This window comes from Mytilus edulis, chromosome 12 (assembly GCF_963676685.1).
Source record: "Mytilus edulis chromosome 12, xbMytEdul2.2, whole genome shotgun sequence".
In the NCBI taxonomy this organism is placed as follows: domain Eukaryota; kingdom Metazoa; phylum Mollusca; class Bivalvia; order Mytilida; family Mytilidae; genus Mytilus; species Mytilus edulis.
The window spans coordinates 26217533-26278480 of record NC_092355.1 but is presented as its reverse complement, the minus strand read 5'-3'; the positions used below and the strand labels follow the sequence as shown (position 1 = coordinate 26278480).

The 60948-nt window shown below is 32.3% G+C and overlaps 3 protein-coding genes and 3 long non-coding RNA genes across 9 annotated transcripts; 5 read left to right on the top strand and 1 right to left on the bottom strand.

Annotated features, from left to right (window-relative positions):
* The first annotated feature begins 1364 nt into the window (after positions 1–1364).
* On the top strand, positions 1365–8742 carry LOC139499422 (uncharacterized). 3 transcript variants are annotated; one of them, XM_071288099.1, is made up of 7 exons: positions 1400–1466; positions 2213–2250; positions 2931–3067; positions 4598–4625; positions 5325–5522; positions 6986–7098; positions 8542–8742. In XM_071288099.1, the coding sequence occupies exons 3-7, from the start codon at positions 2936–2938 to the stop codon at positions 8653–8655; spliced, it is 585 nt and encodes a 194-aa protein (XP_071144200.1). In that variant the 5' UTR covers positions 1400–1466; positions 2213–2250; positions 2931–2935; the 3' UTR covers positions 8656–8742. The 3 variants fall into 3 exon arrangements, with proteins under 3 accessions (XP_071144199.1, XP_071144200.1, XP_071144201.1); XM_071288100.1 differs by having other exon boundaries at positions 1428–1466; positions 2213–2285; XM_071288098.1 differs by lacking the exon at positions 2213–2250 and having other exon boundaries at positions 1365–1466.
* Positions 8743–25706: 16964 nt separating this feature from the next.
* LOC139498133 (uncharacterized) lies at positions 25707–27891 on the top strand. Its single transcript, XR_011657823.1, has 3 exons — positions 25707–25777; positions 26847–26975; positions 27864–27891. It is a non-coding gene; the product is annotated as an uncharacterized lncRNA (long non-coding RNA).
* Positions 27892–32832: 4941 nt separating this feature from the next.
* On the top strand, positions 32833–42637 carry LOC139498131 (uncharacterized). Its single transcript, XR_011657821.1, has 3 exons — positions 32833–33033; positions 34404–34519; positions 42460–42637. It is a non-coding gene; the product is annotated as an uncharacterized lncRNA (long non-coding RNA).
* LOC139499241 (putative nuclease HARBI1) lies at positions 34542–37816 on the top strand. The gene is made up of 3 exons (XM_071287915.1): positions 34542–35789; positions 36601–36887; positions 37613–37816. The coding sequence occupies exons 1-3, from the start codon at positions 35252–35254 to the stop codon at positions 37814–37816; spliced, it is 1029 nt and encodes a 342-aa protein (XP_071144016.1). The 5' UTR covers positions 34542–35251.
* On the bottom strand, positions 38827–41291 carry LOC139498132 (uncharacterized). The gene is made up of 3 exons (XR_011657822.1): positions 41125–41291; positions 39543–39803; positions 38827–38981 (listed from the first exon to the last, which is right to left on the bottom strand). It is a non-coding gene; the product is annotated as an uncharacterized lncRNA (long non-coding RNA).
* An 8186-nt stretch (positions 42638–50823) lies between the features above and the next one.
* Positions 50824–59604, top strand: LOC139498146 (uncharacterized). 2 transcript variants are annotated; one of them, XM_071286476.1, is made up of 6 exons: positions 50824–50966; positions 53211–53348; positions 54002–54029; positions 56365–56559; positions 57135–57250; positions 59468–59604. In XM_071286476.1, exons 2-6 carry the CDS (start codon positions 53217–53219, stop codon positions 59573–59575), a joined length of 579 nt encoding a protein of 192 aa, XP_071142577.1. In that variant the 5' UTR covers positions 50824–50966; positions 53211–53216; the 3' UTR covers positions 59576–59604. The 2 variants fall into 2 exon arrangements, with proteins under 2 accessions (XP_071142577.1, XP_071142578.1); XM_071286477.1 differs by having other exon boundaries at positions 50836–50966; positions 53215–53348.
* Positions 59605–60948: the final 1344 nt, after the last annotated feature.

The window sequence follows — 60948 nt, the reverse complement described above, 5'->3', positions numbered from 1 at the left end:
GAGAATGGAGATCGGGTATATACCAAAGAGATAACAACCCCACCAAAGAGTAGACAACAGCCGAAGGCCACCTATGGTCTTCAACGCAGCGAGGAAATCACACACCCGGAAGTTGTCTTTAGCTAGCTCCTAAATAAATAAAGTCTGCTTATTTTTAAATAGTCAATGCAATCAATTACAAATCGGAACATTTTACAATGATTTTAATCGGTTGACGACCACGGCAATTTCTGCCTTTATTTTGTTTCTTTTCTAAGAATATTACTGTATGATGTATATTTTGCATTTGGCTAGACATTTTTTCGAGATAAGGCAAAGTTGTGCAAGACATAATTTAGGTTTTTATCCATACAAAAAACCTTTGGTTTATGTGAGATTGCAAGAGTAGTAGTGCCAGTAAGAGCGTAGTTTCCCTTCATACAAATATACCTCTTGTTTCTGTGAGACAAGACACGCTAATTTGCGTCAGAAAGAATTAATGTTGTTTTTTACTAATTCATGTATACTAGCAAATCTTTTGTTTCTTTGAGATAAGGTAAGCATAGTTTTGTCAGGAAGAATTCAGTCTTCTTGTTCACATTGACGAATCTGTCGTAATCCTCCTCTTTAGTTTCTTTTACATTAGTAAGAATAGCATAACCTGCAATATCAGCCTGGAACGAATGTTAATGTATATCAATTCGTATCATATAGAAGATTAGTGTTAACCATTTCGTACCATATAGACGATTATAACGTTTGCATAAGAATGTGTACCTTGTGCACCAGTTGAAGTTTCCATAGTATTCTCTTAAACAGTGTCTCGACCATTAATAATAAACATTTTAGAACAATTTGATACATTCCGAATACAAAACTTTAATTTGAATAGGTATAATTTTTAATGTTAGCACTTTATCATATAAATAGATAATAAATGTTTGTATCTCAGGAATGGGAAATCGGTTGTCATATCAATCCATTTTCAAATGTGTCATATTTTCCTAAGTTCCTAATTTGGGAGTCGTGCATATCTACATTTGCTCGTAGAAACACTAAACCATTCAATGATGTACCATGGAATAATATGAACTGTTTAGAGCAATAAAATAGTTAAATAGTATCTCATATTCACTGGACTAACCTTTTGATAAAGATTACATGTTTGACAAATTTCATGCATTTATGTTAGAGAGGGTTGCACTTAATTGTGTCAATTTTATAAATATCGTGTCCATGCGCTAATCGTAGCAAACACTTCTAATATCATTGACTAAAATGTATTTTTTTAAATATCTATTTAAACAAAAGTAATATACTGTTAAATTGAATGTGTATATCAAAATGTCATTTCTTGATTACTTTTTATCTTTGATACGACCCCTCCAAAAGTAATCTACCCTTTGTAGGAAAAAATATATGTGTGGAATACCTGAACAAAGTACACAGTAATTATTTGTCTGGAATTTGAAACATTAAAGTTTAAGGTACGTTTAAAATTTATTATATCTGTCTGATTATTATGTTATTTGAGCTTCTTATTTTAGAGGTATAGTGCTTTATTGTCAATACACACTGCAAATTAATTTAACTGGTGAATTTGAATTAGATTATGATATTTTCGTTTTGCTCTGCTTATTTTATGAATAAAATATTTTTGATATTTATATGCACTCACTCAAACACTAATATACTTCCTGGTATGATACGCTTTCAATTACCTTTTTATAACCACGACGTTACTAAATCTGGCAGATTACAAGTACAATTTTCAACCTTAAATTGTCTCGTCTATAAAGGCCACAAAACGTTTTACTTACTTTGCATATATATAATGATCAAAGATAAAATCTATAATAGTACAGGTTTCAGGGTTTAATCTTGCAAATGTGACGTGTCTCATATCTGAATACTAAAACTGAATTGGATGCGAAATGATTTTTGAGAGAGAGAGAGAGAGAGAGAGAGAGAGAGAGAGAGAGAGAGAGAGAGAGAGACGTTAACAAGGTATTTGAAATGTTAATATTGTATAATCGATTGTGTATTTGCATTGTCATACTTAAATGAGTGTTATCTCTGATACGACCCCTCAATTTACCTGTATACTGCAATGTCATAAGTTGATGTAGGTAGTATTTACACAGATGAAATATTTTGCCTTTGTGCAGCACGTTCTTATCAAAAGTAATGAGAAAAAAACATTATCGACACTAATCAAATTATTTCTTTGTAGGAAAAGTACATTTGTGGAATACCTGAACATAGCACCTAGTAATCCTCTATCTGGAATTTAAAATTATTAAACCGTTAAGTACATTCACATTTAAGAACAACAGTCTGATCATAATGTTATTCAAACACATTTTTGTCTCCGGAAAATAATTACACCAGTGAATTTAAATTGTACAGTTCTACTTTCGGTTTTGGCTCTTTTTATTTTACATTGTAGACAAAAGTAAAATCACAAAAACAATGAACTCCTTGAAAAAGTCAAAAAGGAAAATCCTAAATCAAATGACAATATCAAAAGTGTAAACACATCAAACAAATTGGATACCAATTGTCATACTCCTGACTTCAGGTTATGAATTATTTCACCTAAATATATAATATGAGGTCAGTTATCAGAACATAATTAAAATCGGGTGGGTTACGAGTATCATTTTCAACCTTAAATCGTTTCGTCTATATTCGCTACAAATTGTTTGATATACTAACAGACATAGAATGACCAAAGTCTGTAAATCCGACAACACGTCTAAGCTTTGGTGTTTTAAATATAAAAAGACGTTATTAGATTGCAAATGAGATAATTGTCCACATGACATCAACAGACATAAAAGTTAACATTATTAGTATATTTTTTGTACGTCCTTTCGCAAAATGAATATTTATTTTTTTTAAACTCTGTATGTCAATTGTAAAACAAATCAAGTAAATTCTATTTCAAGGTAACATGCCTGGACGTTTGCAGTTTTTCGTATCTATTGAAACAAAAAGTTATAACGGGGTAGATGCTGCATCAAATGTACATAGAGTTTTACAATTCATCATTAACTACACCGTCGAGGCAAAATATATATTTCGGGTAAGATATGATGTAATGAACCTTTTCAATTCATAATTTCACCAACAGAATATTACAAAGAATAGAATAATAGCTTTCCAAGCAGTAGTCATGCAAGTGTTTTTGGAGCCACCCTTTCATACGAAAAATTGAAAAATCCCTATTCCAAGTTAGATTGGTTGACATTGTCTTACATTTGATTTTGTCTTTTTTACATGTTTTATACACTTTTGCTATCTGAATTACCTTGAAGTTCGAAATGTTTGTTATACTTTTTTTATGTAAATAAATCGATTTGAAAAAAGCAGAAGAAAACATAACAGGTATGTTATTCAGTCAATCAGATGAAAATAAGTTGACAATACCAATTGGATATTCAAACTCATAAGTCAATGCCAAATCGACAATGCGCCATACATTAATGAAAAGCGACGAACAACAACCCACAAAACCCAACATAAAAAAGTTATGAACAAAACACAAATAGAGGGTTATCTCGATAGCTCTGATAAGTTTAGCAGATCCTACGTTTATTTGGCACCCGTCGTGTTATTCATGTCTAGGGAAAAATCACTTCACGGTACTGAAGGGGCACCATGTAGATCTACAATAAAACTAAGATCATGTCCTATATCAATGCACACATGACACAACCCCGCCACATTATTTATGCATGTGCCTGTAATTCAGTGGTTGTCCTTTGTTTATGTGTTACATATTTGTTTTTCGTTAATTTTTTTACATAAATAAGGGCGTTAGTTTTCTCGTCTAAATTGTTTTGCATTGTCTTATCGGGGCCTATTAAAGCTGACTATGGGGTATGGGCTTTGCTCATTGTTGAATGCCGTAGGGTTACCTATAGTTGCTAATGTCTGTGCCATTTTGGTCTTTTGTGTATAGTTGTCTCATTGGCAATCATACCACATCTTCTTTTTTATATGTTTTATTTTCTCATCTCTTTCTATTAACAAGAATCTCTCAAGAGCCTGACTCACTCACTTGCTATTTTTTGCTTAAATCGTTCATTAATGATTGTTTTTACATTTCAATATGTATTAATGAGTGGTTTAACAATGCCATTTAAATGTTCATTGTATCTGTCACATTTTCTTCAAAAGCAAATAAATGCAGAAGAAGAAGAAGAAGAAGAGACGATTTTGAAAAACATAAACAACTTGTATAAAATTGCCCTAAAAGGGCAATAACAGTTACTCCTTAAGAAGACAATTGACAATTTTGGTCATTACAACTTGTTTTGAAGTTCTTACCATGCTGAACATTATTGCTGTTTATAGTTTATCTTTATCGTCATTAACATTCAAGATAATAAAAAAGAACTTCTTATTTGGCCCAGTAGTTTCAGAAGAGAAGATTTTTAAATTAGTTTTCGACGACAGACGACGGACGCCAAGTGATGGCATAAGCTCGCATGGGGTCATTCGGTTCATAGTGAGGTACAAATGGTGTTCTTGAATTCCTGAATTTGAGGTGTGTGTATTTATGATTTTGTACAAAATCATCGGTAAAGTAATAAATGCATTGCACTTTCAGGTTACTGGAGAAGCAAAAGTTATTGCAAGTAAGTTTTTTAACTTTATCGTACTCACTGGCTTACCTTCTGAAATATACACTTTAAAAAGTTATGTTAAACACGTTCACTATGTATTTATCGAGCTAGTAGATAGAGGTTAATAATCATACCTCTACATTTGATGTAACATATGTCCTTGAATTAAATTGTATTTTTATGCCCCACCTACGATATGAGAGGGGTATTATGTTTTCTGGTCTGTGCGTCCGTTTGTTCGTTCGTTCGTCCGTTTGTTCGATCGTCTGTCCCGCTACAGGTCGAGGTAGTTTTTGATGAAATTGAAGTCCAATCAACCTGACACTTAGTATACATGTTTCAAATGATATGATCTTTCTAGTTGTAATGCCAAATTAGTGTTCTGACCCCCCATTTTTCACGTTCCAGTGAACATAGAAAATGATAGTGCGAGTGGGGCATCCGTGTACTTGGCACACATTCTTGTTTTTATTGGTTTTATTCAAAATCATATTAACAAGGTATCAAATACAAATCGGTTGTTTCCTAGATATATGTTTATCGATGAAGCCTGGTGTAACATTGGTCTGTTAAACTATGCGATTATTTTCGCACTTTCTGTTATAGTTTTGATGCAAGTTAATGTCTGTATGTCAAAACAAATAGTAGTTAAATAAACACAAAATATATAAAACCTCAAAATTGCTCGTTACACAATAAGTGTTCTTCCAGTTTATGAAGTAGAAGACGATTCAGATGTAAACATGGTTACATCTCAAATTATGCAGATTGGTCCATTTAATGTGATTTGTACACCTCTTACTAGCTTTGAGAGTTGGGGACTTCATTTAGGACAACCTGTAGTGCCAGCTGAACGCAAATTGTCAGAAAAGAATGTCGTATGGTTTGAAGTATCACTGGAAAACAACGGTAAACAGATTTGTGTATATTAAGTTTAAAAACTATCATTTTGTTTATACTTGCCACTTATTGTGATCTTGTCAATGTATGTACATTTACTGTATACTGAATGTAAAATAACAAGAAATGTTCAAGGCTTTCTACCAAGTTTGTTGTCTCGGTTGAATTTAGCACTTTTTTCGTATTTGATTCGGGTTTCTAAATGTGTTGATTGATGAGTCAATGATAAGCCTTGTGTAGATGAAATTATCGTCTAGCATTAAATTATTAATGCGTGGTACCTTTGTTGAGTACATGTTTATACAATATAAGTTCAAACGTACAGAAACTGGTAACAATTTGCCAAAAAGTATTATAATAAAAGGGAAAAAATTAACTTGCTCTTATCTTAACAAGTACGTTCTGAAAACAATTGCATATGCACTGTAGTAATTCTGCTAATATTTTAAGATATGGATTAGTCACTTAAGCGCAATACATATTTGGCAACAACTCCTTGTTTGTTCGTGGTAGAATTTTTTCATTGTTGAACTATGTAAATTTAGGAGGTGCATGATTTTATCTTTTACAGTTTGAAGAATAAAGTGTCACGGAATATTCTGACTATAACTCCAATTGCCTTATTTATAACTAAAAAATTACAAGAATGGAGTCAGTAACCACATGCACCAAGTAGCCTATGAGTAATGGCTAATCACTAGATATACTGTTTTACTTTATATTATAGTCGCAACAAGACATGTGTAACATGTTGAGCAAGAGTTGCTCACCATAACGAATTACATAAGATTCTGAAGGTTTTTCATGTGGTTCGTGTTGCTTAGGGTTTGGTTTTGTATGTACAGTTGTGTATGTTTTTTTTTCTGTCTTTTTGTCCAGTTTTATCAATCCATGGTAACTTTACTCTTGACTTTAGATTTTAAATGTACTAGTATATATATTTGTTTAGGGGACAGCTGAAGGACGCTTCCAGGTGCGGGAATTTTTCGCTGCATTGAAGACCTATAGGTGACCTTCTGCTGTTGTCTGTTCTATGGTCGGGTTGTTTTCTCTTTTTAATACACAATTTTATTAGTGTAGACATTTTCATTTCAGCGTTTTTTAACTTGCTGTTAGCAATGGGATATTGTTAGTGAAAAAAGTTATGTTTTCCAATATCCAAAGGATCTTAATGTAACCGGAGTTGCCCTGTTCTTTAATCGGTAAAGTTGTGTGTTTGGTTATTAAATTTTCCTTTGAATTTAGTTATTTGATTTACACATTTGTTTTCTAAATCATAGATATTCTGTTACATATATATGTTAGGGGGTTCATTTTTTATTCTTTTTTTGTTTGTTTGTTGTTTTTATGTTTTGAGTCATACAATTTCAACTATATATGTTTTCCTGCTTCATTATTATCTCTTCCTTCCCTTGTGTATGCAATACAATGCAACTATATTATTGATTGATATATTTTTGTATTTTCCATAGATCTTTCAGTAGGCCAATTTCAAGATATGTGGAAACAAAAAGTGTTTACAATCAGCAATCAACGCCATAGTGGATACGAGATCGAGATTTTTAAAATACTCGGGGAAAGAAAGGTAAATGTATTCCCTTTTGCAATAAACATTATTAGCCACATTAGGAATAAAATTGAGAAAGGAAATGGGGAATGTGTCAAAGCGACAATAACCCGACCATACAGCAGACAACAGCCGAAGGCCACGAATGGGCTTCAATGTAGCGAGAATTCCTGCACCCGTAGGTGTCCTTCGGTTGGCCCCTAAAAAAATGTATACTAGTACAGTGATAATTGACGTCATACTAAACTCCGAATTATACACAAAAAACCAAAATTAAAAATCATAAAAGACAAACAAAGGCCAGAGGCTCCTAACTTGGGACAGGCGCAAAATTAAGGCGGGGTTAAACATGTTTGTGAGATCTCAACCCTCCCCCTATACCTCTAACCAATGTAGAAAAGTAAACGCATATCAATACGCACATTGAAATTCAATTCAAAAGAAGTCCGAGTCCGATGTCAAAAGATGTAACAAAAGAAAATAAATAAAATGACAATAATAGATAAATAACAACAGACTACTAGTAGTTAACTGACATGCCAGCTCCAGACCTCGATTAAACTGATTGAAAGATTATGTCTTCATCATATGAATATCAGGCACAATACCTCCCGTTAGGGGTTTAGTATCATACTATCATAAAATATATGAGAAGAACATAGCCCGTGTCATGCCAACAAATGGTTTTTTTTTAATTATAAAATGTGTTTAGTTCCGATGCAAAGACCCTATAACTGAATCAATATTAAAGCCAAAATATGCAATCTTTAATGACCTGGCAACAGTATCGTAACTATATCCCTTCTTAATAAGTCTGTTTTAAGGTTTTGTAAGCTCTTGAGGTGAATACTGACATTTTTGTGCTCTGTAAAGAATATTACCATAAAAGATTGGATGTGAAATACCTGAACGTATAAAATAAATGCATGTATTTTGAATAGCTTGAGATCCGTTTTTGCAGATTTTGTTTTAGGGCAACTGCAAAAGCTCTATTAGAAGGCTGAATTCTGATTTATATCCTATACATTGCATTTCAAAAGGATAATGATGATAAAGTTTTTAACGACCTTGACTGGCTATACAATCCTAGCATGGTTGAAAATGAAATATGATGAATAAAAATCCCCTGGCTTTTAAACAAAAAATATATATAATTTTATATTTCATGTTTGGTATATACATATTCAAACCACATCACCAGTTTAGCTTTTATTATTTTATTTTTTTCATTTTTTGGAAGTTTGTTCAAGAAGCAATTTGTTGTCGACATTGCACAATCATCATCAGAAAAAAATTTAGAAAATGTTTTGATGAAAGAGTTCATGTAAATACCAAAAAAATAATATATCACCTACCATCTGATAAAAAGTAGTTTTGACTGTATGCTGTATACACTCAAGTCTGCTGAAACATTTATTTCATTATTATTAACTTTAATATATTATTTTTTTTTCCTTTCAGTTATATGTCTTTTCCTGTAAAAAAGGGAGCAACGACTGGGAAAGCCATATGCGGCAACTACCAATCGAAGACAACCTATACAGGAAAACAAAACTTGTTACACAAATGTATTAAAAACTTAAATATCGCAATCCTATAAAACTATGCTTCAATCTAACATACTTGTAATTGGTTTTACCTTAATAAACTACTTTTAGTTCAGTCATGTCCCCCTGTGTAACTTGGTTTCAATCAACAAAAATATTTCAAGTATATGTACCCATGTCTCGTCACAAACCATGATAAATTAGTGGGTAATATAGTATGCTTTCTTAAAATCTCTTTCAATAAACAACGTATAATGTATTGGCAATCACAACTATGCTAAAAAGTTACAGTAAGAATCATATCTGGTATCTGTAACTTTTAAATGATCTGTTTTACATTTATATCGCTCCTATACTATACAAAACTAAAAACAATGGTGTTTAATTTGCAATGAAACTGGTCTTTAACAATACGACATATACATAAGTAATAATCATACGGTCTCCCTCTGTCTTTTAACAATTGCCAAAATCCTATCGTAAACATCACATAGAAAGTTATAATAATAAACAACATAACAAAATATAAAACAATTCAGAGAAGAAAACCAATAATATGATGAGTAGAAAATAATAAACGAAACCACATACATGATAGACAGCAACTAATTAAAACCGCTGAACCAAACAAAACATGGAGGGAAACAAAATAGTCCATTTTTTTCTGAATTTTTTTCTGGACTCAATTTTTTTCTGTTTGATTATAGGTTTATGCTGAATTGAAACATATATATATAGATTTAAAAAAAATCTTGCATCTTTTTGGGGATATCAATCCAGGAAAGTGGAAGGATTTCATGTTTATTGGAAGTGGTGCGGCCTAGTGAAAACAGCAAACAGAAAGTAGAAAAAAAAATGTTTTGACTTCAGGGTTACGTAACTTTTTTTCCTTCGTGGCATGACCCACTTTTTTTTCGATTAAATCACAATTTCACATTAGTACATACATGATATAAACATGAATTTTTTTTCTATGTAGCATTTTTTATTTGTTTATTTTCAAAGATCAGCTGTTTAGCATGTAAGCCTATGGAGCAGTCAATTACAAGACTGCAACCTGCATAGATCCGTTCAGTATGCCGGTATAATACCACGAGTTACGCCACTTCTGCTTGATTAGTTTTATTTATATTAACTACTATAAAATGCAAGGACGTATGGTAATTATATACACACAAACATGGTTGCCATACATTTTAACCTTAAAATGCTGTGAACCCTTTGTGAACATATTTTTCGTATTTGAAAATCAGAAACGTAAAAATCTTAAACATATGATAACCTAAAAAAGGCGATGTTGTATAATTGCCAACGAAACAATCCATATAAATGAAGCGAAAGCAAAAATAAACACATGCGTATTTTTGTTTTAATTCGTATTCTGTTGATATGTCCTACTTTACTATTACCGTTGGAGCTGGGTTTTTTTATATTATTATTTTCGTCCTAGTTACACTGTTAAACTCGGAATCGCTTCTATTACCATAGCTTTGTACTGTACAACATATCATTAAACAATTATTCATTTTACACAATGGTCACCAAGGTCGCCAACGTACATGAAGCTGATCATGATACTGCATTCAGTCTGTGTCGAGACAGTGTTAAAACTATAAATAAAGTACTACCGTATAAAGATTTTCATTAAAACAATTAATGTATCCTTATGTTTATTTTCTAAACCATGTGATATGTATATATATATATATAAATATCACCAGTGGCAGATTAACCGAGGGGGGCAGCCCCCCCCCCCTCACTTCTTGTCTAGAGCGAAAATTAATCACAGCTTGGTTTGACTTCTGAAACTGGCCGTTAATTAATACAAACGTCCACATACGTGATTAATGACAACTTATTGGTGGGTGTGTAAATATTGACACCTGTGTGTAATGTCTCTGCAAAAGTTTTAATGTACAATACATTTACATGCATGTTGATTTGAATAGTACGAATTTATATTGGTTTATAATACATTAAAACATTGTTATGACGTCATTCTATTGTTTTACCTGTTCTTTATTTCAGTGATTGGACTATCATTTACCTATAAGAAACCATTATGTCACCTTTAGCTGTCCAATATTTTTAAGAATAGCCCTCCTCTTTCTTAAAAATATTGGACAGCTAAAGGTAGCATAACTGATTCTTACAGGTAAATGATAGTTAAATCACTCAAATCAAAAACCTATTAATTACCCCAATTGTTTTCATCTTGTAAACATTAAATACAACCAAAGAACAAATGACAATTAAATAAAAACATTTTATTAAAGTCACTTTCCAATTCAATAACTTTGTCACTCATCAAAACGGTTTCTTGAGGAAAAGAAATCACTTTCAAATTGATTTTTAACACATCCAATACTTATATCACAGTCATTTTCTCATGTTTTGGGGTTGTCTCTTTTAAGACTAATTCAATAAGTTAATTATGCTCGTTGAAGTCTTGTTCTTTGGATTTTATGAATTTATTTCTTTTTTCAAAAGAGTTATCCTCGTCCGTCTTTAGGCTATCAAAATTCACCTCTGGTGTTGCTCTTATTTTTCCTAACATCAGTTTCAACTACAATTAAAAATGAATAAAGCAATGAAGTAATTATTTTTAAATTTGATAGATCATGCTACAATACAAGGGCCATGAACAAACTAAACCTTATCCTGTGTAGAAAGTGCGAATCTTGAACTTCTTTCATGAACTAGGGGACTATAATAGTTTTAATAATATTCAAGTTTCTAAATTGATTAAGAAGTATTGTTTTTTTAAGTCTGATATTATTGCTTAAATATGAATATAATGCTACACTTCGCTCATGAACCACGATGAATATGGAAAGTAGAATAAAGGAGCACAATACCGCATTTTATCTGTCAAATTAACCAATCGTGTTTCCGATTCGTACTTTTTTGCAGTGATCGTTTTATGAGAGATTTTTTTTTCAAAAGAAAATCGAGACAAGAATATATTTCGGTAACATTTATAAAACACAAAGGACTCAATAAACAAATAAACGAAAAAAGAGCGACACGACCTTGCAGTAAGAAAAAAAAAATAGAAAAAGGGGGGATGTATTCAGGTGGTACCGTTTGGGTACAGTCTCTTGAAAATTCCAATAAAATAATATAACTGATTGCATGTAGCTATTTCTTCATTTGTTCATATTAATTAATATGTATTTGTAATAAGATCGACTGCGGTGCACTCGACATGGTTCGACAAGAACCTGTTTCCATATCCTATTCTTTTTCTTTTCTCATTCACTTAGTAAAAATAAAACCCAAGAAGAAACAAGAAGTTAAAAGAGGAGAACTACATTTTGAAATATAATATATATAAAACTAACCATTGTTAGCTGCTTTGTCTATATCCTCTTTGTAATCCACACTGAATACTGTATCTGAATAGATTCCATTTAATTACACATTTGATTTTAATCCAAAGTTTGAAACAACACAATCACTAATACATGCAACGACATCTTTTTCTTCGTTTTTGCATTTAAAATATACTTTCATCACTTTATCCATTTTGAAACACAAACCGTATGTAATGGTATTCACGGAAACTATGAGCAGAAAATGTGAGTAGTCCTTGCGCACGTAAAAATCATGATACACATACCCTGTGTCTTATTCTTCATGTAGCAATACATGTTGTTTACCTTCAGCTGTACTTTCTTTTTGTCTATTTGTTTTAAGTTTAGTTATTGTTTAAAGGGGCCAACATGTAGGATATATTTTAATGTAAAGAAAGTTTATTCACAAAACAATTTTCATACTTGATGAAAATAAATCTTTGCTGGCTTTTCTTTTGTTTTAACTTTTATCGACGTGTTAAACAATGTTTTAAGTAAGATATAAGCCTCTAACAGTCCATTCTGTAAAATATTCTGTCCAATATTTTACAGAATGGACTGTTATCGGCTTATATCCCTTACATACAGATTAAAATTGATTTACAGGTGAAACTTCTGATCTGTGCTTTTAAAGAATCGGTACAAATATATGTTTAATGTTGATAATGGTAATCACATCTATATTTGGATATCTCTTCATTTCAAAATTTAGTACTCAAAAAAAATTATTTGCGGATGTTTTTTCTTATTTTTCTTCTTTTTGTGAATTTATTCAGCAACACATTAAATTGGCTAATTTTTTTTTAGTACCATACATGCACAATATTTGTTTTTTTTAAACCAGGAAAATCAATTGACAATAATCAAATGCTATCTGCTATCACAAGATCTACTTTGGAGCAGAATCTCGGACTTATACATTTCTCTGAAAGCATACAGTTCTAAAATTTGTGTATTTTCTTGTCTCAATTTAATTACCATGTACATGTATGAGGATAAGAATAGGTCCCCATTTATAAAGATAGAAAGAATATATAGATGATGAAATATAAAGAACATATGATTGATTGTTTCGTTGTTTAGCATCCAGTGGCAAATATTTGATGCATTTAAGGCAGGCAAATATTCAGTATAAAGATAAATTGTAAAATAAATAAAAGATATAGAAATATAGAAATGACGGTCTGAGCTCCCCTCCCCTAAAAAAAATCACTCGTACTTGCATATATTCATCTAAAAAAAACTCTGGATTCGACCCTGTTATATATGGCGTAAATCAAAAATTTCTGTGTTAGTTAAAATGCTTGAGTTCAATGGCACGTGCTAGTAATTAACCGGGTCAACAGGTAACAAAATCAATGATCCATAAAGCAAAAAGTACATGACTGTTTTACAATATACAATAAAAAGGTGCCGTAGGGCTAAAAGTTAAATAATTGATGAATTTGTATATACGTAAACTATTGGTATTTAAGCCGTTGATGTTTGATCGTCAGTTTTAATATATGCTGTATATTGTTTTATATTCAATAAAACAATAACATAATATCTGCATCTATTATAACTTATATCATAGATGTAATACATCTATGCTTATATATATAGTATGTATAGTTTAAAGATCTGTATACAACATCAAATATTTCTAAACCCGATACCAAAAGATAAGGCTTAATTGGTAATTAAAGTCAATACACAGCACAATTACTACCAACACTATCAGTATTTGATCATCTCAACGAGATTGATTTTCTCGCTTGAGCCGGGACGGGTCCCGGCGAAAGCGAGAAAGGCATACGAGTTGAGATGACCAATGATAATCTGTTGAGCGCTATTTAACCTATGACGACGTTGTTAATTTCATGCCAATTTCGCTAGCAACGCCACGTGATTGCTTAGTTTCTAGCGATAATTTTCTATCTCAAGCGAGTTGCATGGTATGACAAATATCACAAAAAAAGATAAAAGGAAAAATGCACAAAATAGCGATAACGACCTTTACAGGACGGTATTAAGACAGATGCTGTATCTGGTTGGTTTTTATACGCGGCGTTTTATTATGTAACAGGGCAGTTCAATGTTACAATAAGACTAACCAATTATGTTCTGTCAAGATGATAATTTGATATGGTATTGGTAGACTGTCAAAATTACGGTGACAACCAAATCAATTATTACAGAAATCATGTACATTTCACAATGACACTTCATGTAAAGATGAGACTGGCAGTTGTAAATATGGTTATGTACGTACAGCACTCGTCATTAATACCTAAGGAACTAGCACTAGAGGTGAAAAACCAGGACCTATGTATACCTCCTATTGTTATGACTCATTTTTTTTTTATTTCAACAGTGAAAGGGGGAAATTTAATTGGTTTAAATACCTTATCTATTTCAAAAACAATATTTGGCGTTTGTTATGAAATATCCGATGATAAAGACACAGCTTATCATTGTTATGAGGAAGCTTTACAATGTGATGGTTATATATGTGCTACAGCAGAAGCACGGAAATCAAAACTTTTAACAGATTAATTATACTCGTTTAACATCAAAAGAAGTATGTAAATAAAATCGGTCAATTAAGGTACAGCCAAACTGTGTAATACTTGGATGTGTCTTCATTCTTCTATATATATGAGGCATCTGAGGAGTCAAAAATCTCTACAATATTTTTTTTTTGTCTTTACCTGATTGTTGGGTTTATATGACTGTAAGAAACAAATTGGTGTAGGAATAAATCATATGGGGCACTTCTGTTTTTGTCTTTACCTGATTGTTTATATGATTGTAAAAAAAATAACTGGTGTAGAAAAAAATTATATGGGGTACACTTCTGTTTTTGCTATGGCCCTTTAAAAGTACCCAATTTTGATGATATTCCCATTTTTTCACTTTTTATCCATTATTGGGTTATTATCGTGAAAACAATCACACACACAGTTCCACAATTTTTTTTTTCATACTTTCAATAAAGATGAAGTGGACCAATCTGAATAAATTTTACTTACAAAAACTATAGGTAGGTGTTTATATCATAAAGTTTTATCATATTTTGATGCTTTTTCGTGTCAACTTTACCATGTTAATTTTGTATATTTGTGATTTTTTTCTGTTTTATGAACAAAATGCATATTATTTCAACTTTTTTGATATAAATGATTGAAAAAATACATCCCTAAGATATTTCAAAAGAAAAAAGTGATATGAGATGTACATGTTTCTTGTAAAATTACTTATTGTAAAAACGCATTTTTTTTTCTCACAGAGATAAGGTTAATTATGAAATTTATTAAATTCATTGCTCTTTTCCACCTGTATCACATGTTTTGGAAATAATTCTGGAACGAGATTTCAACGAGACTGAAACGTCAGAAGAATACATCCTTCATATATAACGATAGTACTTAATTATCATTTTTGTGACATGTTGAATAAACAGAACACAGATGAATATATTGTAAAATGAAATACAAATTTGCATTCCATTAGATAGACCTGGTACATTAAAAAATTCCATGTGATACATACACATTCTGTGATAATGCAATTTCGATCAGCATAAGTAAGGAAGATTCAACATGTTTTTCGTTTCTTTAATGTAGGATTCATCGTTTGGATAAAGTAATAAAAAGCATCCTATCAAATTTTGATGGTTTCGTAAAAACAATTAAAACAATATACATCTGTTTAATGCATTGATAAGAAATATGTATATAATTTATTTGTATGTTGATATTCTGTAGCTACATATTAATAAATAAATAAAATATATTCTAAATAGGAAAAGTCAAAAATAGTTCCTGATTGATTCGTATGTACATGTACCATGTCATGTTGTTAGACGATTTCTATAATTATCATGAAGATATGTAAACTCAACATGTCATTTTGGTCTTTTGTGAATAGTTGTCTCATTGGCAATCATACCACATCTTCTTTTTTATAATGTCTTCCAGAATTAAAATTGCGCACGCAACCTATAGATATAAGAAGATGTGGTATAAGTGCCAATGAGACAACTCTCCATCCATGTAAAAAATAATAAAAGTGAACCATTATAGGTCAAAGTAAGGTCTTTTACACGGAGCATTGGCTGACACTATACAGCAAGCTACAAAAATGTATAAAGGGTCCCAAAAATTACTAGAAATACATGTAAGTGTAAAACCATTCAAATAGGTAAATCAATGGTTTTATCTATATAAAAAACTAGAAACGAGAAACAAGTTTTGTCCACAAGACTCAGTAACAACGCTCGAATGAAAACAATTTCAAAAGAACAAACACGTTTACAACAACTTACGATAATTGCATCGATGACCCAAATTCTGGATGGTTTTGTCAAATACAGCTAAGTTAATATATTCCTGGGAAGGTTAATCCTACATATTTTGACAATTGTTTTAGATTCGTTCCCCTTTTTTATACATGACAGCGTTGGTGTTATCAAGACTTTTCACAACATCTGTTTAAAGTTGGGATAAGACGACAAATGTTCTGCACGTCAGTCCTGACATTGAAAAAAGACTTCATGCTGCCCTCAATCGATTATTAATCGCTCCAAAAACGAAATGACAAACATTAAGACACAACCGATGACAGAAAAAATAGCTTTGAAAACAACTACAGCAATAAGCTCACAAAAGATGCGCATAGTTAAACGCATACTGTTTGTTGTGCAGTTTTTTTAAATACTAGTTTTTCGTTTAAAGTTTTTTACCTCATAATTATATGAGGGTCTTGATGAGAGTTCCTCCATTTTGCTATTCTTCATTTTGTATGCCAATTTTCTTTATCCTTTATACTGTTTTTTCCGTTACTCTCTATTCATTATATTTTAGCACCGATTGCCCTTTATTCTCTAATATGTTGACCCAAATCCACATCGTCATATATGCATATGTTTATCCTAAATCCTGAATAAACCAGATCGTTGTTTTTTTTTATTTGAATCGTTTTACATTTAGTCAGGGTAACTAATCGGTATGGTTTTGTTCATGATTTAAGGCCGTATAATGTCCTATAGTTGTGTTTATATCCTTATCAATTGGTTTCCTCCACAACCTAGCAACATCTCCTTTGGGTTTTTTGCTTAAAAAATAGGAAGGTTACAATACATGTACCAACATGACCTAGCATTTCTTTGGATGCAGATTTAAACTGCACTGAATTACTACTGACTGGAGTTCCAAATTTCCTAATTAACATTTTGAACAGGTGTTCAATAACAACGTAAAAGTCATACAAGCCAAGTGTATATAGTAGCTATGCTGTTTCTATTGTCAGAAGTGATCAGGATGCATGAAGTGTATCAATTCCAACCTTCAAAATGGGTTTCTTCTTATGTGGTCTTGATTGGGTTTTTCGGAATATAGAATAATGAACCAATACTACAGAAAAAGGGTAAAAAAAAGACCTGAGTGAAACAGATTTAATAATATGATAAATAATAAGGGATTTTTTTTTTTTATAAAAAGTGACCTACAATACTGAACAATACAATTTGGAAAGACTGCAATCCAGAACCTTAACTATATAAAACAATTAAAAAGATGTGGTGGAATTAACTATCTGACTGACTTGAAATGACTGCAGATTTAAGGTTTAAAGGTCAACCTACATCCTTCAATAATGAGGAAAACCCAAAACTCATATCTGAGTGCAGCCTAATAAAGATGACACAATGTGTTTCCATTCAAACAAAACTAAAATGCTTTGCTGAGTGCAGCCTAATAAAATTGCAGTGGTAGAACCTGGAATGGGTGGTACAAATTTGGACACAATATTGAAGATTGATACTATGTGCATTTGAATTGTGATCCCAATTTGACCTAATTTATGTTTCTCACACGAAATTAATTTAGTCAAAGATTTTACAAATCAAATACATTGCAATTGATGATTTCTTTTTGAAGCTTTTCAAAAATTTTAGATTTGAAAAAATAAAATAACAAGAATGTGTCCTCAGTACACGAATGCCCCACTCGCACTATCATTTTCCATGTTCAGTTGACCGTGAAATTGGGGTAAAAACTCTAATTTGGCATTAAAATTAGAAAGATCATATCATAGGGAACATGTGTACTAAATTTGAAGTTGATTGGACTTCAACTTCATCAAAAACTACCTTGACCAAAAACTTTAACCTGGAGCGGGACAGACGGACGAACGGACAGACGGACGGACGAACAGACGGACGGACGGACGCACAGACCAGAAAACATAATGCCCCTCTACTATCGTAGGTAGGGCATAAAAAATAAACCCCCTAAAAACAGTATGACAACCCTTTCAAAAATGTTGATCCCCCTTGAAGCATTAGCCATCAAACTCAACCTGGCCAGTCCTTATTTTGATGTATGAAACCTTGTCTTTAAATTTGAGAGAAATCAATTGTCTTAAAATTAAGTATTGTCTTGAAACATTAAAAATGCTTGTTTTTGGATCCTTTGTTGTCCCCTGGTGAATTCCTGCATGTTTGGGGCAATTATTATTATAACCCAAAAACTGAGTCCAAGCCTTCCTTTCGTGATATATGGAAACTTGTCATACAATGTCAAATTTCCAGCTGACTTTGCAACCATAAATGTCCTTTTTAAATACATCATACATGTATTAAATGGAATAGAATCATAATCATGCCGTAACAATTAAAAGAAACAAAAGTTACATTGCCAGCATTATTTAACAGTAATATCTAAATATGATATTAAATTCCTGCATCTGATCAGCATTTAATTAAACTGTATATTTAACTGTAGAAGAACATAGCCCTCCAAAAAAATGACCCAAAATGACAGAACTCCAACTTAAGAAACTATATACAGTGGCAAATGTCAAAATATTAGGAAGGAATCAGTATCACTGGCCGATCCAGGGGAAGGTTTAGAGGTTGAAACCCCTGTTTTTTGGACGATCAATACATTTGAATGGGGACCAGAGGCTGATTTAGTGGTTGGAGATGGGGCAGACCAAGGGCCCCCCTCCCCTTTTGAGATAAAAATATAATAATAATTGATTATATTGGGAATCACTGAAGTGTAACCAGAGCTGGCCACTTTTAGGCAGCCAGTGGGATCCCTTAATGAAAATTTCTAGATTCTCCCCTGTGGACTTATAGTTGGTACACCCCCCATCCCCTTTTTAGAATGGCTGGATCCGCCCCTGAAAATGCTGTGGCCATGCACAACTTTATTATGTATATGAACATCCTACAAAATTATAAGAGATAGCCGGACAAACAAAATTATGCATCTTAATTAGATCATCTTACCACAGGAGTTTGAAATCCTATCAATAAGGGGATAAAATATACCCTTATTGAAAGGATTTCATTACGGACGAACAGACGAACGGACAGTGGTATAATTATATACACCCACCCTCTATTTTGTTACGGGGGCTTAAAAATTATCGATTCGCTTACGCACACACTTATAAAATATGTACATGCATACGTACTATATATAGTCTGCACGTGCTTGCGTGTTTAAGGTTTTTCAGTTGTCAAAAGACACCTACCTTTCTCAAAGTTTCTTGTTGTAATGAGCCCAATTATGCAAATCTAGAGAGCTTCGAATGTATTTCTCTGTTCCGCGCACGTTCCGCGTCTGCATTTTATGATAATAATCGTCGGTGAAATTTTAAAAGCCGAAGATTATAATAAGACGTAGATTTTTAAAGAGCCGAAGATATTGAAAAGCCGTAGATTTTGAAATTTAAAGCCGTAGATATTGAAAAGGCAAAGATTTTGAAAAGCCGAATATATTGAAAAGCCGAAGATTTTGAAAAGCCGAAGATATTGAAAAGCCGAAGATTTTGAAAAGCCGAAGATTATAAAAAACCGTAGATTTTTAAAGAGCCGAAGATTTTGAAAAGCCGTAGATTTTGAAAAGCCGGAGATTTTGAAAAAGCCGCAGATTTTGAAAAGCCGAAGATTTTGGAAGATTTTGAAAAGCCGAAGATTTTTAAAAGCCGAAGATTATAAAAAGCCGTAGATTTTTAAAGAGCCGAAGATTTTGAAAAGCCGTACTAGATTTTGAAAAGCCGAAGATTTTGAAAAGCCGTAGATTTTGAAAAGCCGAAGATTTTGAAAAAGCCGATGATTTTGAAAAGCCGACGATTTTGAAAAGCCGAAGATTTTTAAAAGCCGAAGATTGTAGAATTTATAATAATCGGCGGGATTGTCAAAGCCGAAGATTTATTTGTATCCATGTATTTCTAAGGGGAAAAAATAATAATAATAATAATAATCGGGGGGTTCACTGTGGCTTTCCATAATTTTTTAATACTGAAAACGTTTTTCATTTTTACGTTTTATTTTTGACGGGAATGAAATAAATCATATTTTTAAAGATCAAAACAATACGAGTCTAAAACTCTTGAACCTGTATTTGATAGATACAAATCTACTGTTTAACGTGAAACAAGAATTATGCTTGTAGGTTTGATATAAAGTATTTGTTGGAGAGTTTATATAACAAGCACATATTATGTTAATATTCGGGAAAACACGAAACTGAGGTTGCTATAGCGATAAAACTAAGTCGGTGACCCCCAATTTTTTTCATCATATTTTGTTCCTCAAATCATGAAATACCTTCACACAAAATTTTAAGGAAAAATCACTGGTAGAAATGAATAGGCTGTTTGGTCTTTAAAATAATACAAGACTAACAAAGGCCAGAGGCTCCTGACTTGGGACAGACGCAAAAATGCGGTGGGGTTAAACATGTTTGTGAGATCTCAACCCTCCCCCTATAACTCTAGCCAATGTAGAAAAGTAAACGCATAACAATACGCACATTAAAATTCAGTTCAAGAGAAGTCAGAGTCTGATGTCAGAAGATGTAACAAAAGAAAATAAACAAAATGGCAATAATACATAAATAACAACAGACTACTAGCAGTTAACTGACATGACAGCTCCAGACTTCAATTAAACTGACTGAAATATTATGATTTCATCATATGAACATCAGGCACAATCCTTCCCGTTAGGGGGTTAGTATCATACCATCATAACATATATGAGAAGAACATAACCCGTGTCATGCCAACAACTGGTTTTTGAATAAATGTGTTTAGTTCCGATGCAAAGACCCTATAAGTGAATCAATATTAACGCCAAAATATGCAATCTTTAATGACCTGACAACAGTATCGTAACTATATCCCTTCTTAATAAGTCTATTCAAAGGTTTTGTTAGTTTTTGAGGTGAATACTGACACCTTTGTGCTCTATAAAGAATATTTCCATAAAAAATTGGATGTGAAATACCTGAACGTATAAGAAGTCTGCATGTTGAGCCATATTTACGAATGATGTCCTTATTCCGATGATAAAATTTAGTAAATGTTTTGACTAGTTTGTGATATCGAAAACCCTGGTGTAATAATTTGTCAGTAATACATAAATTTCTCTCGTTAAAATCTAAAACATTGTTACATACACGAGCGAATCGTAAAAGTTGAGATATATAAACACCGTAAGATGGTGACAAGGGAACATCACCATCTAAAAATGGATAATTAACGATAGGAAATGAAAAATCATCTCTTTTATCATAAATTTTAGTATTCAGCTTTCCGTCAGTGATATAGATATCAAGATCGGGAAAAGGGCAGTGGTCATTGTTAGTATTAGCTTTATTTAAAGTAAGTTCAACAGGATAAATTTCTTTAATATACATACTGAAGTCGTCAAGATAACCATGCATTGCTCCTGAAACGGCACTAGCACTTTTGTTGATGGCAAATAAAAATTTCTGTGGTAAGTCTCATTTGGTGATATCATATAAGAGACATAGGCGACAGTATTCGTGATTAATATTCATGTATTTGACATAGTACATTTTTGTTTATGATCAAACACATCATGATCTACTTAGACAAAAATAGATGAGCTTAACTTAACCATAATGACTAAGCTCTTGATTCAACAGCTTTCTTTCGAACATTAAAACTCGAACGAGAGACTATATTAGAAAATATGTTTTAAGGAATATAATATTAATTTTGAGGAACATACTTCATACAGAGGTGAAGCTGGAATAATGCTAAAAACTAATCAAAAGACCGATGTACAGAAACTTATAAAATGATTTAAATCTAGAAATTGACAATGAGATCGGTTCAAAAAAAAATATTAATGACACAAGAGATGATTTAAATGTTTCAGTTGCAAACTCATATATTCTATGTAGCAACATAACAACAGCGCAAATGAACGGAGGATGAAAACACATTTAGACCCCCATTTTGGTTTTAATTTGGCTCACTATTCCCTAGTCTGTAAAGCCCATCCAGAGCCTCAATCTGCTGTAGATTAGGCTCATCATTCTCTACTCTGTAAAAACCATCCAAACCCTCATTATTCTCTATTCTGTAAAGCCCATCCAGACCCCCATTTTGCTGTAGATTTGGTTCATTATTCTCTACTCTGTAAAACCCATCCAGACCCTCATTTTGCTGTAGATTTGACTCGTTATTCTCTATTCTGTTCGTTATAGTAAGATTGACATTTGCGTAGGTCTGTCTTGCACTTGAATACCGCTCGGTGTTTCAGATTAATTATTTGTCATTTGGTTATTTGTATTGTTTGGTTGCTATTCATTTGACATGTACCCCCATATCTCAGTCTTTTTATTATTTTGAAATTTTGAAAAAAATGTTATTAAAACCTTTTAAAACCTGTGCTTAATCATTTTACTATAATTTGTACTTCCTGAAACATATAAGTATTCATTATATATTACATTATATCAGAACACACCTGCGATAGCGGCGGGTCCTAACTGAATAAAAATATCTTTAAGTTATTATTTGTAAGCCCCATTTAAGCCTGGATTTTAAGTGTTGGTATTTTCATCTGATACAGTCATGGTGATTATAAGATGCACAATTTTCTTTTCTTTCAAAATCTTTCAGTTTGAACCCGGAGACTGACTTGGAACTTATCAAGTATTAGTAGTAATAATTATTTGGAAACAAAATAGCCTGTAATGCATTGAGTAATATTTAATCAACAACATTGTCCTATATATGCTTCTAAAACTAAAGACCGTTTTTGTTTTCTCCTGATACATTTGGAAAACAAACAGGCCTTGAATTGGTAATTTTTAATCAACAGCATTGTCCAATATTAGTTATAAATGAGGTTGAATTCATTGATTCGCCGTTTTAACGTTATGTCGGCTAATAAATTTGAAACTGTACCTACGCCTTTTTTTATGTCTAGATTTTTAAAATTTGTATTATCATTTCATCAAGTCATGCTGATTAAATTAGTACAATAGGAAAATTATTGTACTTCATATCCCATCGGGGGCTTTAGTGAAATAAAATGTCTTATGTCTTATGTGTTATGAAATAAGTTTCATAATAGAAAAACATAACAACATTATATAAATATTCTCGTTATGTTTTGTTTTAGGTTGTCAAGTCTGAACTAATGCAGTTGTATACAGTACAATTGAAATTACACATAAAACCAGGACATACATTGAATCACTAATACATATAGAATAATAGGTAGTTTCGTTTTTGATACTGACTATATCATGTGGAATGTCTGGATGCGCCCGTTAGGGCGAGTTGAGATATTCCACATGATATAGTCAGTATCAAAAACGAAACTACCTATTATTCTGTTCATCGGTAATTATGACGTCACACACTGTATTGCCTAATATTTTCAGTGATACAGCCAGTACGTTTATACTCGAAAATATAAGGCAGTAAAATCAAAGGGCAAATATACGAATTACCGATAAAATGGGCTAACAATTACATTGGAAACCAGCGATATATTTGAATTCAGGGTGAGATATAACAATGTTAAGAATCTCCATTCGAACAATATTTGAGGGTCTTGATGGGGGTCTTTCATTTTGTAATCTTTAATTTTAAGGCCTTTTTGCCTATATTTTTTTTATACTTTTTGCTGCTTTATACAAGGAAAATATTAAAACCAAGAGTTCCAAACGATGATATGTTAATCAAGTCGTAACTACAACCCCGTTCCTCTTTTACGAATGGGACCTACCGAATTAGACTATTTACTGCGTTATAAATATCATGAGCAACACGACGGGTGCCACATTTGGAGCAAGATCTGTTAACCATTCTAGAGCACATGAGATCAACCCAAATGTTTGTGGGGTTCGTGTTATATCTTATTGTTATATATGTTGTCTCGTGTGTATTATCGTTTGTCTTTTTCATTTTTAGCTATGACGTTGTCAGTTTAATTTTGATTTATGAGTTTGATTGTCCCTATGGTATCTTTTGCCCTTCTTTTATAATCACTTTACAATTAATGACGAAACAAAAATTCTCGACTTTTCACTTTCTGATTCTAATCTTTTAACATAGGCTCATTGCTAAATGAGTCATATAAATTTGATGATCCTTTACGTTTAAAAGACTACTTGTCAAAAATAGAAATTTTCTTTTTGTTCCAAGAAAAGTGCATTTTTAAGATGGGTGTTAAATTGAGTTTCAAAATACCGTGGGGACATGACATTGCCTTAAAAACTGAAAATTGTATTAATTTTTCTCTTTCATCTCGCTTTTAAAACAAGGTTGATCTTAAAAGGATAAGATACTAGGTAAGTTTGAAAATAACAGAAAAACATAATATTAACTGAATAGTTCATATTTCAGACTTTTCATATGATATTACAACCAAGATGACATATTCGGATTTAAATTGATTTACTCGTGTAACAAACTTGTTCCATCTTGTATATATTTCGTTTGCTTTATTGAAGCAATACTTTAAAATTTAATTAGAACATATCAGGATTAGTTTCATGATGTACAGTAATAGCTGACATAGGTGGAATATTTCCCACATGACATATAATACATACTATCAATGACATCGGGTTTTTTTCGTGCTTCTGTCACAAGTTGAATATAAATCGCGTCAAATATTTAACAGTAGCGTTATTTAAATTGTATCTGCGCCCCTTTAGTTCTATCTTTTAATGCGTTGCGAATTTTGGGACATGAATACCCTAGATCTTCAACTGTGTACTGTATTTTGCCGTTATGGTATTTTAATTCGAGTGTCACTGATGGGTTTCAATGTAGATGAAACGCGTTTCTATCGTACTTATTAATTCTAGTATCTATTCTGAGCTTTGTGCTTTCTGTATTAAACAAATTATGAAAGCAAACCGTACAGTAAAATAAGACCAAATACTCCATATAGAGAACTACAATTCCTTAAAAGTTTGTTCGAAATTTCAATATCGAAACTAGCTATTATCGACAAAAAAGCATTAAGTTCACACTTAACACTTAATTACCAGGGATCAATTTTTTTTTTTTATATTTTATGGTTACGTTTTTAAACTTAGGAATGTAGTTTGAATAGGCATTATATTTTCAGATGACAAAGTAATATTTTTTACGTATGAAAAGTAGTATACACAGAAATATGACAAATCTTCATAAGATTATCTATCATTATTTGAAGTATTAAGACCATTGATATTTCTTTTGGTTTATATCCTACCTACTTTGGGTTTTTAGGTTTTATTTCACCCAATGACGTATTATTAAAGTGTTGACTTCTATAACATGTATTGGCTATATATATTTATATATAATAAATGAATCAATCAAATTCGCCACATGAAATAATCTGCGTGATCAACATTCGTGACGATTTCGCATTCCTTTCTTTTCTAGAGTTATCTTTCCTTTAAAACTTTTAAAGGAAAATACGTTTTAGAAGTGCATACACATATATATTGATAACATTTCCACCCTTTCGTTGTAAGTACGTTAACATTTAAATATCAGTGTTTTGTTATTTTGTTGTCTGTTGTCTGTTAATGGGATTATACAATTCCCAGTGTTTTTAAGTGCATCAATGAAATGTAAATTATTTGCATTAATGAATTTAAACTTCGGTTTTATACTTTCGTTGTTTGCTCGATTGATTTCATAACGTACATTTATGTGTGTAATACTATTTAAATCTTCTATTATTACATTGTATAAATCATGTTTTGATTTGCATTCACCCCGACATTAGGGACGACATCAAAAGTTCAATGAAGGATAAAAAACTTAATTCACATAGTTTTTTCAACATCGAAGTGCTGACTACTGAACTTGTGATACCCTCTGAGTCGAAACGTCCGCCAGCACTGGCATCTATCCAGTGGTGAAAATAGTCGTTCAATAAATAGTTATCAAAGGTACAAGAATTATAATCTAATACGCCAGACGCGCATTTCGTCTACATAAGACTAATCAATGACTCTCAAAAAAGTATATAAACCACAAAAAAATACGAAGTTGAAGAGCATTGAAAACCAAATATTTCAAATCCGTTGGGTCAAATACGGCTCAGGTTTTCTATGCCTGGGATAAAAAAAAAAATCCTTAGTATTATAAAAATTCAAAGTTTTGTAAACAGGAAATTTATAAACATTACCATATAATTGATACCCATGTCATCACCGAAATACTTACTGCTGGGTTGGCGATATCATCGGGCATCGACCTAGTTGTGTAACTAGTTATCAAAGGTACCAGGATTATAATGTTGTACGCCAGACATCAGTGACGCTCAGATCAAAATAGTTATAAAGCCAAACAAGTACAAATTCAAAGTTTTGTAAACAGGAAATTTATGAAAATGACAATATAATTGATATTCATGTATGATTATGTCTCAACTTTCATTGTTTTAATCATTGCAAATCGACTTTCTTGAACAAACATAAAACCGTATTTGTAAGGAATATGTTTCCTAAGTATGCATTTGAATTTGTCTAGCCACTGCAATGGCTTGCATAGATATAAAACAATATGAATTGTGAAAGTCCGATTTAAGATGGACATGCCTGAGCCTATGCGTTTCTTCTTATCTATCAAAATAAAAAATGAAAACGGAATTGATGTTGAATTTCTCCTACAAAATGCTAGCCGAGCAATTGCAGACAAAGCAACATATAAATTTAGGGTAAGGTATGATGTATTTACATTTTTTTAATCAGTCGAAATAATATAAGTTATATAAAAAACGTGCATTCTGGAATTTTACTCCAAAGAGTAATTATAGCTTACCACATACGCTCTCGGAAACATAATCGTAGAAAAAAATGCAAAGTTTAGCGAAAAAAGAAAAAAAAACATGAACTACATTCAACATTATAACATCTCTGAGAACAATATAAATACTGCAAATACATGATTTAAATCAATTTTAAATCGTCAACAGTCGATTTAAGGTATAGGACTGACAAAATTGTAGTGACACAAATGCGAGTTAAATGTCCACAAACAAAACCGATTGATCACTATCCTTTTCCATAGTGATTCGTACAATGTTTTTGAGAGGTGCTTTTAATGACCACTGTTTATTTTTTTTTTCTTCAAATATTTGTGTTCTGTTTATTTTATCTGTTCATCTCCTTTTATTAAGTTTAGTATTTAGCCTTATTACTTTGGTATCAGCTTCTTTGTATTCAGAACAATAACATATTAACGAAGTAATCCAAATGTTTTGTATATGTGATATCATGGTCTGTTTGGGTATCTTATCGTCCATATTTTTACAATTGAAATTAAGAAAAAATACCAAACAACATATCGTTAATAAAACTACAAATGAACTAGGCGGAGACATTTCAAAGAAACATTACAATGTTTTAGTCGAACATACATTGAAAACGCCTTAGCGGAAAAAAACCCAGAAAAAACAAACAAAAAGTTGTTAAAGTTTAAAAACAGAAAAACTAAAGACTGACCAACAAACCACAAAAAATGTCGATGATTTTGGGTAAGAGTCTGTTCCACATGAGATTTAAACGTAACAAATATATTACTAATATCAATGCAATACTTTCAGGTTATAGGAGAAGCAAAGATAATTGCAAGCAAGTTGCTTATGTTAGATCTAGTTACTGATCAATCGTCTAAAATATTTACACTAAGAATTCCTAATTTGTATATCTATTATTTGAATGTGTTAGTTCAAATTAATCATTTTGTCCTTGAAATTATACCAAACTCTGACACACCATTTTCTTTCAAATGAATCCGTTTTAAAAGTCTTATAATGATAACCATATAATTAAAATTGAGAATGGAAATGGGGAATGTGTCAAAGAGACAACAACCCGACCAAATAAAAAACAACAGCAGAGGGTCACCAACAGGTCTTCAATGTAGCGAGAAATTCCCGCACCCGGAGGCGTCCTTCAGCTGGCCCCTAAGCAAATATATACTAGTCCAGTGATAATGAACGCCATACCAATTTCCAAATTGTACACAAGAAACTAAAATTAAAATAATACAAGACTTACAAAGGCCAGAGGCTCCTGACTTGGGACAGGCGCAAAAATGCGGCGGGGTTAAACATGTTTGTGAGATCTCAACCCTCCCCCTATACCTCTAACCAATGTAGTAAAGTAAACGCATAACAATACGCACATTAAAATTCAGTTCAAGAGAAATCCGAGTCTGATGTCAGAAGATGTAACCAAAGAAAATAAACAAAATGACAATAATACATAAATAACAACAGACTACTAGCAGTTAACTGACATGCCAGCTCCAGACTTAAATTACACTGACGGAAAGATTATGATTTCATCATATGAACATCAGGCACAATCCTTCCCGTTAGGGGTTTAGTATCATACCATCATAACATATATGAGAAGAATATAACCCGTGTCATGCCAACAACTGTTTTTAGAATAAATGTGTTTAGTTCCGATGCAAAGACCTTATCAGTGACTCAATATTAACGCCAAAATATGCAATCTTTAATGACTTGACAACAGTATCGTAATTATATCCCTTCTTAATAAGTCTATTCAAAGGTTTTGTAAGTTTCTGAGGTGAATACTGACACCTTTGTGCTTTATAAAGAATATTACCATAAAAAATTGGATGTGAAATACCTGAACGTATTGGAAGTCTGCATGTTGAGCTATATTTACGAATGATGTCTTTATACCGATGATAAAATTTAGTAAATGTTTTGACTAGTTTGTGATATCGAAAACCCTGGTGTAATAATTTTTCAGTAATACATAAATTTCTCTCGTTAAAATCGAAAACATTGTTACATACACGAGCGAATCGTACAAGTTGAGATATATAAACACCGTAAGATGGTGACAAGGGAATGTCACCATCTAAAAACGAATAATTAACGATAGGAAATGAAAAATCATCCCTTTTATCATAAATTTTAGTATTCAGCTTTCCATTAGTGATATAGATATCAAGATCGAGAAAAGGGCAGTGGTCATTGTTAGTATTAGCTTTATTTAAAGTAAGTTCAACAGGATAAATTTCATTAATATACATACTGAAGTCGTCATTATTGAGAGCCAAAATATCATCAAAATATCTAAAAGTATTATTAAATTTGTTTATCAGATGTTGTTTCGATGGGTCTTTGCTTATTTTTGTCATAAATTGTCACTCATAACAATACAAAAACAGGTCCGCAATAAGTGGTGCACAGTTAGTCCCCATTGGAATTCAAGGGCATATATAGTATCAAAACATGTCCAATTAACATAGTTTTTTTGTTTATTGCTACTAAAAAATGACCTAAAAGAGTTTAAACATATATATTCACATTCTGATTTTTTGAATGCCCATTTAATTAGGTGTGTGAATTTTTTCTTAATGAGAATGTGAGGCAATGTGGTATACAGGGTAGAAAAATCAAAACTTTGAACAGATTCAAAATCACCAAGAATATAAGCATGCAATTTATCAAGTACTTCCAACGAGTTCTTGACACTCCAAAAGTAATTTATTCCACTATTTTCGAATGCCTTATTTGAACAATTTGTTTTTTGAAATAGAAATTAGGTCCGAAATATTGGTATGATTGGCCTGAAATTTTCTTTGATTGCGATTTGTTCTACGACCGTGAGAACGTTTTTTACGAACAGTTTTAGAAACTATATCCAAAATGTTAACGGAATTGGTTCTAGATATATTACCAATTCCCATGATATTATCATTTAGACCGAGAGGGTAAACTGTCTGTAATTTTTTAATCCAATTTAATTCAATTGTTTTCCGTGATCGTACAAACTTTGAATGCGATTCACCAGGCTGCTTATTTACAACTTCTAAAGGTTGAACTGCTAAATATTTAAAAGGATGCTTACATTCACGACATTTGAACTCTGGTGGAAAGTAACCTCATTGCTAATCATTTAACATCTCAATTTCTTTGACTAAAGTCATTGAAGATCATTTTGTTATTCTCAGTAATGAAACAAAGGAAATACAATTGATATGTGTCAACTCCAGCCGATATTGATTCAAAAATTTATTATGTGGTAGTGTACCTTCCAATTTTGAATATCAATTACTTATTTGCCTGTCCATGATATTTTATATAAACATATGAGACTTCGTTTTGGGTAACAACTGTGTCCCTTCTGTGCAAATTAACCTTACACCTTCATACAAGGACAGTATGTTTTTCTTTTGAATGCCTTATGAATCAAGTGTGCACTATGCTATTAGGAGAACAATTGTGAAAAAAAATGAAGCAAAAATGAAGATAGTTTACAAATAAGTGAAATTTATGTAATTGCTCTTATACTTTAGTGCTCCGTATGTAACAACACTATATTGGTTACTTTGTTATGTTTTCTTATATATATATATATTGATATACGTTCCGCTGTCATTTGTTGTTGTCTTAGTTATTACAAAATAAAAACGACGGAAATGACATAGAAATAAGAATCGCACGTAGCGGGTCTACAATTGTTTCTTATTTATCAAATGTCACATGTCCAATGCAACAAATTTGCATAAAGTAAAATAATTAAATTTTCAATTTCATTTCAGTGTACATCGATAACAATAACTTCTCTGTATTGTTATATTTATACGTTCCATAATAACTTCAATATGTCATTATATGTTGATTCTTTAATCGAAATGTCTGTTTGTGAAGATCTAATTTACCAACTATAGTGACCTCACGCACCTTGCTTGCATGTTATGAATGAACTGTACTGATATGCACAGTTCGTCCCATGTGTCAGGTCGAACGGTTTATCCATAAGTATACTATTTTTTTCATGTTTGGGCAACTACTTCGTCTTCAATAATTGGCAGTTATTAATACTTACTATCCTGGATATATATCATTTTGTTCACACGGTGACACAAGCTCGTTGCAATATAATTTTATTTATGTATCGTGACTTCCGATGTAGCTGTACTGGTTCATTTTTAGTTTCTACAGCAAGGAATTGGTTTGATAAAATGTATAAGGTCCAAAAATGGTCCTCCTTTTGCTTGAATTTGAAACTTTGATTTATAGACCAATATCACAATTAATCAAAGTTAATCCAGTGATAAAAAAAGGAAATATGCATTTTTGTTTAAATTTAACTTCCTGTGATTAATCATGACATTACAACTAGTAGTCATTTTGATTTTCCACGCAAAAAAACAATGAAAATGGGTTAACTTCCATTAATTTTTTAACAGGAAACATAGAGCGCATACGTCGACAAGAAGATCTTTTGAAATAATGTTTGTAAAAACATTTTGCATGCCTAACTTCAATATTCATTTTTTCGACGCCTGCGTTTTATGTGTTCTGGTCCTAAATTTGGTTGAAACCTGGCTGATCTTGTCAATTTTCGTCAACATGTCTTATCTTGACCGATTTGGGAATAGTTAGCATTTTTTTTTTCCGCATCATTATTTGAGTCAAAATGGTAAATTCGACTCAATGATTTCATTTTAACGTTTAAATTGTAAAGGAAAACGTAAATCTATCGTTTTTAGAAAAGGAATGTTAGAAAGGAATATTTTTTAGGACTCTTAGGAGACGGAATCCTATAGTTCTGATAATCTTTTTACAAAAGGACCAAAACTGACCAGTGTAAAACCATTCAAACAAGAAATTGAACGGTTTAATCTATATAACAATTGAGAAATGAGAAACACTTATCGACCACATTAACAATGGCGACTCTGACCATCAGATTCCATATAATAATATACTTATTACAAATGCCAATATTATCCTGAACAGATCATACCATGTCATACTGATTTAGGAATCTACAAAACTACTAATGAATTCGAATTTTAGTAAAACTGTTCTTTCAAGTGCTTGCCCGCTACAAAACAAACACACAAACAAAGACATTACAACAAGAAGATACTAAAACTTATTAAGGACAAAAATAAACAAAGAATATGTCTGATCAAGGCTAGTGAATTGGATTTTCTTTTTTTTATATAAATTGTACTTTTAAAACTAACAAACTTTATTGGATATACTTACTTTTTCTTCTTGTAACATTGTCTTTTTGAATTTTGCATCTAATGAATTTTTCCATTATTCAACTTATCTTTGTTAAAGAACGTACAGTACACATATGTTTGAAAGAAATGGTTGGTTTACGTCCATACTGTGTTTAGTTTTTGACATGATGTAGTTTGATTACCTTCTTTTTTTGTTTTGATCATATCTGCTGTGGTTGCATGGGAAACGAATGATTGTCATGAATTTTAATCTATGAAGAGAACGACTGATGAACATTTTATTAAAACTGTTCTGTCAATTATTTCAAGTCCTTGCCCGCTACAAAACAAACGAACAAACAAAGACCTTACAACAAGAATATTCTAAAACTTATTACATTATGATAGTTGTTAAATACAATCTGGAAGTTGTGGACGTGACACACAAGAACTAGTTTCTTTAGTAAGTACTATACATAACATGGATGTTTAATTTGTTGAATGTACTAATTCATTAATATTAGCTTTACTTTTAACATTTTTGTTTTTACTTTTAGTTCTGGAAGTAGAAGATGATTCAGTTGTTAACACGGTAACATCTGACATAATGAGGATGGGTCCCTACAATGTGACATGTACACCTCTTTCTAGTTTTGAAAGTTGGGCTAAGGTTTTACGTGTTGATTCGAAAATCATATCGCCAGCAAAACACAAATTGTCTGGAAAATATATCGTTTGGTTTGAAGTACCACTGGAAAATCATGGTAAAATAAAATTCTTTCTAGCATTCTTTCATGTTAATTCAGATTTTGTTTGTATGTGAATGGTCGATAATCGGAATAATAAGAAATTGAATTGTAGTATGTGATATATGAAGATTTTCATGAAATAGTTGTAATGTAATCACATTTCTGTCACTTCTTTAAAAATTGCAAAAATCAATGTACGCAATGATTTCTGAATACACAGTATTTACAGTTTATATGTTTTTCTCAACCACGTTAAACTTTGTTATTATTATGATAAAATATTGCTCAATGTTGTGTTTGTAACAACTTTCCTTTACTGTCATTAACCATATCAGCTCCAAAGGACGATTCATAACACAGTATCAAAGGAAAGGGTTCAACAAATATAGATACTTTCGTAAACTTGCTCAAGCATTTCTACGAGTATTCCTTGTTTACGGTATTCTTTTAATCAGTTTTGTAAGATAATTTGATTGGCTGATTAATGAACATTATTAAGTTTAAGTTTTTACATTCGCTACATGTATTTTAATAAGGTTGTGTGTGTATCTTTTGTAATTTTACTGATTAGCAATGAATTTAAACAGCTAACAAAATTAAAAATACCTGCAACATTTTATGGGTCAATTAGTTCAAAGAACCTCGTGTTTGGTTTATTGTTTTTCCATACTTTTTATTGTATTCACGGGGACACTTCTATGTTCAACAGTTGTACAATTATGATCAATAATGATACTGCAGTTCTGGTGTATTCCTTATCAAAGTAACTTCCATATGACTAGAATGTTAGTTAGTTTTTAATGTCTAAAGTCATATTATACTTTAAAGTCAAAAGTCAAAATCTCTTTAACTCCATGGGACAAACGTGGAGAAAAAGTTAAACGAACGTGGAACAATAAAAGTATAAGTTGATTCTGTTCGAGCAGTTTTATACATCAAATCATACAACAACTGTTATGTCAAAGTATGATTGACAATTAGTAACGTAGGGGAAACATTGCAACATTGCACGGTAATATGGTAAGTATGACGATTGTTACTATGGATTAAGTATAGATGCCGTTACCAAATCCCGTTCTCTCTTTCACGATTGTGAAATTACCTAATCATGCTAATCAGATAATTTGTATTAATCATAGGCAACTGCCATCAGTAATACCTCAGAGGTCGTAAGTTGAGCACAACATATTTCTCTCTTTTACTTGGTTTGCCCCTTGGTTTCGGGTGGTTTTTAGTTTAATCATGAAAATAGTGGTCAGTGTATTGTCATCTTTGCCTTGCCTTTTATGTTTGTGTTTAGAAAATTCAGCTTCACCTTTTCTTTTTAAAACTGTACTTTGCAAATCAGAAATTCGTTTAAAGATACAAACTGTTTTTTACGACAGGTATTCCATACGGACAAGTGCGAGATATGTGGAAAAATTCATCCAAGTTAATCTTAGAAGAACGCAGAAAAGGGAATATCGATACAGAGATTTTTAAAGTACTTGGAGAAAGACGGGTATTATCTTTTAAATGTTTTATATAAAATACATGTTCTTAGAAACGAAAGCAAAACAATATCATAGTATAACTACTTAAACTAGTTTGATAAACCCTCCGCAGTCATGGCACTTCTACCAGTTTTACACCAAATACAACTTTCACCTCAACCACTTATTTAAGTACGACCATCAACAATACAACCACAGTAATTCACAAAAACAAATACGGATCTTCGTGTCTAAGTAGCCTAAGAACTGTATCGCAGTGCTCACTATCCTGTCAATCATGGAGTTTGAGTTCCAACACAACTTGACTTGCCAGTATCAATTCCGACATGCATTTGTATAATCCACATACTCTGACGTCGATCGTCATAGTATAGCATAGGAACCTAAAGGTAGTGTAAACAAAAAACACAAAACAAAACACTACTGTTTTATCACAGTATTACAACAATCATCTTTCTCCAACGACAGAACCACAATACATCCCTGGATGATACCGCTGCTGGTTGATTTTAGGTTTCAGAGGGTATTATCAGCTCTGGGGCCGGTTGTTCAACTTGTCGTTAAGTCTAACGCTGTCGTTAAAATATGCTAACGCTTCGTTAAAATTTAACGTATGGTTAATCCTGTTGTTCAACTCTACGTTAGATTTAACGCAACGTTAAACTGTCGATAACTTCTATAAAATCTAACGCTGCTATAGACCTTCGTTAAATACTTAACGAAGCGTTTTAATTGATAAAATGGCTGCTCTGTTAATGGTACCTAGGCAAAGAAAAGAGAGAATCTTCAGAGGAATGGTTTCACATCTAAACAATTTGACTGACAATGAAATGAGGATAAGATATAGGTTTGGAAGAGACTCTATAGCCTACATATGTAATATTGTTGGAGATAAATTGAGAAGATCTACAGCAAAGGAAACTGCTCTAACAGTGGAGCAACAAGTATGCATAGCCTTGAGGTTTTATGCCTCTGGGTCATTTTTACAAGTAATTGGAGATACAATGGGCTACGACAAAGCAACTGTATCTAGAGCAGTGAATGATGTTACCAATGCTTTACTTGATGTGAAAGACAACTTCATCCAGTGGCCAAAAGACATCAATTCTAAAAACAGGATGAAGTGTGGTTTCCACAGACAAATGAACTTCCCAAATGTTTTGGGATGCATTGATTGCACACACATCAAGATACAAGGGCCATCAGAGGACGAGGCAGCTTTTGTCAACAGAAAGGGGTTCCATAGTGTGAACGTGCAGGCTGTGTGTGATTACGAAGGTGCTTATTTAATTTGTTAATCTTATGTGTCTGATCTCCTCTTCGTCTGTTTATTTGTTTACCTTTGTTATTATCTCCCTTAAACTTTCTCGTCAGTAAGCCAACAATTCGGCCCTCGATCTTATACGACCCAAATATTACAAGTGATTGATCGACGATCGGGTCATTGTGTGCTATCTTTTCCAATAAGACCGCGCACCTGTGACTCCAAACAGTGTGGTTATACGTGCCACTTATTTATATGTGCTATTTCTAATCTTTACAATGTGGATGAAGGAAAGCATAAATATTACTGTTGTATTTTTCTGTACGGGATCGGGTGTTTTTAAGCTCGAGATTTCAGGAATGACACCCTTTCGGGATTTCGGGAATGACCCTTTCAGGATCCGGGAATTCCTTTTTCGAATTTCTGGATCTCGGGATTTTGTGTTTTTAAGCCCAGGATTTCTGGATCCGGAACCCCCCCCCCTTATACTGAAGGAAACACATATTTTTTTCACTGAAAACGATTTTGAACATTCATAAATAATAAAATTATTGATATATTCTAATAGTTTCAATCATCTGTATGCATTTTTTTAGGGCCTCAATGAGCCTCAATGAAAATAAGACTAGTTCTAATTGAGTTACACTTTTTAATTGAAAAAAAAAAAGATTATTAACTGGAGTCCCGATAAAGTTCCTATACCCCCTCTTATTTGTCACAAGCAGCAATAGACTGAGTTACCTTTATTCAACAGTTCAAGCTGCAGTTAACTGTAACATTATTTAGTACTCTTCATAGAATTACATTAGTTTAATATTTTTTCAGGGAAATTAACCAATATATCTGCTAACTGGCCAGGGTCAACCCATGATTCCCACATCTTCAACACATCAAACCTATGTCACTACCTGGAGACAAACAACAGAGGACTTGCAGACGGTTTGATACTAGGAGACAGCGGGTATGCATGTCGCCCTTTTCTCATGACACCCTATCTAAATCCCAGAGAAAGACACCAGCAAAGATTTAATAGAGCACACTCCAGTACAAGATCTATTATTGAAAGGGCTTTTGGAATCTTAAAGAGAAGATTTCATGTTTTACACTCTGAGGTAAAAATAATTATAGAATACTTTAAAATATGATAACAAAAAAGTAGTGTGATTGCCAATGAGAATACTCCAAACTAGAGACCAAATTTCTTGGAAGTTAACATCGATAGGTAACTGTACAGCCTTCACCAATGAGATAATCCTATATAGTGATGCATAGCTTAAATGGTTAATTAACCTCAGCAGTTTCATACAAAAAATGCCAAAAAAACTTACGCCATGAAGAAAAAAATATATTGAGTAAAAAGGGACACAAAAAAAGAAACTAATTATTTAAAGGATACTTATTAGGGAGCTACCATTTATTGTTTGAGGGGGGGGGTGGCTAGTTTGAAAAATACCTTTTTATTTTTCACACTTTCATACATAAATTGTCATCCTGCCTCTTTTTTACTCAAACTCTTGTCCTGACTTTTTAAATTTCATACAAGCGACACTATCCCCATAAAAATTAAATGGAAGCTCTGAAAAACTAGAGACAATTGTTACAGAAAGAGCCGCAGTTAATAGGGATTATAGTGAACCTGTTATTTAAGTAGCTATCGGTATTGGTTTTTTTAGAATGCCGTGCAAATAATCATTAACATGGTATTTTTTGTTAAAGTGGATATCTGCATGGGTAATTTTCCAGGAGACAATATTGTAGATAGGTATACACTTCTGAAACAGTTTTTTTTTAAATTGAAAGATATTTTCCTGCCCATAATTATGACATTAAATTTCAGGTCAGAATGAAACCAGAAAAAGTCTGTCGAGTGTTTGGTGCTTGTGCTGTTCTACATAACATAGCTTTAACAAGGAATGAACCTTTGGAAGATGTTTGTGGTGTACATGTTCAGCAAGACCAGCCAGTGCAAGTTCCAAATTTTGAAGGAGAACAGGATGGTAGACACATTAGAGAGCATATCGCAAGAGTTTTCTTCAACTGAAATACATGTTTAATACACAAGAGTCTTTATTTTTTCATCCAATATAAAATTGTGATAAATAATACAGGTTATTTTTTCTCAAAACACATGCATTCGACATGTCAGTGAATTGAAGGCTTAGCAAATAATGAGTTCATAAATACATGCACTTGCGGTAATATGAGTTATTGGCACTACGAAGTGTCGGTTGTCACGCTATTTTAAACATCATCTTATTGTTAATTGTACACTGAATGACATTTTACCCCAAGTCTTGATTAAGGTATACATTTAAGGTCATCCTTTGGAATTTGTTCGTCCAATCAGTGAAACCCTTGTCGCAAAGTGGGTCTTCCATATACTGTTGGGTGTGTAAATACGCCGGCACATCCGGTTGGAAAGGGGATGTATAATCTGATTGCGTTGTATGGACAAGTGTAACGCCATGCATATTACAAAATCGTGTGAGGGGTCTGATTATACATATTGTACTCTTTGTTAATTTGTTCTCATCATGAACATGCATGAAATATTTGCCACTGGATGTTAAGCAAACGATATGAACGAATATAAACATACCAAATAAATGCATAGCCAGAATTAAAACAAGAGTACAGACGCTAAAATATCTAGCCTTCTTTATTAATCATTGATGTTATGTGGATAGTCCTTAATATAGAATAGAATAGAATAGAATATTTTTATTTCCAAAATTACAGGGCCCATAAGGGCATAAAATCAGATACGATTGATTTACATAATAAAGCTATATTACAACTGTCACATAAACTTAACATTAACAAATAAGACTAAACATCGACCAATGAACCATGAAAATGAGGACAAAGTCAAATGACACCTACCAGTTGTACATGAACACCTTACAGTCCTTCCATACACCCAATATACTAGACCTATTGCTGATAGTATCTGAGATATGGACTTGACCACCAAAACTTAACCTTGTTCACTGATCCATTAAATGAGGTCGAGGTCAAGTGAAAACTATCTGGCAAAGAATTGTTAATTGATAAGAAAAATAAATATTTTAATTCATTAAAAGTTGAGAAAATGTTAGTGGAGTATTCTCTTTGTCTTGTTTCATTAATTCTAGCAACTCTATCTGAAGGTCTAATTTCTTCATCTCTTTTGTCTGCTTTGCCATTTCACCCTTCAAATACAGTACCTGAAATAAAAATGATACATGTAGATCCATATGATTATTTTAACATATATCTTTATATGTGTCTGTATACCTTACAACTCTTGTGGAATTTACAGAAGTATTGCATGAAACTGAGATTTCCAGATAAAGTGTATGACCTGTTGGACCTATGCTTTGGCCAGCAGCTGGAAGACCATAAATTTAAAATATTTATATTAGAAGATTTTCATAAAGATGTTGATTTTGTGTAATTTAAGATCGATACACGGTCTCACATCATTGCCTATACCAGTGGTAGATCCAGAACTTTTTGTAAGCGGGTACTGACTGACCACAAAGGGGAGGGCATCGACCGGGCCCCTAGCCCCCTGGATCTGTATCTGTATGATACAAACTAATCGATGGGGACCCAAAAAGTCAACTTTTCTTAGTGTTGATAATTGAATTTTACCTTTTTATTTTCCCGAGTATAATGTCAGTCTTGAAACTAACACCGAGCCATTCATTATAAGACAATAATATGTTAATCGATTTTTATTATTTTGGATTATTTCTAAAATAAATGCAAATGTGAAATTTTACCTGAAGCCCATAAACATCATCAGCAGTTGCTTTCCTTTTCTTTGGATTTTCTGCTTTCTGTGCTGTTAAGAGTCCCCAGCTCAACTACTGCAGCTACTGGGCGTGGCACCTGGATATTTACAGCCGGTAGAAGCGATATTAGTGGTAATGGCTGAAGAATGGATTCAGATCCAGATTGGGAAAGTGGTTGGCTTGGAGGGGTATCAAACAGGTCCTGGGAATTACTTGCACTCTCCTCTGGCAATGCTGCTGAGTTGTCATCTAGAAAATATAATAAGGAGCTTGTTATTTTTATAATTATCATGATGATGAATAGACGTGTGTCTATTGTTAAATTTTCTTACTTAAAGAGAGTTTTTTTGTCAGACATTCTTTCTTTGCTTTCATTGACCTAGCCTGACAAACCATATGCATCAATGACAACCAAAACGAGACGGTCAGTAACAAAACTATATATCATAAGACAACTTCTGTTCAATTGTAAGGCAGTATTGCACAATTTTAAATAATTTTCTAGCAAATCTATTGGTTTTGATGAATAATGAATATTGGTGTTTAACGCTGCTTTCAGCACAATCGTGCTATTTCGTTGAAGTCAGTTTTTATTGATAAGCTGGAGTAAACACCCGACAGGGTATCCAATCCTTAGTCAATTATCATCAAGGATTAGAGGGCACCTGTCCATGCTTTATTTAAACTCGCAATCTCACTCGCTGTCAAAAAAAATAATCTTTACATTGCTTATTGTTAAATGAAAATTGCTGGCCCATCTACATTTTACAGTGTTGATATTGCGCCCCCTTCGGTATATTTGACAAAATAAAAAGGACCTATTCCAGTGGCACTTCTGTGCATACATTTCTCACTGTATAGCCCTCCCCCTTTTTATCCACATTTTTTTCACTCATATCCCACAAAGTTTAACACCATCTATATATATTTATTTTCCAAATCTTGAACGATCAACAAAAGATGATTATTAAAATTGTTAAAATCTTGGCCTTTACGAGCGTATGCCACGATCGAATTTAAGGTACGGGTTAGCCAGGGTCCGAGAAACATCGTCCTGTCGGCTACAAATCAAAGGGAAATAACAGCAAGGAGGTTCTTTCGTGGATAAACAAAAAATTTGAACTGAACATGTATTGTTCCAAACTATCACTACAATATTGTCAAAAGACAATATTTGAAATCATCCATCGCTAGAAAAATGTGTGTCATGAGGTAATAAGGCTCAAAAACAAATATGTTCATTAGCATGCTGAGCGTCTTTCAAGGTTAATATTTAGGACGTAAATACTAGAATGCAGACGACATAAATAATTGACCAAATGAATTGAAATACTTATATTCACTGAGTAAAACTGAATATAGCCGAATGCCATTTAAATACTAAGCTTACACATTATTAAACATTAATAAATCAGCTAAATACCTGTCAAATTTTTATGACATGGTATTAATAATCGGCGATTTTTTTTAACACAAAGTTGCATGAAATCGAGAGAATAATTAATAGCATTTAAAGATTTATTATTTTTACATATTCACAAAAGAGTATAAATTAGTTACTGATACATACCAAGTACACTTTCAACTCCTTTAAGACCTTTGAAAGAAGCTGAGTCTTTACAAAGGTCTATTGTTCTTTCAATGGCCAGACTCAGTTTTTTTGGCTGTGGACCACCACCAGTAGCCCTCTGCTCCTTGTTACGGTTGTTAAAAACCTTCTTAGCCACCTTCTTGGTGTTAGCCCACTTCTCTTTACAGTCTTTGGGAGACCTGTTGGCAACACCCAGAGCACTGACCAAGATGGAAATCCTGCTCCAGACAGCAATCTTTCTGGAATTGGTTATACCATCCCCAAACTTTTCATTAATCACTTTGTAATTCTTTTGCACTTGATCTTGAATTACATTTACTTCTTCTTGGGTGAAGTTAGGTTTTCTGTCCCTTTGTGTTTTAGCAGAAGACTTGTCAGCCATGTTGAAGTAAATATTAACAAACCAATGCAATGTGGGTAAAGAGAATAATCTCTAAACTTTAGTTAAATATTTAACGAGTGGTTAAATTATTTAACGTCATCGTTAACTAACGACGGCGTTAAACCAAGTTGAACAACACCATTTTAACCATGGGTTAAGTAACGATACGTTAGAGTATTTAACGACACGTTAAATTTAACGCTTACGTTAAGTTAACGACAAGTTGAACAACCGGGCCCTGGAGTCTCACCACCTTCGAAACTAGTACCTTGATGATTTAGAATACTTAGGATTCATTTATTTTCATCATGTTCATGGGTATTAATTTTCGTGGAATGAGGAAATCTTGCGTTTTCGTGGATATTAGAAATATCTGTTCATAAAGTCTTTATCAAATTTATAATTCTTTGAACATTAGAATTCGTGGTTCACCTGTACCCACAAAACCCACGAAAATTGGTATTGAACGAATAAAAATGAATCCACTATATACCTTTCTTAAATTCTCTATTGGTAAATAAGACATTTTCAATACAATTAAATGGCAACTTCCTCAAGTTGCCGATACATTAAAAGCTACTATTTGAATACCGTGTATAGGTCATATAACTATGTACGTAGTCAGGTACTTTTACTTCTATGCCCTTGTTTTTAGTCAGGAGGTATGCATGTTCATAATAAAGATGAATCTAGAAAATGTTTCGGACGAACCAAGTTCATCAAACGTATCATCATTATTGTAATACAGCTATGCTATTTAATTAAGTTGATTTTTTAGTAATCTATTGTTTACAACTTTGATTTACAATGCATATCTTAATATGGGTAAATTCAAATTTGATCTCGCCAAAGCTTATATCGAAAAGACATTTGGACTTGATCAAAAACACTTCAATTACTTTTGTTAACATACTCAATATATATTTTTTCAGTTATATGTTTTCTCCTGTAAAGAACGGGCTTCAGACTGGGAAAGCCACATGTCGTCTCTTTTAATGAGCGAAATAGCATACAAGAACTCCAAACTTGTTACAAATATTTAAGAAAGACAAGAAAGCTATGCGGAAATTTGGCTTATTTGTAATTTGTTGATGGCATAATGAAGTTTAAGACTGGTTTTGTGCTTTTGTTTCAATTATATAAGTATGCTTTTGTACAATCTACTTATATAATCAACATATTCATTGAAGATCAGTAGTTTTCCTTACAAACCTTTTTGTATTGGTGTGCATGTAATATGCTGCACAAAACGGTTTTCAAAATAACAAATATGTATTCTCCTAGCATTTAAAACAATACATTGATCTCCCCTCCTTTTTGAGCTTACATGAATCATATATAAATATTTCAAACGCAATGTAATTTTTTAAAAATCTCCTTAACTAAATATGAAATAAGAACATTTGGTATGGTTGACATTAAGATAACTATACACTAGAGAACAAATGACGCCGATGTGAAAATATCTTGGTTCACTGTACGTTAATCAACAAAGAAATTTTCATAATACCGTAAAAAACATTCAAACACACTGATATGTCAATTCGAAGGAAACATGTAGGATGTTTGTGGATGCTCAACCTTCCACTAATTAGAAACAAAAGTGTAACAGAACTACACGTGGGGGAAAACAGAAAGTTACAACGCGCGTCTGGTGTATATACAAAATGTTGTCCTGATATCTATGATGAGTTTATTTCCAACGTGTTTATTGGAAACATGCCTTTATAATACAAGATTCAAGATTTAAAGGAAGATTTTGCTTTTCTGGAATCATGTTGTAGCAACATTCAATACAGTTTAGCTGTGTTTATGCAATGATATCTTATATCATATGTACAAGTTTATTGCTCCAAGTTGTATCCTTGCGTATATTGCGTCCAAGACCTCTTTTTGCTTTTCTGTTTTGCAAGATACATTTTTCTGATTTTCCTTATTCAAAGTCATGCACAGTTATAGGAAATGACACAAGAGTAATCAAATGTCTTCGAAAATAAAATTGTTTTGTCACTGAAGAGACATGTATTGTCGAAATGCACATCTGGTGGAAGAAAATTGGTACCGTTAATTTTATCACAAGAATACTGAAAGCCAAACAATAAGATGTAAGAGTATTATTTTTTTTGCTGGCTAATTTGAATGTGTAATTTGTGCCATTTCGAATTCAATTTGATTGGTACAATTCTTATATTGATGTGTTGTATCACATTATTCATTGATTAAGGTAGGGGTTGAGCGTTTTAATTCCGACGAATTGTATATGTGTCTGTACCAGTCGCATTCAATTACTACATGTAAATTTTATCTTAGTTTATAAAATAGAAACGGATCTTAGGTAAAATAATCAAAAGTATGACTCCAAATTCAGTACGTGTTTCTCTTCTTTTAATATCTTCCTTGTTAGCTGTGTTAAAATCTGTATTATAAATTACTGTAGAGATGGCAACGAGAACTTGAGACTCGCTCGGTTAGACGTAAACTCTAGTACTATTTTTTTAAACGGATCTTCGTTTGTCTTTTAGATAGATTTATTTCAATGAAGTTCACTTTGATATATTCCTCTCATAATAATAACTTATATCTATTTACGATGTAGTTGCGTTTATCGATAATGGTAACGCAGATTAAGAAGCGACAGAATCAAAAGTCCCTGTCAAGAGATTTTTGCATGTGCAGGACTTGTTTTAACAAAACATAGAAACATACTGTAATATGCAGTTGTGGTTCGGAACATATTTTTGAACATATACAAAATCAAAGTGCACCTCACACATCAACTGCTATATGACAATAATAATGGTGTGTGTATACGGATCAACACTTTTATGGATCAATAATGAACAAATCGTAAACAAACTTTGATTGTTAATCAAAAGTTCTCTTTAACGTGTTTGAATTGGTTTAATGCATGTGATGTTAGCACCTGGTTCGTCTTTGTTATTAGATACATGTATGCAGTGTCCAACCGGTTGCTAGCAGAGGGTTCTATATTCAAATTTCCTAGCTGAATAAAATAAACTAAAAAAAACACATTCGATAGCAATTAAAGAAGTATGTTAGTAGCTACAGAGGGTAAAAAAGTGATGTATGTAATCTTGTTTAAACCAATTTAAGTTAACGTAAACTATGGCTGTCCTAAAGTATAAGTCCTTATGTATTTCGAATGTTTCTAGGTATGCGATATAGATTTTTATCAATAAGATGTTACCAAAGATGTACATGTAACAGAAAAATTGTTCAAGACACAAAAACAAATTGCCACTGTAGTAAGATTTGCCAATTCAAATATAATCAACTTCAAAAAGCAAAAAAAAAACATATTTTCGATTGCCTAAATACTCAAACTATATACAGAAAAGAGGACCAAGGGCTTTGGCTAGATCGTCTTGGTCCCTCCACCTTTATGATAATATGGCTATGCTTATTTGATATATATATATTTATGACATCAAAAGGAATTTCGGTAACCTTTTCGTCTTCTATGTTTATGAAGTTCCAGTTTATTATAAAGGTAAAACCTAAAGAAGAATGCTGAAGATAGAGTGAGCCCCTAGTCCTTCAAAATCTATAATATTTGATATTCTTGTATACTTCCGATCAAAATAAATGTTATGTACAGGAGGCTTAAAATGTAATTTTTCATATAAAAATCTTAACAATATTATGCATATAGTAAGTTAAAATAAAGATGTGAATTACATCAAACAGGTTTTTTGCAGTAAATATGATTCTGTTGTAAACAAGGAAACTTTTGATATAATGATAATGGGTCTCGATAATGTGTCATGTAAATCTTTTACTCATTTTGAAAGTTTGGAACAAATTTTAAACGTCAATTATGTAGTACAGACCTATTCGACGATCAATGTTCACGCACAGTTTCTGAAAAAAATGTGTCGTGTGATTTGAAGTTGCACTACAAGACAATGGTATTATTATAAATATCGAATAATTTGCTGATAAAACGGTTGACATGTCTGCTTCAACTATTCCTTTGTAATGTGTTGCTATATTAATTTATTAGATATTGCCATACGATACTTCCCAACCATTTAAACTACTTAATTGTCGCGATATATAATAATAACATTCGTCATAGCTACGATATCACTGAATGGTGTCGTAGAAGTCTTTGTTTAAACATTAGTACAAGTGGCAGATTGCGTTGTCATACACTGGCTTCTTTAAAATATTGAACCAACTGAATCAGTCAAGGGCATTGCTTAAACAGGTTTTTTTTTTTTACTTATAAAGGTAGTTTTTGTTTCTAAAATTTATAAAATAAGTCAATAGAGTGATTTAAATTTCAATAGAAGCATGGACTAAATGTATTTTATCGTGAATTTTAACATCATTTTATATCATAAAATAAAGAATTTATTAGATTAAGAGGAGTATAGAGATAGAGGGTTAATTTAAAAATAATGACAAATTTAAAATAATACTTGAATAAATTATTTGAACATATTTTGAAGAATAAGTACATGTAGTAATTACACTTATGTATTCGATAGGTCAACTATATTTGTTATAGGGAAGAATATTTAGCTGTACATGTTTGCCTGCCATGGTTCATCTGACCTTGACCTCATTTTCATGGTTCAGTGGTTAATGTCAAGTGTATGTGACATTGTAATAAAGCTTTATATTTTGGACTATCAGCAATGTATGAATGATTAGTAAAGAAGGCGAGACATTACAGTGTGTGCATTATTGGAAGCTTCACACTACTTGATCTGCTCATGACAACGGTTGTATTTTTTAATTTTACAATCAATGAAGTCAATGAATTTTCTGTGATTAGGTTTTTAACTTACTTAATTCAACTACAAATAATCACGCCTTCTTGCAAAAGTATTTATGACTGCCACAGAGACTATGAACCAATACAAATTTCTATACCAGCAGCTAATTCAGGATACATCAATGAATATAAACCTAGTGTAAATAATTTCTGTGTCATTTGATTTCTGGTTGATAGTTGTCTCTGTGACAATAATTCCACAGTTAAGGGTTGTATTTATAAGTATCTTTCACAGTTCTTAAAAGGGATGTATAGCCAGTCAAGGTCGTTAAAAACGTCCATTTGTTGTCTTCTTCACTAGAGTTGGTATATTACAGATTCCAGTAATAACGTTTTATTCTATTTGAAAATCCTCACCAAGATTCAAATAGAGTAAATAAACATTAAATAATATGATTTTTTTCAAGAACATTGGTAAGTTTGGTTATATACTAGTCATTTTTGGGGCAATTAAAAGCTTACTGTCAGTGTGAGAATGGGTCCATGTTGTCAGACCGTACGGGAGATCATCGTAATACCACAAATTTAATTTGATATGATAATCGTGACTTGATTATTAGATAGTCTTGAACATGATTATAGTAATTTATCAATGATAATCGTAACTTTCTTTATATGCTGATTGTTATGGCGACTATTAATAAATCATGTTTGAATGTCTGATAGAGTGACTAGAATTAGTGTATAATTTACTAAGTTACTTATTGCTTTGTATACATACATTCTTTATACTTTACAAGTTATAATTTACAAAAGATCTTCGTCATGATGACAAAGAGTGGCAAACATTTTTCATGTTCACACCTTGTTAATGGAAACTATAATGTTTAAAAGAGGGACGAAAGATACCAAAGGGACAGTCAAACTCATAAATATAAAACAAACTGACAACGCCATGGCTAAAAATGAAAAAGACAAACAGAAAAACAATAGTACACATGACACAGCATAGAAAACTAAAAAATAAACAACACGAACCCCACCAATTACGTTCGTTTTCAAGTAAGGAAATTATGTTGGTCACGATATCTGATACTCCGTTAAACTATTTAAAATCTCCTTCCCTTTTGTTCAAGGTTCACTTAAATGAAAACTACATGCTTATATATGTATATAAGTGTCTCAGAATGTGACTTTAACACACTAACGAGTGTTATAAAATTAGTTGTTATATTTTATATATTGTTCACGCAAAATTTCGCTAAACAAATTAGCTTCATCGGGCGTGTGCATCTATTTTTTTATATATATATTTATATATTTAATAGAAGATGTGGTAAGGTTGCCAATGAGACAATTCACCACAAGAGACCAAACAGACATAGAAATTGAAACCTATAGTTTACCATACGACCTTCAACAATGATCAAAACTCAAACCACATAGTCAGCTTTAAAAGGCCCGGTATTCAAACGAGAAAACTAACGGCCTAATTTATGTAAAAAAAAAAGAACAAAAACAAATATGTTACATATCAACAAACGACAACTACAGAATTAAAGGCTCCTGACTTGGGACTGGCACAAACATATAGACTTTGGTAGGGTTAGACATGTTACCTGGATCCTAACCCTCCCCCTAACCTGGGACAGTGGTGTAACAGTAGAACATAAGAACGAACTATAAAAATCGGTTAAAAAAGGGTTAACTCATCAGATAGATACAAATAGAAATAACTCTTACACAAACACAGAGTGAACGTGGCCGGGTACTTGTATTTTCCAACAACACAAATACACTAACAACAGGTGTGAGAGTACAGCTAGTTCAAAGCCAGAAACAACAAATAAAAAACATGCATCTAAGACTACCTTATTTTGAAAAAAAAGTATTTCGATCATGAATAATGTTACGCGTTTGATATTATTTTTTTTTTGTTAATCCTTTTTATGCTCCCGCCGTAGCGGAGGGAGCATTAAGTTTTACATTTGTCCGTTGTACGTCCGTTGGTACATTCCACAATTGGTTTCCGTCCTCATACTTTGTTTTACCTTAACAAAATATTACAATTTTTTTCAAGTTATTTGTCTACAAGTTACGATTACATGTATCTTCTTTAGGAGTTACGATGACCTTCCGTAAATTTCCTATGGCTATTATGTCGATAAAAAGGCCACAGATAATACAAAGAACACACATAACAAAACCGTAAACTTTTTTTTTTCTAAAATATTTATTTCAAAGAAATAAATATGATTCCTTTTACATAGTACTTTTCATGTAACTTAAGTTGTACTGATGTCTTTTTTCAAAGCCGAGTGTAAATGTTAGATTTAGCTCTATCATTTCTATAACTATACAGGAAATTTTAACGATATCTTAATCAACACATCAGGAGCTCCAAAATTGTCTCAAATTATCAATATCGTATTCCATTCTCTCATAAAGCTGTAATTAGTGTAAACATCGTTACCACATAAAAGTAGATAATATTTGATTAGGTGTAAAATTTGATCTATACATTCCATCCAAAATCTGAGACACCCTATTGTAGATAATGGCTCTAGGAAAAACATATAATAAAATCAACCCTCTCGGGATATCCATGAAGACGCTGTTTTCATTTGAAAGTGGATTTTTTTTGTAAAATTTTGTAGACACTGTTAACATTATAATTAATTCCATAATTGTTGTATAATACCAACATTGCATTAATTTGAAAGAGTAATCTGTTAGCTATCTGAAGATACCACTTTTATAAATATTCAAGCATTATAAAGCGTTTTAAAACTGGGGAATTGGAGTAATAAAAATCTTTGTATTGTGCTACCTCAACTCAGTGAAACATTAAACGATATTCCCGTGCTTGCATTTCCTATCGTGATTTTCTTGATAGAGGGTTGCTGCTCACAAGGAAGCTATTAAACCAAGAGTTCCAAATGGTGAAGTTGAAATCATCCGTTCGTAAATTTTACGGACGCCATCACGAGTTGGTAAACCGTTATGGAATAACCGTTTCACAAATGATATCGGATATGTTCCTTACGTCGTAACTACAATCACCTTCCCTTTCATGAATGTGACCTACCGAATTAGACTATTTACCGGATTTGTTATCTCACAAGCAACACTACGGGTGCCACATGTGGAGCAGGATCTGCTTACCCTTCCGGAGCACCCGAGATCACCCCTGGTTTTTCGTGTTGTTTATTCTTTAGTTTTCTATGTTGTGTCATGTGTACTGTTATTTGTTTGTCTTTTTCATTTTTAGCAATGGCGTTGTCAGACTGTTTTAGATTTATGAGTTTGGCTGTCCCTTTGGTATCTTTCGTCTCTCTTTTAGAAACTGTAAACAATTCAAAGCTTAAAAATACAGATATAAATGTAACATTCGCTACTAGAGACAGAATACAAACAGTCAATGAAATTGATGATGCTTCGCAATTGTGTCGAAAATTGAATAAAAATCTCTGCAAATATTCAACAGTGCCTTTATTTGAATTCTATTTACTCCAACTAAAAGTGTACTACGATTATAGGTAATCGAATATATAAAATGACTTCATGCGTCATATCAATCATTTCAATTCCTTGAAAATATTTTTCTGAATCCTATATAATTATAAAAGCAAGTATCAGCACTATTGTATAATGATCATCCAATAAATATCCTTTGTTTTGTTGTATGTGTATGCGCAAAAAAGAAACGTCTTCACTCTACAACATAAAAAGGATTCATTAGCATTTTAAGTAGATGAAGTTCGAAACTTTTAGATAACAAAACAGCACACAGTTTAAGTGAGGTGTGTTTTTCAATTAATTTTATTGTTGTATTATATCTGTTTAATATTGCACAACAGTACAAATAGGTAATCATCTATATACTAGTTAATATGATGTAGATGAACAAAAAAGGCACGCAAAAGTCATAACCTGTTCTTTTACCAGTTTGCTATATGGTATGTGTTTTGCTCATTTTTTAAAATCTCATCGTGACCTATTGATGTTAACTTCTATCGAAACTTATGTATATATACCCTGGCCAATATTTAACAGTACCTTTGTTTTGATTCTATTTACATCTACTAGAAATGTATCTCGTAGTACATTTGGTGTAGCAATCAACTGCTTTTATTGGATATTACAATCACGTGATTCAAAGATTATTTTATGTAGCCTTCTTTCTATTTTTAGATATATTGTCGCTATATTTCTTTTTATATGGTTAAAAAAAATCGTATTCAAATTTAAATTTGCGTCGTCATAACGACACACATAACAACCATGGTTGTACATGTAGCACCGCAGCAGACGAAAAAGTAAGTTGCATGTTTATCAGGATATTTCTAACTTTTATGTTAAATGTAGACACTGAGAATACAAGAAAGCTAATGTAACCAGCTCAACGTCTCAAAAGATAAACTATAAAAAAAAATCCATGTTATTTGTACTCTGTAGGAAAGTTGTATCATTGTCAATGAAAGTAATAAAATCAATAATGATTTCATTTTTTCATTTTTGAGACGACCCTTCACATTTCAACTGTCGTAGTCGTTCTCAACTGTAGGTGTCAGAGATGTTGAAAATGTCTACTGAGATCAAATTATAGACATTCGATTCTTGTTTACAGTTATCGTCCCTTTAAATTTACAATACGGAAGCAGATTTCCTTAGAACCTAAATATAGGAAGTAAGGTAAGAAATCAAAACATTCTACCATCTGCAAATGATAAGTACATGTTAAAATAGAAAATGTAGTATATTATCACAATGTTATATGTGTTTAAACATGTTAAATATTAAGGTGAACAGAAACTTGAAACTATTTGCATCAGTGAATTCTAATTGTGGTATTTACTTTCGCTTTTGGCTCGACACAATCAATATTGTTGATGATGCATATACCTTGTATTCGGGTTCATTATAAATTGTTTAAAGGTTTTATTATTAATTCATTATTTTTTTAAACCTCGAAAATACCAGGATTACCTGATTTGCACATCATTGCATAATATCACAATATTCAACTACATTATTGTTTCATCTATATTCGGTGAGACTACATATGTTTATATACACATGGAAAAAAGTATTGCAACACCAAATTGAAATTCAAATTAAAAAAAAAACACTTTTTTTTTTTGTTAAATAATTTGTTGAAATAGAACCAGTTAAACATTATTTAAATATCACCTGAGTTTAATCAATAAATATCGACTCTATCAGTTCTTATCTGCACATGCAGCTATTGTACTCGTAAACACTAAAATAGATGTTTTTATCTTCATTGTTTTCAACACTTAAAATAAACAAGTTTATAAATTTATGTTATTGACACCTTGTAATTGGTCATCCACAACTCATAACTGCAGCAAGATGGCAGATATCCAGCATGAGGGAAGCAGGTATGTCGCTTTGATAATTGCACGTATTGTTGGTCATCACCATTCCACTATAAGTCGTTTTGAGAATAAAACTCAGGCAAGAAACGATGTTAAAGACCTTCCGAGGTCAAGAAGACCCCTATAACATCTGCTAGGGAATATAATGCATAATGAAGGTTGTCAGAAGGAAACCCATTGCAAACAATACAATCCTAAAAAAGAGAATGATGACCATACAAGGGCCTTTAAACAAGAACTGTTCGAGATCGGCTCATCGCTACTGGTTATCGTGCGATAATAACATTTCGGGACTTTTGCCTACGAACAGACACATAGATGCCCGTATCCAATATAGTGCAGAGCTCGCCAAATTTGGAAATTAGCGTTGTGGAGGAAGATCCATTGTTCCAATGGAATTCGGTTTATCTTCCTTGGTCCAATCGTTGCCCGAATTTGAACCATATCGAGCATATATTGGACACTATTGGGCGTAAAGTGCACGACAGGACACCCCAGTGCAAACAAGTCATGAAATAAACAATACCCTGCGTCAAGAATGGTTGCTGCTAGCTTAGCAACATATTAGTCGACTTATGGCAGGAATCAGAAGACGTTAAGATGCGGTTATCCGTTTGAATGGAGGCTGCGCACAAAGTACTAATTCTTTGGCGTATAGCGACAAACCATGATGTGAACAATCATCTAAAGATTAATTTTAAATGTCTGACATTGTAAAGTTCGACTACAGTAAAAGTTGTAAAATGCATTTTTTTTTGTACAAAAAACACTTCATTTTGTTATTAAAATTTTGGTGAGATAAAACTGTTTTTTTTTTTTTCATACATTTTTTGTTCGTTTTAAAGCCAATGTTATCATTAACTACGTTTCAATATTATTTTACAAATATTTTATCATATTCCATCCAAAATAAGAGACTGATTTTTCAAGTTTTAAAAAGTCAAGGTGTTGCGATACTTTTTTCCATGAGTATATTTTATACGCTTGATTTCTATCTTTATATTTATGTGTGTTGTTGTATTTAATATCATTTGTGCGGGTTTGCTTTGACATAAAAAATACTTCAGTGTGATGAGCTAAAAAACACTTATATTGAAATGGGAATAATTATAACTTCCTGTTTAAAATTTCTTGAGCTAGGGCTGCATTTTGTACATAAGAATAAATCGTGTGATTAAAAAATGTCAAACAGTCTTAATGATTTTTAATTATCAGTTTATAGATTCAGTTAGCACTTCAAACGTTTAAATCACGTGGAAAATCAGCGTATAGTACAAGAGTATTCTGGTATTGGAAATGATATGGATCTGATCAAACATATTGGCAGACATTATATTTAACCAATACTCTCAATCTAGGTCAACGTATTAGATTTAGTTAAATCTTGAAAATTGAAATGTAAAATGAAAGTGAAATTAAAAATGTATTCGTCAAAATAATTTAGAAACCATAGTTTGATCGAAGATAAAAATGCAATGGCAATTGTGGCTAAAAATAAAAGTTCAACTTAACTATATTAATCCTATTGTGTTTTAAGGTAGACATGTCTGAACCTTTACAGTTTTTATTATCGATCGAAATAAGAAATGACAACCATGACAACGGGATTGATGTTGAATCACTCATAAAACGTGCTAGCAGTGCCATCGCAGAGAAGGCAAAATATAAGTTTAGGGTAAGATATGATGTAATCTCACTTTATTCTACAGTTCAAAATAAGAAGGAATGAAATACAAAAATAACATGTTCAGTTTTCAATAAAACTGGTACCATAGCTCTCCACACATGTTGTCGATTAAAAAGTCGATCTGAATAATCAATTAGGACAATTTAAAAATTAAACAGTGATCTAGTTAATCATTTTCACATTTTTGGAATGTTATGAAGACTAAAGTATTAGACGATACATCACACAGAACAATAGCAGTGTGGTGCTAATCATTTCGTATAAACAAACACAATATTAAAAATACGAAAAAAACATGTCTTAAACAAAACTAATGAGTTTTATCTAGTTCATATTGTTTTGTCCTTATTTGTTGTTAACTGCTTAATTTTTCATCTACCCTTTTTGTGATTTGTTGTTGTCTGTAGATCTTCGACTTATAATCAATTCAATATTCTACTGTGTCATAAACTAATACAGAAAGTGCTTTATTATTGTTAGATCGATATTTTCTATTTAAGGTACATTTTTGTAACTTAACTACAATTATGTTAAAAGAGCTCGAGTGACATACACATATACACGATTACGAAGTCATGACATTCATATATGTAGCCAGCACTTAATCCAGAAAACTTATAACGTATAACAATAACTTTCAGGTGTTTGGAGAAGCAAAGATTATTGCAAGTATGTTCATCAATTATGTATACTATGTACTGTCGATCTTCTTACATTCTAAATAATTGTACACTTGTTTACTGTTCACACAATTTCTGCAATGATGTTGTCCGGTGAATTATCTTGATTTGTGAATTGTTTTATATCTTTTGTTATCTTTTGCATTTAGGTACGTTAAGAGAACATGTTAACATGGTTAAGACAATAATAAAATCAAACTACCAGGAGACCACTTCGACAACTACTGAGATTTGATATATATTTCGAAATTAATATTTGGAGGTCTCATATATCATTTTTATTACCTGTATAACCAGTATGTCGAAGATATCAACACTGATACGAAAATGAATATAATAAGCAATGATACATGTGATAAATTAATTGAAAGTTATGATTTTGAGGTACACAACACTTTTACAGAAGACCCACAGTTTCCGATCACGATGGTAAAGATTTATATCATTGACCGTATCAAAATCCTTGTACAAGCTATAAAAGAAGCGGATATGATATGTTTGCCAATGAGAAAAGTATCTACCTAGCCAACTGATATAGATGTTAGCAATGTGGTTCAAATAAGTCAATAACATGCTGTATTGCAAGATGAAAAACGATCCTGACATTAACAATATTCATGTTAATTTTCTATGTAGTCCTTACTTCTAAAAATCTTCTCCTCTGAAACTACTGGGCCACAATCATCTTTGGGGTATCTAGTTTAAAAAATGTGTCCGGTGCTTTACTAACTGTAATTTGTGTGTTCGTTTACGTTAAGTGTTGTTGTACATCATATAAACGTTAGATAACTGGTCATTTCAAACACGCGTAAAGGCATAATCACACATAAATTATCCATTATGTCCATTTTGAAATGTTTCATTGAAACTGGCCTCAATTATTCATTGACATAGGCGGATCCAGGGGGGGGGGCCTTGGGGGCCCGCCCCCCCCCCTTTTGTGGGAAAAAATTGGTTGATTATATAGGGAATCATTGAAGCATGACTGGAGCGGGCCCCCTCTTAGGTCAGTCAGCGGGCCCCCCTTAGGAAAAGTTCTGGATCCGCCACTGATTGAGTAGGTCAACTCACTTCGTCATGTACTTTAAATGATAAATTTTGTCTTGTTTTCAATTTTTGTTTGTCTTTCATTTATTTTTCTTCGTAAGACTAGGAGTTTCAGTGGACGTGTGGTCTAAACAGACAAACTACTGTATAGCTAGCATGTCAACGCTGTGGTTGTGAGCTAGAATCCTGCACAATACATGAGCGCTCGACTCCATAATAATATCTTCATCATAAAAATCTTTCGCCAGGAATAGTATAAATGTGCTGAAAATGGCTTGAAATACAAATCCATCAATCAATCAGTCAATGTAGGACGTGCATTATGTTAAGGTTTAATTTGTAACTAATGGTTGAATTTATATCACTACTATTTATTCAAATTGAGTGTGGGTTGATGTTATGTTATTTTGTTTCTTTTATCAATATCCTTTCTGCATGTAGCATGTAGAAGGAATTCAATAAATCAGAATCGTACGAATGCAAAAGCGTCGGAAAATTATTCAAAGTTCTTAACTAATTATGGAGAAAATGAACTTTTATAACAAATAATGGTGAAAACAAAAGAGGGGTGAGAGATACCAGAGGGACAGTCAAACTCATATATCGAAAATAAACTGACAACGCCATGGCTAAAAATTAAAAAAAAAACAAAAAGACAAATAATAGCACACATCACACAAGTTAGAAAACAAAAGACTAAGCAACAGGAACCCCATCAAACACTAGGGGTGATCTCTACACTGTGCATACTAGTTCGACACATGTCATACATGTGAAAAAAGTATGAAATAAACATCGATATGGTCCCTCTATATTGAAAAAAAGAGTAAAAGTATCAATATATTGTTAATAAATGATAAAATTATTTATACATTGAAGAAATTTGAAGTCAGAATTCCGTTATGTACACCAAAATTCAAAAGTATAAAAATCGTATGTATTATAATTATTAAGAGAGAGTCATAGGGTAAATTGATAATAATTTTGATTTTTTTAAGTCAGGGGCCACAAACAAAGTCTAATCTTTTTTTACCTTCTAAAATCTTAAATCAACAAGTTTTATAAATCTTCAAAACAACATACGCTTCCTAAATCTGGTAATTGTGGAAGAAACACGCACACACACACACACACACACACGTTCCCCTTAGTATTCTAGATAGTGTATGATTTTAGAAGTATCTGACGCACTTGTAGGCGATATACATGTGACTGGTAACTTTGTGTGTTTCTGAGTGTACTAATTCAGGATGTTTATATATTTTGTTTACAATCAGTTTTTCAAGTAAATGATGGTTCAGTTGTGAACATGGTTACTTCTGACATTATGAAGATGGGTCCGTATACTGTTACATGCACCCCTCTCTGTGAATACGACAGTGGGGAGAAGCATTCAGGTTACAATGGGCCAAAAACTCAACGCATATTATCTGGAGAACATGTTGTATGGTTTGAAGTTGCATATAATCATGGTAACGTAAATTTCTTATTTACACTTAGTTTATCCTATTATATGTTTTATGTGTAACCTTGGAGGTTATTGATATCATGGTAGAATGTTTGAGATTTGTAACATGTGTAACAACAGATCATTTGTTCTAAAACAAAACACATAAAATTAGCAGATGCAGCCTCTTGAGCTTGATCTTAAGACACAATTGCGAGCAGAAGTACTGTTTTAAATACGTCTGTTGCGTTCGAATGTTTGTGTTCAAACATAACGATACGACATTTATCTGTGTTGTGCCGCCACTTTGCCTCGCATCATTACATGTCTTGAGCGACAAATCGTGTACCATCAGAAAAGAAATACCTGCTTAGTATTTCTCCAGGTATATTTGTAGGGTTGTTTGTACTTGTATTATATTTGTGTCTGAATTATCCTTTCAGAGTATGGTCTTTAAAAAAAGAAACAACACATTATACATTTCAAGCGTCAGAAGGTTTTTTTTATGGATTTACCTTCATCTTAAGTTGCAATCTAGAGACCACATTTTCTTTTATACTGTATACCTGATTTCGTTGAAAGAGTTATTTTTTTTGACAGGTATATCACGTGAGGATTTTGATAGGTTATGGAGTATGAATGTTCGGACAATGGTAAATGAAGGCAGACAAGGATTGAGTCAGACAGAAGTTTTCAAAATACTTGCGGAAAAACGGGTATAATAGTGACACATGTTTGTACTCTGCTAAAACATCACACCACAACCATTATATTACTACAAAACAAAATGCATTCAACTTTACCACTAACTATGCCTATATCCCCTTCTGTACCTCCATCACTGGCTATTATTCGACAATATTCAGCACCTGCATCAATAACTATCTTTCGACCATATCTAGCACCTCAACCACAAACTATACCGTCACGATCATTTTAATTACTATCATCACCACTACAACAATTTATACACTGTAGTCTAAATAGTTCATCTTAAGAGGTTACTTATCTAAAAATTCGTGAATTAGGAGACTAGCTCCGATGTTAATTGACAAAGATTTTACTGTTGAACACAGCTGGATAAAAAGTATAGACAGTCATGGAAATGAAGCTTAGCATCGGTAGTATTCATTCTCATTTTGTAAATATGTTCAAAAATATGTTATCAATAAATTAAAAAAGAGAATATCCGTATTTTCATGACGGGAACCAAATGAATAAGTTTTGAAGGTATTTTGTCTGTCACCGATGATATTTATATTACATCCATTCCATGTTATGTATAATATAACTTCGCGTTAGAATATTTCCTGATCTATGCCAATACGTGTATACCAATTACTAGTATCACTGATAAAACTATTGATACTATTGGGGATAAACATACCGCCAGTCTTCGACATCTATGGATTCCTTTTTTAAGTATTTTGTGTATTGTGCTGCTTTATATATACACATGGAAAAAAGTATTGCAACACCTTGATTTTTAAAAATTTGAAAAATCAGCCTCTTTTTTGAATGTAATATAATAAAATATTGTATAATATTATTGAAACATAGTTTATGATAACATTTGCATTGAAACGAACAAAAAATGTTTGAAAAAAAAATGATTTATATAACCACAATTTTAATAACAAAATGAAGTGTTTTTTGTACAAAAAAATGCATTTTACAACTTTTACTGTAATCGAACCTTACAATGTCAGACATTTCAAAATTAATCTTCAGATGACTGTTCACATCATGGTTGATCGTTATACGCCAAAGAATTAGTACTTTGTGCGCAGCCTCCATTCAAACGGATAACAGCATCTAAACGTCTTCCGATTCCTGCCAAAAATCGACTAATTTGTTGCCAAGGTAGCAGCAACCATTTCTGATGAAGAGCATTGTTTATTTCTTGATGTGTTTGAACTGGGGTGTCCTTTCGCGCACGTTCCGCCCAATAGTGTTCCATATATGCTCGATATGGTTCAAATCCGGGCTACGATCCGTCCAAGGAAGATGAACCGAGTTCCATTGGAACAATGGATCTTCCTCCACGATGCTAATTTTCAACTTTAGCGAGCTCTGCACTTCATTGGATACGGAAAACTGTGTGTCTGTTTGTAAGCAAAGGTCTCTGAAATGGTCTTATCGCACGATAACCAGTAGCGATGAGTCGATCACGAACAGTTCTTGTTAAAAAGCTCTTGTATGCCCACCACTCTCATTTTAGGATTGTATTGTATGCAATGGGTTTCCTTCTGACCAACCTTCATTATGCTTGATTTTCCCTAGCAAATGGTATAGAGGGTCTTCTTTATCCCAGAAGGTCTTGAACATCGTTTAGTGCCTTATTTTTAACTCAAAACGACTTATAGTGGAATGGTGATGACCAACAATACGTGCAGTTGTTACAGCGACATCCCTGCTTCTCTCATGCTGATAATATGCAATCTTGCTGCAGTTTAGAGTTGTCGAGGACCCATTACAAGGTGTCAATTACATAACTTTAAAAACTTGGTTATTTATTGTGTTGAAAACAATGAGGATGAAAACATCTGTTTTGCTGTTTACGGGTACAGTAGCTGCATGTGCAGATAAAAACTTATCGATTCGATATTTATTTATTAAGCTCAGGTGAAACTTAAATAATGTTCAAGTTGTTCTATTTTACCAAATTATATCACAAAAAAATAAAAAGTGTTTTTTTTTATTTCAATTTCAATTTGGTGTTGCAATACTTTTTTCCATGTGTATAGTTGTTTGCTATTCAAACGAAAGTAAAAACGTTTATCTGTCGCAATAATTGTTAATCAAACATTTATTTCATTCAATCATTTCTCGGGTTATTTCTCAAATTTTATAGTTTTGTATATAAAAAAAAAACAATCTTGCTATCACTGTTAAAAAAAGGTGTGTAAAATGTAAAACTTATTTTTTCCTAGGTGTATGCCTTCTCCTGTAAATTACCGACTGAAACCTGGGAAGCCCATATACAGAGCTTTAAGCTGGACAAGATATACAAGAATGCAAAACTTGTTACAAAATTTTAAGAAACCAACTTATGCTTAATCTGAAAATAACTAATTATCTAATGTCTACCCCCAATTTGATATTAATAAGTATTGTAATTTTCATTGTTATTAATAAATGTAATATCGGTATTACAAATCTAATCTTCAATCAATCCTAATTCTATTTTATTTTTGGGAAATATTTTTAGAAATTCAAATGTGACGTCATTTTGTGTGGGTTTTTTTTCTACAATTTGAAATGTGATGTGAGTTGAGGCTTTGGCTAACTCGGCTGTGTATTTTTATGTGCTGGATTAGGTTAATTTATGTAATGTATCCGTTTTATTCTGTAATTAGTCACCCCTTCGGTGTTATCATGTACAATCTATATCTATCATATAGTCATCTTATAAAATTTACTGTTTGCAAAAGTATGAATTATTCTAAATAATAAGGATGTTCTTATCCCTGCAGGCAGAAAACGCTAGCCGTATTGGGCACAACTTTTTGGAAATTTTGGTAATCGGTGCTCTTCGGCTTTGTACTTGTTTTGAACTTTCGAACTTTTTCATCTGAGCGTCACCTGTAGGTCTTGTGTGGATGAAACGCAAGTCTGGTGTTTTAAATCATAGACCTGGTACCTTTTTTTAGTTATTATTCGTGTGTTTTCTGTCCTATATGTTCGCCCATTTATTTGTATTGTAGTCCTGTCATGTAATGTTGTCATTTAAATGTTATATCTAACATTGCCATAAAAGCAGGAGGTTTGGCATGCCACAAAACCAGGTTCAACCGACCATTTTTGTCTTAAAATGTCCTGTGCTTAGTCCGGAAATGGCCCATTGTTTTATTATCGTTTGTTCCTGTGTGTGTTACATTTTAATGTTGTGTTTCTGTTGTGTCGTTGTTCTCCTCTTATATTTTATGCGTTTACCTCAGGTTTAGTTTGTAATCCGGATTGATTTTTTCTTAATCGATTTATGAGTTTCGAACAGCGGTATACTACTGTTCCTTTGTTTATAACAAACTTTGAGTTTGGTTTTTTTTGTACGTCAATTGTATTACAAAATCCTACAATCCATCGAAACAACTTTTTTACACGTTTCCTTACAAACCAAGTTATAGCGAAGGGTATGTTTTATGCTAAGTTTTTTTTAGAATAACAGACATATTGTTCATATGTTGTACTGATGTACCACTGTTCCATGTTAGGGAAACTGTTGGGCTCTTTTAACCCTTTAAGTTTCTTTCCCAAGTCAATAATCTGTAACCATTGGTTGTTTTTCGTAGCTGTATATCATATGTGTTATTAGTTTGTTGTTGTATACAGTTCGTTCTTGTGTTGTACTGTTGTGTTGCACACATTCGGGGTTTGTTGTTTATTTTTGTATATCGTATTCGTATTGCTTTTA

Bases quoted from the DNA above. Each gene is read 5' to 3' on its own strand.
- LOC139499241 (XM_071287915.1), top strand. From the start codon at position 35,252: ATGGCTGCTCTGTTAATGGTACCTAGGCAAAGAAAAGAGAGAATCTTC. The intron at 35,790-36,600 runs GTGCTTATTTAA...ATATTTTTTCAG, and splicing joins GGCTGTGTGTGATTACGAAG to GGAAATTAACCAATATATCT. The intron at 36,888-37,612 runs GTAAAAATAATT...ATTAAATTTCAG, and splicing joins TTCATGTTTTACACTCTGAG to GTCAGAATGAAACCAGAAAA.
- LOC139498146 (XM_071286476.1), top strand. From the start codon at position 53,217: ATGTCTGAACCTTTACAGTTTTTATTATCGATCGAAATAAGAAATGAC. The intron at 53,349-54,001 runs GTAAGATATGAT...AATAACTTTCAG, and splicing joins AGGCAAAATATAAGTTTAGG to GTGTTTGGAGAAGCAAAGAT. The intron at 54,030-56,364 runs GTATGTTCATCA...GTTTACAATCAG, and splicing joins AGAAGCAAAGATTATTGCAA to TTTTTCAAGTAAATGATGGT.
- LOC139499422 (XM_071288098.1), top strand. From the start codon at position 2,936: ATGCCTGGACGTTTGCAGTTTTTCGTATCTATTGAAACAAAAAGTTAT. The intron at 4,626-5,324 runs GTAAGTTTTTTA...GTGTTCTTCCAG, and splicing joins AGAAGCAAAAGTTATTGCAA to TTTATGAAGTAGAAGACGAT. The intron at 7,099-8,541 runs GTAAATGTATTC...TTTTCCTTTCAG, and splicing joins AAATACTCGGGGAAAGAAAG to TTATATGTCTTTTCCTGTAA.